General features: G+C 36.3%; 1 protein-coding gene and 1 pseudogene across 1 annotated transcript; one reads left to right on the forward strand and one right to left on the reverse strand.

Annotated features, from left to right (window-relative positions):
- The first annotated feature begins 24,330 nt into the window (after positions 1 to 24,330).
- LOC149145777 (serine/threonine-protein kinase SRK2A pseudogene) lies at positions 24,331 to 24,672 on the forward strand (annotated as a pseudogene).
- Positions 24,673 to 64,176: 39,504 nt separating this feature from the next.
- On the reverse strand, positions 64,177 to 64,959 carry LOC149145778 (uncharacterized). The gene has a single exon (XM_089452555.1). It carries the CDS (start codon positions 64,957 to 64,959, stop codon positions 64,177 to 64,179), a length of 783 nt encoding a protein of 260 aa, XP_089308681.1.
- Positions 64,960 to 72,089: the final 7,130 nt, after the last annotated feature.

Consider the following 72,089-nt stretch of genomic DNA (forward strand, 5'->3'; position numbering starts at 1 on the left):
CCCTACTAAGCTCCACAATGCTCAGTAGATCATCCTTTTACTGGTTTTCCTATGGTATATCCTCCATGCTAGCATCCCTTTTCTTCTCAGTGGGATTAGTCTTCGATTCCTGGTTTGCCCCGTTGTTTCCAACTTCTTCTTCTAATATCTTGAAACTATTGTGGCTCGGTTGCCCATCCTCATTGATTTTCTTCTAGTACCACTTTCTGTTGGCATTATGATACAAGTGTTGTCCTTGATGGAAACTCACTCAGAGGCAGGTACAAGTGATGGCAACTTAATCAGAGGACAGATCTTAGTATAGCAGGACAAGAAAGCGATATACGCAGGCTCAGTAAGGAAAACCAGCGTGTACACGCAGGTTGGCTTCAGTAAAAGCGCGTACATGTGGAAAACTTATCTTTGGTTCGTGGCGGTTAGTCCTTGGAAGTTGTGCCTATGGTTTTGGACCATCGTGTCTCGACGGACGTGATGATCCCTAGTTTTGAAGTTGATGGTATTGTGTTACTATGGTTTTGGACCGTGGTATTGTGAAGGGCGTAAGTTTATATAAGGAGAAGATCATTAGGCCAGACTAAGTAGTGTGTGTGTGTGATGAAGATCTGAGGAAGTGTGAGATCCAAATGCAGGTTATGGGTTGGTGATCTGAACCAAGGTTTCACTCATGTGGAGGATGATGAATGATGGAACGAGATCTGAAGGCTTGGAATGATTATCTTCCTATGGTATGACTATGGATAGACTAGATCTATTGACACATGTTTATTGTTATGATCTGGGTATGTTTTGATGTCTGATATAGCTGCGGAGTTATAAGTTAGAATTTGTAGATCTGTACGCGGGTTGGTTTTGGTAAAAGAGCGTATACACGCAAGTTGGGTTCATCGAAGTAGCGTATACAATGTGAAGTATGATATTTGAAGATGGAGTTGTATCTGGTTGTTGTTATGATGTTGTTGACAGGGTTTCAGTGATTCAGTATTGGGTGTTTCAGTGATTGATGATGCAGTTTGTACTACAATGGTGATTGTCTTATGGATCCAGTATGAAAATGTATGAAACGTGGTCCCGGGAAGATCGTAGGCCGGCACCTACGTACTGGTAAACATATCAGCCAGTACAAGAGCCAAGGGGTTGTAGCTCCCTTCCAGGAGCAGCTAGAAAACGAGTGAAGGTTGTAGCCTTCTGTAGGGTTGGCACCTACGTACTAGTAAATGGATCGGCTAGTACAAGAGCTATGAGGGTTGTAGCCCTCTGCAGGTTGTAGCCTGCGTGCTGGTAAAGGACTGCACCAGTACATTGTAAAAGAAGTTTCTTATTAAAGAAGAAAGATACGAATTGCAGCAGGTGGTTTTCACCCACATTGGGTTTCCACCTTATATCATGGTGTTCATGTGTGTGGCTTTTGTGTGATGATCTGTTCTGCTATACTACACCTGTTTACTGTTAATATGGTTAATAATGTTCTGATGCATTTACTGAAGATGAGCTAACTGAATCATAAGATTTCTGGATATACGCTAGTTGCTTTAGACACAGTAGCGTGTACACGCGGGTTCACTTAACTGAAGTAGCGTATATGTTTCTGAGTATGAAATTTGTAAAGGTTTTACTGATATGATAATACTGATTCACCCCGCCCCCCTCTCAGTATTATTTCCAACACTTTCCTCCTTTCCCTTTACCCCCAAACTTAGTGAAACCCTCGGGATCTTTGCCTACGGTGGTTTTCGTGTTGCTCTCTAGTTTGTTTGATGGGTAGTCTCTGTATAGGTGCCTGTGTTCATGGCACTTATGGCACATAAATAGGACATGTTCATAGTCCACTGCTTGCACCCATTCTTCATCATACAATTCTAAAATGATCTCGTCTAGAAGTGCCCTAGATAAGTCCATTTCCACACAAATCTAGGCGAAGGAAGTGTATTTACCTCTTAGATTCCCATCTGATATCTTTATAAAATGCCATAGCTTGTTGTCAATAGCCTTCAGAGACTCCGACAGCTAATAATCTAAAGGAAGGGAGTAAAGTCTTATCCATACCAATACTGAAGTGAACGTTTCTCATTCTGGGACCAAATTCATTACCCATGGTCTCATGTAAAGGCTTGTAGCAACATAAAAATAGGGTCCTCCCTCGAAGACTCTGTCTTTATACTCTAAGCTTGTGAACACCACCATAAAGAAGCCCTTAGACCCAAGGTGAAGATTTATTTCTCCCTTTGGTTTCTAGTGGTTCCTTCTCCATGCGTGCAAATCCTTCTCTGTTGGCCAAATACCCATAAATTTTCATATAACCGCCTGTTCCGCCATGTGATCTCTGTGCACCTGTAGTGCTGGGTCACTTAAAACGACCCAAGGAATAATGGTCGACTTGGGTTTACAGACCCATGTCGCACACATAGGTGCAGATTTCTGACTTCTACCCTTTTTTCTCTTCTCCCTGCTATCTTCCTCATGATTCTCTTCCTATTTGTGAGGTCTGATATTTCCTATGTTAATATCCTCACTTGTCACCTTCGTTGGTTTCTTGAAGCAATGCAGACTAGCTCCCTTGCTTCTGTTCATAGCTACTTGACTGTAGGATGGAGTAGAACTACCCCCTCCATGTCCCTCCATGGTTCCCAGTGGCCAAACCCTAACTAAAACCCTATTTTAGATTGCAGAGCCACCAAACTTCAAACCCCCCTCAAATTCATTGGAAATTTCACAATTGTAGCATTCAATATGGCTTAATGATTGAGAAGAATATTGCTATACTTGGAAGTTTTGCTATCAGAGCTTCCCTCATGGTCCATATGCCTTCTCTTGGAGACTTTGTGTATTCATGGGTTGTTTCTACCCAACACATTTTTCTTTCTTGCATGCCATATACAGTCTAGGGCTTTATGTCCAAAATTATTACAAGAAAAATAATAACCATGAACTTGGAATTCTTTCTGAGACACCATTAAGGAGAAATATTACTGTATCAGAAGCTACAAAGATAAATACATAAAGTGGACCATGCTATGACAGGGAAGGGACCAAGATGTGTTGGAGTTCAAAAATATTTTTCATACCCTTCGAACAAAGCTGCGTATCAAAGATTAGGAGAGACATGTGGTATTCAAGTACTGCGATTGTCTACACAACTATATTCAAGATGAGAAAGAGTTCCCAAACATCTCCTCACTTGGTTGTGCCTATCGATACACTGTCACGATCGAGGATAAATTTAAAGAGAAGAAGCCAGACTTTGGATCAATGAATCTGAAGCAAGAGAACGACACCCCCAAACTGCAGAATAAAGGACAAAGACAAGTCGGGGTGACCCAGGACAATCCGTTGAAGTTTCAAGAAAAGAACAACACCACGAAGACAAAGAAGGACACAGGGAAATGGTGTGAGTTCCATAAGATCCCCACTCACAACACAAGTGAGTGTCGAGCCAAGCAGTCACTAATGGCCGGGTTGAGGGCTTATGAATCAGATGCATATTCCGACTCTAGGTCATAAACCAACAAGGGGAATGAAAAAGGGAAGTAGATTATTGATCTAGAGCCTAGTGCCACCATTGTCACCACCAAGATCTAGAGGATCAAGCCTGAAGATCTAGAGGAGGGGTGTGGCTCTTGCACTTAGATATGTGGGTGAACGGTTCTATATTGTAGTTCATTATCAAATGTGAAATCCAAAATAACCTTATTTTAGACCGTGATGCAGTTGGCATAGAAACTACACCACACCTGCAAATATACACCATAGTGTGGCTTCACCAAGGGAAAGATCTCCACATCAACCAACTATTTCACTTCCCTACAACATCAAGCCCTTCACAGATGAGGTGATGTGTCATATTTCTCCTCTTCAATTTTGTGATGTATTATTAGGAAAACCATACTTGTGGAAGTGTCATGTTGTATATGAGTCTAGACCTCACGCCATCATTATTTATTTTCGAAATACGTTGTACAAGATACTAGAGGTAGCACCACCTACCACCATCTCTTTTAGCTCTGTGAAGAAATGCAGTAAGATCATTTCCAAAACTGAGAAATTTGTCTTCTTTATGATTCAACCTCAAGGAAAGAAGAATAATGTGGCCACATCCACAGACTCTAGATAGGCTCCTTCACATGGCAATAATAGATGGGCAAGGTCATGGAAGATTATAGGGACATCTTCACCTCACCCACAGGGGTACCGATACACTTTCTAGTCCAACACTCAATCAATCTGACCCTAAGTGCACCGCTACTCGATGGACTGATCTACCAACAATATGTTATGGAGAACGATGACATTAAGAGGCATATTCAGGAGATTTTTCATAAAGGGCATGTAAGGAAAAGTTCATCACCTTGTGGGATCCCAATCATGTTGGTGCATAAGAAAGATGACACTTGGAGACTCTGTATCGACTATCAGGTGCTGAATAGGACCATTTCCTGGAATAGGTATCTAATCCCATGAATTTATGACCTTCTAGGATAGCTTAAGGGGGAGAAATATTTAAGCTAGATTGACTTGAAGTATTGTTATCACCAGGTACCAATTGAACACTCCAATGTGTGGAAGGCTACCTTCAAATCCAAGGAGGGCCATTTCAAATGGTTGATGATACCTTTCAAGTTGATAAATTCCTCTGTAACCTTCATGTGGATGATGTATGACATCTTCTGGACCTTTCCCAACCTGTTCATGGTAGTGTATCTGGAAAAACTCTCGATCTTCACCCAGAGTTGGGAAGAGCACATACACCATATCTAACAATACCTCCAAACCCTATGACAACACAAATTGTGGGCCAATTTGGAGAAATGCACTTTTGGTATGACCCACACTCAATATCTGGGGTACATCATTAATGAGCCGGGTGTCCATGTGGACCCATCCAAGATACACGTTATTCGAGATTAGCTAGCCCTAACTACTCTAATAAAGCTTCACAACTTTTTGGGCCTTGCCAATTTATTTAGCACATTCATGTTGGGCTTCTCACATATCACTTGGCCTTTGAGTCAAGTCACTAAGGATAGAGTGAAAGAAAATTTATTTTGGTTTGAATCCCAAAAGAAGGCATTTGTCGAGTTGAAGCATTGCCTTCGCTCTACACCAGTGCTCAGAATACCATACCTATAACAACCATTTGAAACTGAGACAAACACCTCTGACTATGCTATTGGAGTAATTCTTATCGAGCAGGGGAATTGAGTGGCATATCACAGTGAGAAAGGCTCAGATATTGTTCGAAATTATTCCACTTATGAAAAGAGATGCATTCTATTGTGTAGGCCTACTGACAAGGGAAGAATTACATTCTAGGGAAGGAAACGGTCATCCACATAGACCTTTGACCCCTATAATTCATACAAACACAAGGGAAGGTTTAAAAAAAAACCCACAAAAAATGCTCCACATATCTATAAAAGTTCCATTTGAACATCAAGTACAAGAAGAGAAACACCAATAATGTTGTAGACTATCTCAATCGACCACTGTTTATGGCACTGACTATTGTGATCGGATCTTGTAGACACGAGACTTTGAGATGGCCACATTTTTACAAGAACAATTTAGAATTAAAAACACATACTAGATGCCAGTGGAAGGAAAGTAAGTTCCATATTTTCATGTCCAGGGTGCACTGTTATGCCACTTGGGACACCTTTGTGTTCATACAAGTGAGTGTGCCAAGATTATTTGGGAGGTGCACTATAATATGGTCATTGGATATTTTGGAGTAGATAAAACAATGGAAGTGCTAAAAAAATATTTTTATTCACTGAACCTTCAACAAGATTGATGGAAGTACATCAGATCCTGCACTGCTCGTACCATTCTGATAACAAAAATCAAGAAGAAAGGTCTATATACTCTTATGCCTACTCCTAGTCAGCCTTGGGAATCTATGTCCATGGACTACATGTCGTGCCTTACTTCTTCTAAGCATGGTAATGGTTGTGTGTTTGTGGTCATCGAAAAATTCTCTAGGATGGCAATTCTAGCAGCTTGCAAGACAGTATCACAACAAAATTGACAGCTAAGCTCTTCGTTGAATGAGTGTGGGTACATTTTGGTATTCCACAGCCCATTATCTCAAATTGGGACAAAAGGTTCCTAAGTACATGTTGGTTAAGCCTCTGGTCAATGTTGCATACCAAGCTCACTAAGTCCACAACCTTCCACCCCCAAACTAACAGGAAAATAGAGATCATCAGCAAGATGATGGTGAACATTTTTTTCATGTACAACTCCAAGGATCCATGCACATGGGATGAAATCCTCCCCTATGTCCTACCAAACTATAACATAACTCTTCATAGCTCAACGCATCATAGACCCTTTCAGTTGGGTTGGGTGTTGAGATTGCAACAAGATGATGGAGCTTAGTGAAAAGAGTCACCTTCACTAAGTGGGCCCTCAGGCAAATTATGGCACAAGTTCTATTTTTGGATCCCAGCAGGGATGATCACAGTAGGAGTGACCACAGCAGGGATGATCACAACAGGAGTGACCAAAGCAGGAGTGATCACAGTAGGAGTGACCACAGTAGGAGTGATCACGGTAGGAGTGATCAAAGTCTATTTTTAGACTGGCTATCCAAAATAGAAAACTCAAATATTATTGTCTCATAATAATATTTGGACTATAAACTTGATCTTATTCTCTTGGAGCACTTTAGTTTGAGCTACAGATGTGGCCCATGCAGCTGTCAGAAGGAAGTACGCTTTTCTTATGAGTCAGTTGAGTTGTTTCATGCATGACATCAATTAGAACTCAATCAGTTGAGTTTGGTGGAGTTCATTGTGGAGTTGATGGAGTTGTGTTCAGTTTGACTTAGTTAAACTAGTTGTAATTAGTCTAACTAAAAACAGACTAATGATGAGTTGTTAAACTAATTATTAACTCATAATGCAACTATAGTTAACTCAGTTGGATGTCACTGCATGTTCAGTTCAACAGGGACAGGTGTTAGAGAATCAAATTGCTATCAGTTGTGACTATAGTTGTGCATGAGGATTTGCACAATCAAGGGATTGAGTATGCCAATGAGTTTTCTCATGTATTTTCCCAGCATTATAGCCTCTTCTCACGTCTAACACAGTGTGAGTGATTATTTGGAGGTGAAATACAAGTTTGGTAAGCCATTCTCGTTCATTCTTGAGCAGGTATTGAGCAGTGGAGGCAGGCAAGCAATGGAATAGATTTGCAGGTCATATCTTAGCTGTATTGTGTGTAACAGGTGGAGCTAGTACTGGATTTCTTGTGATAAGCATTGTACTTTGTAATGTTACATGGTCTCAATCATTAATATACAGAGAGTTGGGGTTTTTAGTGAGATGCTTTCCCCGGGTTACATACTGTGTTAATGTGTGAATGCTCTTGATGTTTTATTTTTATTGATGCTGCTATATTGATGATCAACGTAGAGGAGCTTATGTATTGTGTATGTATTCTGCAATAGTACATGATCAAGATAATCTCTGTTGAATATGTGTTAAATTATTCAAAATTTCTACATTGGGATCTCAGCCACTATGTCACATTGATGTGGTCATACCATTTTCATCTACTCATTATAATATAATTCAGAGGCATGTATGCACATGCACCACATCTCTTCTCAAGTATAAGATACTATCGCCTAAGATAGTTTATTTCCATTTTATATGTAAGCATATTTGAGTTCTTTGGTATTAATGAAATGAAGTTTTGTTTCTATTGCATCTATGTGTTTATGTTTATATATGTATTTTGTTGTGTTACTACTATTAAGTAATTTAATTGTTAGTTAAACTACTTGCATTTAATTATCAAACCTAGGGTTCCATGAACTTGTGAAGCATACATCTAGTGTATGTACTAGGAAATTTACTTTCAGTGATTCTAATTGAAAAATGAAGTTGAAACATATTTATGAAAAGATCATGGAAAAGAAAATTGAACTATTGCAAATGGAAATTAAATCTAGATTAGATCTAATTAATCATATACTACACAAAACTAATAAGTGGTATCAAAGAAAACTATTAAGAATGAAAGAGCTTCAAAGTTTACTTTAACAATGGAAATCTCTTATTCTAGTGAACTTGAATGACAATTTTATTCTATGAAATTGAAAGATGAGACTACTCTATAAAATTGAAAAGAAACTAGAAGGAAACTTAATCCATTCAAACTTGAAAGGAATCTTATTTGTGAAATTGAATTTGATCTAAAGCTATCAAGCTTGGAAATTGAAAACTATTCTAAAGTATGAAAATTAATATAATTACTAGTGTGCATTTATTAATTCAAAACTGATCATATCAATTCAACATGGAAACTAAAGAGAAAACAAATCTGAAAAAAAAAACAATTCAATGAAAAAAAATGTGGTTTTCTTTATTTAATATTGAGCGCTCATTTTGTAACAAAAAAATAGTGATGAGTAAACTGTGATTGAAAGAGATAATGAGAGCATCAAAACATCTATTTATTTCATAATTTAAATAAAAATTAATGTATAATGAAAGTAATTAAATCAAAAGAAAAAATACAGTGTCTCACAAATCTACAGGGGGGCTCTTACTGAGTGTGAGGATGTAGGAATTTAATACCATTGGATTAAATCGTCAACACTTCAAGATTATGCCATTAAAAAAATTGTTTATGTTATTTGGAATAGAACTTTCCTCCAAGAATGATAACAACAATCTTAACTTTATACATTAGCTATCATTCGCTTCTAGCTGAAGAATTTTATAGTTTTTACATTACAACCTCATTGAGATCCTTATGGATAAGAATCAAAACTTAAAGGACACATCATTTCCACAAATCTACTGAGGTACAGTCCATTCCAATCTTTGTTTGCTTTACGGGGTGTTAATTGGCACATTAGTGCATTGTTTTCTCGTGAAATCTAGAAATTAGGGCTCCAAAGAACCTAAAAAATATCCCAAATAGTAAATAATTTGAGGAAAATTACTTTCGAAAACCTAATTGGGCTCGTTCTGAAAAAAATCCATGTTTTCATTTTTCAAAATTCATTTTCATTCTCTCATAAACACATTTAAAGTTGACTGGTCAAAACAGTTGCATTTTTCTTTTGATTTCTTGTTGGAGGTCCACATGTGCGAGCTGGGTGGAATTTGAACAATACAAATTGATATTGGAACCTTTAGAAACAATGTATATGTGTCAGAATTAATTATAGAGTGGTACTACTAGCTCAACCATGGAGATAGCTATGAAACTTGACTAAACTGTAGAAACTTCAACTTTTTAAATCATCATTAGTAAAACCAAACACAATCCTAATTAATTCATTAAAAGCAAAGAAAATGTATGAAAATTAACCATTTTGAGTGTTGGACATATTTATGAGGTGCTTAAAATATCTTGGGGAAAAAGGGGTAAGAAACAAATGAAAAAAATGGGATAAATGTTTACAAGGATAACTGTAAATTATGGTGAAATGATGACAAATGAGCGACCCAACATCTCCCCCATGCTAATATCTTTGCATGTCCTCATTCAAATGAAATAAAATAAAAAAACTTGATCAACATATTTTTTCCAGAATGTATCTTTGGGAATGACCTAGCTTACATTATTTCTTAACAAACTTGAATAGTTGTCTAGTTTTCTCTATCACTTAAATTTGTTGCGTATTCTACCACTGACCAAGGCATTGACTGAGCTATTAGAGTGACCAGAGTGCTTATTTGTTGCACTGAATGGTGGATACCATTTCTAAACCATTTTTGTAAATTCTCCATCTTCTAGTTTTGCTAGGCCACTACTCAAACTTCATCTACCCTTGATTTCACTTTAGAATTTGGAGGCTGCTAGAAAATGTCAAATTGTGCAACTTAACGCATTTTAAATTTTTCAATGAAGAAGCATACAAAAGCAATAAAATTAGGGACATCTAACTTAGAAGTCTTGTTCTTGTAACATTTTTTCTCATATAACACTTCTATGCACAAATGAAAATATTATTTATATAAATGGATGGATGGAGTGGCTTTATGAAGTCAAAAAAAGGATCAAAACCAAGTCAACAAGGTGAAAAAAACAAATGAATTCTTCACCCTTGTAGCCTGCTCATGATTTGAAAAATCAGATATTAGGAGATATAATATGTTTTAATGGGTTATGATAGATTCAAAAAGTCCATACAACATAAGTGAGATATATTTTAATGTCCATATATTCTATGTTTTGTAGTTTACTTCAAAGAAACAAATAAAATGTTACCATTTTTTCTTTTGACAAGCTATTTACAAAACTAGTGTTTGATGTAAGTTTCCATGATGTTCTTGAGCATCATGTTGCTGAAGATTTTTTTATACTTGATATATTATGTTGGACTTAATATTCAAATGTATAAATGTGTCTCTTGTCAGGAACCTCAAACCATTCCAATGCTTAATTCTCAATGGTAAATGCAATATGTAGTACAACTAAATTATAATACCCATGAAATGGTCCAGAAGCCCTCATTTGTAAATTAGAATATAGTTAATGAAGCACAGCATTAAACTACCCACTCAACTTCTAATTATGCCACACCTCCAGTATTCAAAGTAATAAACACTTGGTCCTCAAGAAATATTGCTTGAGTTCTTTCAATTGCTAGAAAGAGTATCTTGATGTGGGCATCTCTTCTAACTTTTGATGTGAAAACCTGCCTTAATGCCTCATGAGAAAAAAAATGGATTCACTTGAATAATTTCCAAGCCTCTTCCAGGCATCTTACAAAACCATAAGCATAGGTTGTATTATAGTTTCATATTCTTGATTCTACTAGCCTTATTGATTCCATAATCAACTTCTAGCGAGAAAAAACTACCAAGTTGCTTCTTGAAATTGTTTTCATTTCCCAACTTTTGAAATGATCTATGGCAGCCTTGTATGCTGATTTTATATTGTTGTCATAAATATTTCTTTTTGAACAGAGAAAAAATTAATCAAAATGAGTAAAAGTGAAAGGGATGGTTGATGGTATGGGTGGTCCGCAAAATGAAAGATATGGTGGTAACATGAAAGGATGTTATACTTACAGTGGTTGCTCTTCATATTTTTCTAAAAATTTAATAAATTAAAAAGTTTCATAAGTGATTTTACCTCAAGCTTACCTCTGGGAATTGGTGGATAAGAGAACATGATGTGAAGATGGATTTGATGTTTATTTGACTTAGGTACTCTATTGTAGTATGATGCGTTGACCATCACTTTGACCTTGTTCCACAAAATTCATACCCTTCTTGTAGAAGACTTGTTTTCCCAATTTATCTTAAATGATAAATTAAATTCTCCTTAAATTTTATGAGGTTTTTACCATTAAAATTATGCATCCTTCCTCAAAACAGCTCAACCGATGGGTGCACATATCTCAAGAAAAATGGGAAATGGTTGTAGATGATGGAAGTCAATTTCATGAAACATACACACTTGGATTTCTTGAAATTTTGTGTATTTATTTACCCTACCATGATGCATTTACCCTAAAATGTTTAGAACCAGCAGATGCATGGGTTGCAAGATATGGTCAAATCAATTTTTGGCTTGTTTCTCCCTTCACGCTACCCAATGTTGCAACAAAACCATATGTTGCAAACTCATTTTAAGGCCAAATTGAGTGCTTCAAAAGGGAAACAATGTATTTTTACCTTTTCTTTTACCATTGCATGCCTTCAGAATCCCATTTTGATTAGGAAAAGACATTGTTGTGAAAAAATACTAAATTATGTCTTGATGTGTGCACAATGATGAAAAATAAAAATATGCCTCGAAAATCCCACTAAAATGTCTTGGAAAATTGCTCTCTTTTTTAATTATGCCCACGTCTTAATCAATTTAACATACTCTGAGAAAACCCATTATCTCAATTTTTTTTATTTCTTCTCCAATCTTTTCAAATATTTGTGCCAAAACTAGCCTACAACAAGCTGCTACAACCAAAAAACAGGTTGCTACAACAATAGTTACAGAAATTGAAACGTTTTGTAGATGTTGCAAAAAATGTCATTTCTCATGGCTATTTCTATTATTCCTCTGAAATTTGTTTTCTCTAAGACTAAACCACTGATTTGGATTGTGTATTGCATGCTGAGGTAGAAATCATGAAACTTGATGCATGTTTAACTAAAATAGACCCAATTTTATTGATTTGCTTGAAAAGGAAATGAATGAAGAATTCTAGTAGTGATCCATCATGCTATTGTTGAATGTGAAAAATATGAACATGCTTCTACAAGAAACTAATAAAATATATTGCTACAAGTTATTGTTGATTCCATAAAACTATATAGTCTTCATCAAAACCACAATTCATGGTACAATTGTTACCATGTGAATCAATGTGTCGAAGTTGAGCATGGAAATGAATCATTGGATTACCAATCAATGATGAAAATCATTAACCAATTTGAGAAAACTCAGCGATAATGTAATGAGTGTAAAGGTACCTGAGTGCATCTTCACAGTGACGAATGAATGTGTTGAAGTTGAGTCACTTGCAAGAACTGACAATCAAGAGAAATTATTGTATTCCTATTGTTGCCAACAAGGAGGCTATCCATTGATGTATGCAAGTTCCAAGGCACTCCAAATAAACTATTATTTTGATCCCAGATAAGGTGTTGAGGTTGATGGGACAAGATCTATTGGAAGGTGGGCATTAAGGAATCCCACATCAACCAACTCGAGCATACAACTAAAATTGATTTCAAGAACCATAATAAAAGATTGAAACCATCATAAAATTGCATAACTTATTGTTAATGTTGCTCGCTAGTTTCCTATTTTTCAAGAAAAGCTCATGTCCAATTACGCCAACAAGTTTCTTTTCACAATAGGACACATTTTTCTCTTTACTTCTTTTATATTTTCTTTATATGTCCTGCTCTAATTGAAAAAGAAATCTCATTCAAGTATATTAATACTTCCAATGGAACCATGTGTGTAACAAAATGATAGATAAACTCGCATGCAAGTTTCAAAGATATTCTTTGATATGTACCAGTATATGAGAAAGAAGCTACCTTTATTGAGATGATGTTGAAAAATATTGAATAATTGAGCATTAGGATTTGATGTCTATTTTGAACCAAGATTCAATGTAACATTTTCTTTATTTGATTCATGTTATCATGCCATATAAGTATTCATAGATTTGATCCCCAATCATATAATCTGGTGATGGGAATGCAATAAAATTTTCAATCTAAGGTTCCAACAATTGCTCTTCTTCACTGGGCATCCATGATTCTTGGATCTTATTTTAATGTTCTTCTTCTGGTTGTTGTTATTCAATGACATATGGCTAATCATTTTGGAATACCTCAACCTTGTAAGTGGATTGAGGTATCTTTTTATTGGGGATTCAAAATGGTTATGGAGGTAATTAAGTGGGAACAGATCTTTCATGTGCTTGTGTGGATGGTAATGGGAAAGGTTGATTGAGGTCAACTGAGGTTGACGTTGATGTTATGGTGGAGGTGAATGGTATGGATAACATTGATATTGTTATTGAGGATAGTGAGGAAAACATTAACGATTTGGTGGATTTCCTCTATAAGGCCCTTGCCAACCTTATTGTCAAGATTGGTTTTGAGGTTAGGATTGAGATGACCAAGGTTTCCAAGGCAAGGGTGTTTGTCAATTTCTTTGAGATTTTTGTGCATAACCCTGAAATTGAGAATTAAGATCTTGCATCATACCAATTTGATGAGGTTTTCATGGTCTTCTAGGAGCTACATATCCAGATTGTTCCATTGTTTGATTTTCTCCCTAGTAAACAACCTTTATCCCTACTAATGATGGACAATCTTTAGTAGTATGTGATCCTGCACATATTTCACAAAATTTAATGCTCTCAAGTGGAAATTCTTGAAACAAATGTTTCTTTCTACATTTGGGGAAGAATACAAACGAAACAAAATTTCCAACCTTTTTCTTGTTTTGCATTCTTATCATATCAATTTGTTCATTTAAATTACCAAGAATGTCTAGAAAATTGCTAAGTTCAGATTGACTTATCAATCCTAATTCTGAATTACTTACTCTTGCCATATTTGGATCTCGAGGGGATCCTCCATACTTTCCTTTCCCTCTTGATATGTTCTTGCATAGTTCATAAATATATTGAAATGACAATTTATATACATCTCCTTTTCCAATCATCTTAAGAAAATCAATCCATTCATCCCTTATAGCATTTAGTAGGAGAGTTTTTAATGTGTCTATTCCTAGATTATGCAATTTAGATCTTTTGACATTATAAGTAAATCTCTCCACTAAATATTCTAGGCTTTCATCCTCTTTTTAGTTCATCTTAAGGACTTCAATAATCTTTATATTTACCCAAAAATACTCTTTTCATATCATCCCATGTCCTTATAGAATTTTCTCTTAAACTCATGAACCATCTAGGAGATCTATACATCAATGTTGTCGGAAACAAAATATATTTTTTAGTGTGTAATGAGTAGCCATAATATCTACAAAGTATTTCAAATTTGAAAAGAAAAGTTTCTGGGTCTTCTGATCTCATACCTTTGAGGTTAGGAAGTATAGATGGAGGGATGTTCTTCATATGAGTGTTGATATTAGTTTCTTGAATGGGAAATCCAAAAGGATCTTCCTCACTATCATCATCTCCATCCATTTCTTCAATCATTTTTTCTTTTCACCTCTTATTCTACCTACAAAAATATGAATTCATGATGTGGAAGATGATGTGGCTCTTACTGCACCACCTGATTTAGTGGGGGTGGTAAGTGATTAGGGTCTCTTTGATTTTTATTTATTTTTTAATGAATGTACCTTTAGGATGTACTAAAATGAAATTAATATTATGAAACTAAAAGAATGCAATTGGAAGCTAACACATATGTATACTTCCCTAGCAACGATGCCAAAATGTTGGGCAATTTAATTGTTAGTGAAGATACTTTCATTTAATTGTCCAACCCGAGGTTCCTTGAACTTGTGAAGTATACATGCAATGTATGTGCTAGGAAATTTACTTTCAATTATTCTAATTGCAAAATTAACGTGAACAATATCTATGAAAGGATCATGGAAAAGAAGATTGAACTATTGTAAATGGAAATTATATCTAGAATAGGTCTAATTAAGCATATACACATTCATTTCTCTACTAAAACCTAAGAAGTGGTTTCAAAGAAAATTATTATGAACAAAAGAACTTCAAATTCTATTCTAGCAATGGAAATATCTTATTCTAGTGAACTTGAGTGACAATTTTATTCTATGAAATTGAAACACAAGACTACTCTATAGAATTGAAAGGAAACTAGAAGGAAACTTAATCCATTAGAACTTGAAAAGAATCCTTATTGTGAAATTGAAACTAATATAAAGATAAAAATCTTGGAAATTGAAAACCATTCTAAAGTATGAAAAGTAATATAATTACTTGTGAGCATTTCTTAATTCAAATCTGATCATATCAATTCAACATGGAAATTGAAGCGAAAATAAATCTAAAAAAGCAAAATTCAAAATAGATGTTTTGTGTTTTTTTTATTTAATATTGAGCTCTCATTCTATAGAAAAAGCATATTGAAGAGTAAATTGTGCTTGAACAAGCCATGAGTGAATCACAACATCTATCTATTTTACAATCCAAATAAAAATGAATGCAGAATAAAAAAAATTAAATCAAAAGAACAAATACATTGTCTCACTGTTAGGTCCCTATACTACTAGTGTAACCCCTTATAGTTATTAGTGCGCCCCCTTATTATATTTTTGTGCCCATGTATTCCCCATATTGTTATTATTGTGCCCCATATAAGCCCGCTATTGTTATTATTGTGCCCTTACATTATTATTGTTATGTCGGCTCTGATTATATTAGGACCCCTTAGATTCCTATATATAGAAAGGAGATCTTGTCATTTGTATCATCAAAGAATTGTTAATTTTTGTAATGTAAAGGAGTTTTCTCCCTCGAAGAGATTGAATTATAAGGATTTTATATCTCTTTTCTATCCTTTTGTGAGATGGTTCCATAACATTTGGTATCAGAGCTTTGATTCTAGAGTTTTGCTACTCCAAATAGGCCATCGGGGAATTTTCGCTATGACTTCTTTTATGTGACGTTTCCGAAGCTAAAATAAATCCATTTGAGCTGAAATCACTCTAAACTTTGGTTCAAAATTTCAGAGCTTGTCTCACTACATTTTCAGAGATATGATCTGAGGAAGTTAGGGTTTTTTCAGACTCCTGAATTACATTCCAAAGAGGAGACTTGTGGAAAATCATGATAACTTTTGGTCTGAGCATCTGATTGAAATTTCGTAAGAAGTTTCATAAGTAGGATGGACTATAGTCTTTTGTATATCATTTTAAATTACTAAAGTCAAAACAGCGACACGTGGCACTTCATACAAGTTGTCTCTACTGAACTAATCTATAATCGGGTCATGGTGGGAGATTTGGCATAACTCTTCCTTAGAGAATCCAATCTAGATCAAACTTGCAGGGTTAGAAAGAGGACTCAAAGGGCTACTGCAGGAGACGATTTTAGATATTCTAGATCCACAGTTACAGAGATACAATAGATTAAATATCGAGGTCTTACCAAGTGAAAAAGAGGTGTGTAATTTTTTTAAAATTTTGCATAAGATTGGTTTGAAAAATTAGTTTGAAAAAATTCAAAGGGAATAGTGAAGAATTATTAGCATTGATTCATGCCCCAAAGAAGTAAAATGGGAACACCTAGTAAGCAACCTAAAATCTCTAGCATGACTCATAAAGAAGAGGAAGAAATGCAACATGGTATATCAAAATTACAAGACCATGTACAACAAATTTCACTCTCATAAAGGGTAACTGAAGCCAAGATGAATGGCATGGAAGCTAATATGAATGGCATGGACACTAAGATGAATGGCATGGATGCTAAGATGAATGGCATGGATGCAAATATGGAAGAATTGAAGATAAATTTGAATAAGTTGCTACAAGAAATGGTTACTAATTGTGAAAGGGTAGTACAAGAAACTCATGATGAGAACAAAAGAAGTGTTAATCACGATTTCATAGACTCTAATTTTTTATTGAAGACCCACCATGTTCCAAATTTTGATATGAGGAAGTTTGATGGCAAGGATCCTGGGACATGGATACTACTGAAGGAGCAATTTTTTAATCTCCATAAAGTGAAAAACACACAAAAGGTACGTATTCCAACTTTATATTCGGAATCAAATCAGCTTGTATGGTATTGATGGGTTTTCTCTTGTAAAAATATTGTCACTTGGGAATTTTTATGGAAGAAATGATATGACATTATGAGGATACAAAAAGAAACACCTTTTTTAGCCAATTGCTAAATCTCAAACAAAATGGTTTAATGATGGAGCACATCGAGGAATTCCAAAAATTGAACATAAGGGTAAAAGAGATTCTAGAGGAGCACAGGATTGATGTGTTTATAGGGACTTTAAAGGATAATATCCAACATGAGCTTCGCCTTTGGGAACTTGATTCATTGGAGAAGGCATTCAGGTTAGCAGGAAAAATGGAAAGAAAATTATGGCAACCAAGAAGCCTACCACTCACAACTATAAAGATGGAAGTGTTGTTGCCCCTAGCCTTCCACGGCCTACAAGGTTGACACCACAAATATTGGAAGAAAAAAGAGAAAAAGGGCTTTGTTATAGTTGTCATAGAAAATACACTGAAGGTCATAATTGTGCTGAGAAGAAATTATTCTACATAGATTGTGAAGAGGAGGAAGAAAAGGAACAAGAAATGTTAAAAGAAGAGGATATACTCCCGGAACAAATCCTAGATAAAGAAGAAATGAATCCAACCGTATCTTGTAATGCAATGGATGGAATTACCACTCCTCAAACTATCAATATAGAAGGACATATCAAGAAGAAAAAGGTAATAGTGTTGATTGATTTAGGAAGTACCCATAATTTTATTCATTGTAAGATAGCTAAGGAATTGAATTGCTTCCTATATCCAGCACCAGAGTGTCAAGTGATGGTTTCAAGTGGAGGAACCATAAATTGCTTTGGAAAGTTCCATAATATCAAGCTATCCAAGGGAGAATATGTATTGAATAGCCCAATGCTTTCCATTCCTATGGGTGGTGTTGATGTTGTACTAGGTGTCCAACGGCTACAATCCTTGGGTACAATGGCTTTTAATTTTCAAGAACATCTCATGAAATGTTCTTCGGAAGGAATGGAAATTGAATTAAGGGGTATCATAGGGAAACCAGGAAAGATAATCAACTCTAATTAACTGAAAAATCTTCTAAAGAAAAAAAACGAGGCATAATTGCACAATTATGTTTGCTAGAGGTTCCCACATCGAAAACATCTATTTCTCCAAATCTCCAAAAAGTCTTGGAAAATCATTCCAAGGTATTAGAGACTCCCAAAGGCCTCCCACCTATTTGTGATCATGATCATTCTATTCATTTGATTCCAAGAAGTGTTCCTCTAAACATCAGGCCTTACAGATATCCTTATGCCAAAAAGAGTGAAATCAAACGTATGGTTGCAGAAATGCTAAAGGCTGGTATAATTCAACCTAGTCAATGTTCTTTCTCTGCTCTAGTAGTATTGATGCAAAATAAGGATGCGTCATGGCGCATGTGTCTGGATTATAGAGAGATCAACAAATCACTATTAAAGATAAATTTCCCATTCCTCTCATTGATGAAGTATTGGATGAATTGCATGGACTAATTTACTTCACCAAGTTGGATCTTCATTCAAGACATCATCAAATAAGAATGAAGACTGAAGACATTCTAAAAACAAAATTATTGAAGAAAGATGCATTTTCATGGACTCTAGAAGCAACGAAGGCCTTTGAACATATTAAAGAGGTAATGTGCCAAGCACTAGTCTTAACTATGCCAGACTTCACAAATACCTTTATTGTGGAATATGATGCATCAGGAAAAGGAATTGGTGATGTTTTAACATAAGAAGAAAGACCCATTACTTTTGAAAGTCATCCAATCAAAGGAAAGTATTTACACAAATCTATTTATAATAAGGAAATGTTGGCAAGACTACATGCACTTAAGAAATGGTGACCTTACATAATGAGAAGATCCTAGTTCAGACAATATTTCCAGAACTTGACAAGGAAGGAAAATCACATCAGAACCTAGAGCAGTTGTAGAAAGAAGAACTAGACAACCACGAAACTCATCAATTTCAGAGTATCTCGTCAAGTGGAAGAACTTACCCGCTGAAGATTCCAAATGGGAGGACAAAATTTTTATACAGAAGCAACCATAACTACTCAAGCATTGAGGACAACACTTTTTGAAGGAGAGGGGCATGTTAGGTGCCTATACTACTAGTGTAACCCCTTATTGTTATTAGTGCATCCCCCTTTTTATATTGTTGTGCCCATGTAGTCCCCATATTGTTATTATTGTGCCCCATATAAGCCCACTATTGTTATTATTGTGCCCTTACGTTATTATTGTTATGTCGGCTCTAATTATATTAGGACCCCTTAGACTCCTATATATGGAAAGGAGGTATTTTCATTTTTATCATCAAAGAATTGTTCATTTGTGTAATGTAAAGGAGGTTTCCCCCTCGAAGATGTTGAATTCTAAGGCATTTATTGTTGGAAACCTAATCCTCTATGGGTTAGTGTGGAAACCGAATAGACTAAAGGACTCCAAGAGACCTGAGGATGTGGAACCCAACGGTCACACGACTGTACTATAAATCTATATCATTGTCAATAATAAATGTACTCTCATGTTTATCTATCTCATACTGTTTCTGCCATGTGTGTGTTCAACATGGTATCAGAGCGGGCAATTTCCTGCCCTGCTCATATTTGAGCCACAGGTTTTATGGCCTCTCTGTGCATGTCAGTTCTACCATCAGTTATGCATTTCATGAATGTTTTCTCAGCTAAATTCTAGCTATGATCTTTCCTTGGAAGAAAAAGAATAGCATGTGGCTATTCTATGCTAATCTAGTCTGAGCTGCCTTGAATAGTGTTGGTTTGTGCATTGCCTAGAGGTACAGAAGTGCGAGACATCCTCCATGTTGCGATAATGGCACGACTATGTGTGGTATGTCCAAATTGTTATGAATTGAGTTGGTTAGTGTTATTGGTGCTATTACATAGTATTATATTGAGCAACGTGGTATTACTGTGTTATTGGTGTTAAACTGATTTGTATTTCATTGACTAATATAATACATCAGATACACCTCTCTCTGTTGGTTGATCGCATACACTGCCTGCCATACAACCATACACTGTTGTAGTTTCGTTAATGCCCAACCTATACTTCCTCCTCCACATTTGTATATGATGATGCTGCCAATGTGGATGTTGGATATTGCTGCATAAATGTTGGAAACTACAGCATTGCTCCTCTCTTCTCTTCTACTCTGCTTCACATTGCTGCCACTGGTTGCAGCCCCTCCTCCATACATGCTTTCTCAAATTTGAAGACTACGAACTCTTCCATTAACCTTGTGCCATAGATTTGTTCTTATTATGATGCTCTTTGTTCAAAGTTGATGATTCGAGTCCTTGGCTCTGCTCAAACAGTTCTTGTGTCTCACCATACCACACTCCAAACACACTCGTATAATATCATTGCTTAGACTCCCAGTTTCCGTGGACCCTATTTGCGACTCCCATTCATAGCATAAAATCGTGCTCCCATTCCATAGTTAACAGCATGCCTCCAATTATATATCTTCACCCCTACATTGACTCCATATCACAAGTAATAACGCTTTGCGTTAACACCATACCATTGACACACTTGAGCCTTTAATACCACCACTCATACGATACAGCCCCATCCATAAATCCACTCTCGCCTGTCCAATGGTAATACAAGTCCACTATCAATGAAATTCATGTTGTATGAGATCTATTTTTCCCTATGGCTTAAGGGACATTCCCTGAGCTTTTCAGGTGCACCTACGACAACCTTAATGTAGACTTCCAATGCTCCCGCCATACTCACAACTCGTGTACTACCAATATTCCTCCACTAAAGCAAGAGCACGGATCTAACATATTTCTCGCCAAACAAATGGGTTACGAGACCGCAATTAAAGGCTCTATGATAGAAGGCTAGTGATTCAATAGAGTCACAACACAATTTTTTGTTACAAGGAGAAGCAAAGTGGAAGCTACAGCCAGAGACAAAGTGGGGTTCCTTTAGATTGTCCATTGGCACTCTGTCCACTGTACACTTCTGGTGTCTCAATGACTTCATGAATTTAGGCGCTTTTGCGAGTATCAATCCCTCGTCCTCTTGCTCGACTTCGGAAACAACGCTGAATTCAACGTTACAACACTACAATGGTGAATATTACAATGCTACAATAGAAAAAATGTTACAATTGAAATCAGCAATGTTGAAGATTACAATTCCATATCTTAGACCAGAAACGGCCCACAAGGAATTAGGAGGAGGAGAATGCTGGAAACCTTCACATTTTTCCTGTAGTGCAAGATATTTATGTAGGGGAAAGCCCCGCAGTCTTTTTCTAGCTCGAATGGGGGACGCAGGATTATAATTCTGCAGGAGCTGTGGCACTTTTCACCATTAATGTTGTTATTTCTACCACAAATGTAACTCACTGTAATTAAGATGCATGTTATTATTAAAATCCAACCTGAGATTTTGGATCTATTGATGCTTGGGCACCATCACAGTCAGTCTGCTTGAAGATTAGAAGGTTGAAGGGAATTAATCTCTACAATTGTTGAGAATGCTTGGTTAAAGGCTTTTGAGAGGGGATATGAATTACTTCATGGGGAGGAACATAATGCAGTCGGATTTCCTACACAAGGATATTTGTTGTATTTCTTTATTGTAATTTTTGCTCCATGCAAAAAAATTAAGTTATCAACTAAAGTAGTGAACCTCGCACTACTCGAGATATCTGAACTATTTCATGCATAGGACTGATGAAGGACATTCTCTTGGTGGCATCACTAAATGATTCAAGAAAAAATTATGCCTGCATTATATATTCAATGATGGTTTGATGCACAACTCATATTCTTCATTTTTGAAATCTTCAATAGTTGAGGTTTGTTTAGCCTTGCTATAGTCTCCACTAGGATTGTTGATCCTTTATTTCTTTGTTGAGAAAATGGCCAAACATGATCATTTGCTAGACTTATTAAGTAATATAATCCTGTCTATTGTTGGAAGCACAGTTAAGGTCAACAAAGATACTCTCAGAGATATCCAAATATGCCTACAAGATGCACATGAAAAGATTGGATTTTTGCAGCTAGAATCTCACTCCCAATGAGATGAATTAAAATAGAAGAGTTGTCATTTTGAACTGGTTTTTGCTCAGATAGGCTCCCCTCAGTGGCAACAATATGAAGTTCATTCTTATTTAATACCCAATAAAGTAGTAGCTGTACATGTAGATGCAGAAATTCAGTCTGCAATTCCCAAGTCGGTCATCAGACCTTGGGAAGAGCTTTTCCAAAACAAGCACAGAACTGGTCTTGGATATGACACGTATTGTCCTTTCATATTCTAGACTACTGCAAACCAATCCAATTTCAAAATGCTAGATTTCTTCAGGATGGTTCATTTTCACCTGCTGCTCATGACAGTTCACCTCCAGCTGTTCCAGATTCTACCCCCCTTCCACAGCAACAACAACATCAACAACAATAGTAACAACAATAGATTGTGAAATGCCAACACTGTGACTGAATTGGCCATCTGAAATATCACTATTTTGGTCTTCATCCATGTAAGGACTGTCATAAAACCAATCATTCTTCAAACAAATTCTTCAAAAACAAGCCTAATGCAAGAACAAATATCATCTTGGATGTATCTCTTCTTGGCAATGGGCATCAACAACCAAGAAGATATTTCAGTCACATGTCAGAACTTGTTTTAGAGTATTTAATAGTCTTGCAGTTGATTTTTCTCCATCATCTCACCTTGTATATGATAGAGGGGAAATGATGGTCATCTACAAGCTTCAAAGCCACATCAAGCGAGCCTGAGCCACAACCTGACATACCAAATTAAAAGTTGTAGCCAAAGACAAATATGCCCCTGAGCATGCCTTCAGTTTGTGACACCTTTTCAAAGAATTGGGGACACTTCCTCTACTAGAAGACTTCAACTTCTTACCATTTTTGGAAGAGTTCTAGGAATTGCATTAAGCATTCCAGAGTTGATGGTAATCCTTAAACCATCACAGGTTGAGACCTCCCTTTTCAAGTTGATATTCTCCCTTTTACGTAGGGTGAGACCTCCCTTTCATGGTTGAACGTTTCCCTCTTCAAAACATCATGAGCACTTCCTCTAGCAGAAGACCTGAGCTTCATGCCAGACTTGGAATAGTTCTAGTAATTGCACTAAGAATTCTTGTGTTGGTGGTCATCCTTAAACCACCACCCTTTATACCAACATTTCAGAGAGCACATTCAACCTAGTGCTACCATGCATTTTTTCACATTTTGTATTATAGCTCTCTTCTTGGACTCATACATAACCCTTCGGATTAAGGAGGGAAGTGTTGGACACCTAATCCTCTATGTTAGGTAAACTTGACTCAGGACAGAGTAAAAGTTGACCAGGTTAAATAGTGATGGTTTTGGGGCACATGGTATTGTGCACCCATAATATTCTTCCCGTGGTATTATATGTAATGGAGCTTATAAAAGGCTGGAGGGACTTCAATGTAATGCAAGACCTGGAGGTGAGCGGTGAAGGCTCACTTGGTCAGATTGGCCAGGGTTTTGGACAATGCTAATGAGATCTTATTAGCTTGGGTTTTTCCCCAGATTTGGGGTTTTCCCAGGTAAACATTTTTGTTTATGTGTTTATGGTTGTTGCTGGTTATTTTTATATTTATTCCTCTCAGTAATTATTTATGTTATGCAGTAAATTTCTTAACAACTAGTACCAGAGCTAGATATTGTCTTCAAAGGGATTCTTTGATGCTAGGAGTTTATATGGCTTGATGAGATCAATGCAAGTTTTTACAGATCTGGGTACCTCTAGAAAATAATGTTACAAGATTTGTGTATGAAGCCGCCATTGATGGTCGAGATCGATAAAAATCTTGCAAAGAACATTGTGAAAAGATTTTGAATGTCAGCTAGAGGAGGAGGGAGAATACGGCTGGACTACTTTAAGGTGAAGGCGAGCAGAGGCTGTGGCAAAGACACGATTGGTTGGGGTTTCTTGGTTTAAAGGAGGGCAAATCTGAGAGACGAGCGAGTGGATTTTATTGTTATTTCTGCTGCTGCTGTAGATCATGGGATCGAATTCGAGGAGAGGGAAGGCATTAGATTTGATTAGAAATGGATCGCTTCGAGGTAGTGAAAGACATCAACTCTGGCAATTTTGGCGTAGCCAAGCTAATGCAGAACAAGAAAACAAAGGAGCTTATCACTATGAAAATATGCCATTGTGATATTAAGCTAGAAAATACATTATTGGATGGCAGCCCTGTGCCTCGGATCAAGATTTGTAACTTCGAATACTCGAAATCTTATGTGGTTCATTCTTGGCCCAAATTGACCATCGGAACCCCTGCTTACATCGCTCCTGAGGTTTTGTCCAGGAAAGAGTATGACGGCAAGCTTGCAAATATCTGGTCTTGCAGAGTTACTCTGTACGTGATGTTAATTGGAGCTTCATGAGGTGGTGGATCTCTTAAAAACTTGATATGTATACTGCTCTTGGTGTCAAAATCCCCTAGGGATGCTTGTTGGTCAGTCTGTTGTGGACAACAAAGACTCTATTGGCTTGTGCAGTGTTAGGAGTTGTCAGGGTCCCCTTCTTTTCTTGCGTGGCATATGAGTTCGTCAAGCTCTTCGTTGGTGCAGGTGCGTCCTAGGTACAGGACCTATTACAGAAGGCGAAGGCCGAGGCACCTTGCATTGTCTTCATCGATGAAAATGAATAGTAGAGAGGCGAATTCATATACCTTCAACCTGTGCAACAAGGGTGTGCATATTGAGACTGATATGTCATTTGTGGTCAATGCGTTGTTGTTTTTACGATGAAATGTAGTGGGACTGCAAGATGCCAAGGAATTTTGACATAGACAGACAACTTACCACAGACATTTTTGTAGCCTGGGGTTGGATCCTTCAGTAGCAATAGAGAGAGCTCGGAGCAGATCTGTGTCTGGACAAGGTCGTAAGTGAGAAAGGTCAAGTGGCGTGGAAGAGAATGTTGATGCTAGGGATATAGATCAACCAAACATGAAGCATCGCATGTTATCATGCTCCAGATCTAGATCAAGGCCTCCTGGTAAAGTCACCCCAGGCAAGGGTTTCAAGGACTCATCTAAGAAATTAAAGGCAGTTAAACTTGGCAAGAAGGCAGCAAAGAAACAAAACAAGGATGCTTGCAACTGAGAGAGGATGGGTTAGAAGAGCAACAATGAAACAAAAAAAAAAATAATGAAGTCAAAATTATTGCATGTAAATGGGCATACTACTGTAAGATATGGTAAGGCAAGTGTACCCCTCAGTGATCACTGATAAAATCTGGGTTAGACCTAGGTGATAGGGGGATGTTAGGTTAACAATACCTCACATAAAAACTCTGAGGGGGGTAAGAGCTAAAGTGAGTGGGATTGTCTCACTTAGCAGGTTTGGCTGGAGTTAGTTAAGGAACCCCAAGTCAAGTTTAAGGGGGGAATTGTTAGGTAAACTTGACTCAGGATAGAGTCAAAGTTGACCAGGTTAAATAGTGATAGTTTTGGGGCACATGGTATTGTGCACCCATAGTATTCTGCCGATGCTATTATATGTAATGGAGCTTATAAAAGGCTACAAGGACTTCATTGTAATGCAAGACCTGGAGGTGAGTAGTGAAGGCTCACTTGGTCGGATTGCCCAGGGTTTTGGCCAATGCTAATGAGATCTTATTAGGTTGAGTTTTTCCCAGATAAACATATGTGTTTATGTGTTTATGGTTGTTGTTGGTTATTTTTATATTTATTCCTCTCAGTAATTATTTATGTTATGCAGTAAATTTCTTAACACTCTATGGGTTAGTGTGGAAGCCGAATAGACTAAAGGAGTCCAAGAGACCTTCGGATATGGAACCCAACAGTCACACAAATGTACTATAAATGTATATCATTGTCAATAATAAACGTACTCTCATGTTTATCTTTCTCATGTTGTTTCTGCCATGTGTTTGTTCAACAGGTTTCATAACACTCACAACTTTGCAGGGGGGCCTGTTGTTGTGTGTGAGGAAGTAAGAATTTTATACCACTGGATTAAATCATCAACACTTGAAAATAATGCCATGAAACTAAGTGTTTGTGTTATTAGAAACAAAACTTTCCTCCAAGAATGGTAACATCAATCTGAAGTTAATACATTGACTATCATTTTCTTATGTTGAAGTGTTTTATAGTTTTTACATTACAACTACATTGAGATCCTTATGGATAAGAATCAGAAGTAAAATAACACCCAATTTCCATGAACTTACTGAAGCACAGTCCATTCCAGCCACTATTTTTCTTGAATTGGCATTAACTGACACATTGGTGCATTGTTTGCTCACGCAATCTAGAAAATAGGGCCCCAAAGAATCAAGAAAATTTCCCAAACTGTAACGAATTGGAGGAAGTTTCTTCTACGGTTCCTAATTGGCTCATGTTGAAAAAAACACATGTTTTCCTCTTTTAAAATTCATTTTCATTCCCTCAAAAAACACATTTGAAGTTGACTAGTCAAAATTGTTGTGTTTTTCCTTTAATTTCTTGTTAGAGGTTCACATGTTCGAGCTAGGTAGAATTTGACCAATAAAAATCCATATTGGAACCTTTAGAAATAATGTATATGTACCTTATTTACTTATATAGTGGTGCTACTACCTCAATCATGGAGATAGCTACGAAAAATTGGTTGAACTTCAAAAACTTGAATTGACCAAATGATCATTAGTAAAACCAAACATAATCCTAATTAATTCATTAAAAGCAAAGAAAATGTATGAAAATTAACCACTTTGAGTGTTGGAAATATTTATGAGGTGTTCACGAGATCTTGTGGAAAATGGGGTAAGCAACAGATGAAAAAATGCACAATTGCTTAAAAGGATGACTATAAATAATGGTGAAATGATGACAAATCAGCGACCCAACACCTACATAAGTCTAGATGATAGCTGAGCCACCACAAAGATATACATTCCCTTGTGTGTTTCTATATCTTTCACAGGTCTGAGGAGTATCCCTTCTTCATTACTATCATGGGTACCCTTATTTTCTCCTATGGACGAGCATGCATGGGATCTCCCTCCTTCCTCTGAGGTATCCTCATTTTCTATTGGTACTAAGGTAGGTATATCTTCATTATTACTACTAGATGCATGGTTATCTCTATCCTCAAGTGATTCACATGAACATTTCGATAATTATTGACCTGTTTCTTTACATTTATTATAAAGAAATAACATACCTCCTAAGCAACATAGCCTCTCATATGATTCTTCATCATTCTCTCAAGAGTGATGAGTAGTAGTTTGTGCATTAAAAGGATGGTTCAACCTTCTGTGCATCTTTCCTTTGATATGCCTTCTTCTTCTTCTTCCTTTTCTTATTCTCATAATCAAAAACCTTCAAAGAATCAATTTCACTACTTGGGAAACAACATTCGTCAACCTCCTTTGTTGTATCATAGTCGTCTCCTCCATATAGACATTGCAGTTTATCCAACATTTCTTTTGTTGACTCATAATGCCTCACTTTATCAACACCTATCTTTGATAACCCTTTCATGATAATATACTTGGCTTATATTTGAACTCATTCCACTCTCCATATTCCATAGACAACCAAATATCTTCATTGATTACAATCTAGTAGGCTTCCATTCTAATCCTCCAGATCTCGTATTTTGATCCATTAAAAAGACGAACTCCCTCTAGTGCTAGCGAAACTTGATTATCCATTGTTTCCTTTTGATATACCTTCAAGTAGTTAAGTTCTTACTGAAGGAACTTGGATCTCACACCAATTGTTGGAAACCATGTTAATACTTGGGAGAGGAGGGGGTGAATCGGTATTAGGACTAATTTAAAATTTTGTGTCAAATTATATTTCACATTCAGTCTTGGCATCCATACATATAATCATCAATAATGTATCATGTGGCAACAATATAGAATCAACACATAAGCACATACACCAAGAAACATACACATGAACACCAAGTTTTAATGTGGATACCCTTCCAGGAGAAAAGCCACCAAAGCTTGTTTATTATTATGATATATAAATAGCACCTACTCTATTACATCAAATTTTGTTTCTGAACCAACACTCATAGGAAGCACCAACTTCCTTAGATTTTTTGCTAGCACCCACTAGCTGGAAACACCCACTTTCTGCTTTAAAAGACACCTAATGAGCTTACCATAAGCACCAATTTGATGGATATGTTGCAAGCACCAACTTGTAGCTCCTCCAATTTTTGCAAGAACCAACTTGCAAGAGGCACCAACCCCCAAGACTTACTCAAATATCCAGTAAGAGGAAGCTTCAACTCCTTAGTTTTTAGGCTCCAACCCACTCTCAATAAGGAATAATTTTCTCTATATATGGAAGCCACTCTGCCCAATTTCAGCTTTGAGTTCATCAACTTGGCCCACTTAACTAGTAGTTACTCTGCCTACTGATATACTTTGTTTTCGTTTGCAACCCTTACATTTTTCATCCAACGCAACACTCTATTTTCTTCTAACTCTCCAGTAGCACACATTCTCACATCTCTCTTCTCTTAGCAACATACAACTCTTTGTGCTCAGCCTTCCTCTTCTGCACAGGCACTCATGACCTATTCTCAGCAGTGCACAATGATTGACTTCTCCACTTGGGTCACTCACCTATGGACAATTTAATCTTTGAAACATGAACTCTAATTTCAAAACAAGAAATTTAGCGAAATAACCCAAAAAACATGAAAAAACAACTCAAAAATGAAATGTGTTTATGTTGGAATACCGTTTTTCCATTCTGGGATACAATTTCAACATGTTTTAAAAATGGCAGTGAAAACCAATTATTTTGGTGAAAAAACACCTTGAAAACGAAAAGTGTTGATGGTGAACTAATGTCTTTTTTTTCATGATAAATTTAAAACATTTTAAAATAATGAGGTAAAATATTTTATCATGACTCCAATAAACTTTAAAATTTCAAAGGAAAAATGAAAATAAAAGTTTACAAATAAAAAAAAAAAGTAAAACAATGAAAGAAAGACAAAAAAACAGAAAACAAAAGTTTAAATAAATAATAAAAAATAAATAAAAATATATATTAGAACAGAGAACATAAATTAAAAATATCACAAAAAAACTCAAATATATGAAAATATATAAAAAGACCAAAAATAAAATATGAAACATAAAATTACAAAAATAAAATAAAATTAACCTATAAAAGATTAAAACTAAAAAATAACAAATTAAAAAATAAAAATAAAAATGTAAAGAAATAAAAAATATACAAAATTAAAAGAAAAAGTTCATTAAGGAAAAAAAGTATTGAAAGAAACTATATATATATATATATCATTCCAACCCTAATCCTCTTTGGTTAGACAAAAACCTTCCTCTGGCTAGCCAATACAAAAGGAGCTCTGAAGACGTCGGGGAAAATTTGTTTGGGTCAGAGGTAGTCAAGATATTTTTACTTCTAAGTTCAAAGAAAAAATGTGGTGTGAGAAAGATTTAACAGCTAAAATAAAATTATGATGTTATATGGAGGTCATCAACCCCACCTTAGAAGATCAAAAGTGTCCCTCTGTTTTAACTAGCTCAAAGAAGAGAATTAATATAGCCAAGATTAGAACGAACTCCCATGTTCTCCATAGTGAAATGGGTCGTTGGGAAGTTCCTAAAACAACATGGATGGAAAGGTTATGCCATCTCTATGAGAATACGAACATCGAGGATGAAAATCAGTTCCTCTTAGAGTGCCCCGCATACAACCACATTAGATCTCAGTTTCAAAATATTTGTTGCAATACTAACCTTCCTAGCATTTTACGTTCTCAAAATTATAGTGAGCTTGGTGTTATCACTCAGGTTGTCCCTTAGGTCCTTAAGGGATACGGCCGAGGTAACCACAAACCAATCTTTGGACTGCAGGTGCTAGCCCACCAGCAGTCATAGAGGGCTCTCTCTTTAGGATTTAGCTTTGTTGATGATGATTTTAGGCTAGTTATTGGGTACAAGGGGTTTTGTTTTAGTTTTGGTGGGATGGATGATGCTTTCAAGTAGAGAGGCAGAGATAGCATGAAATTTTTAGAACCATTGGGCGTGGAGTCAAGGAGTAGGACTGCTGGTGCGTTCTCTTGGTCACAAGAGGGAATATGGAGAAAGCTAGCTGCACATGAAACAATTTTTCAAGCTAAAGGATGGAGTGAAGGCCAGGAATGAGAGGTAGTTAAGAATCTCTCGTTCAGCTTAGCAGAGGGAAGGTGAATGAGCTCTATCTAGGAGCAGAAAAGAATCCCTAGATAACTGTCAAACATGAGTGAATTAGGGGAAATATGAGCCACAGGGAATTCATATTCATTTCTAATTCAGATGAAAACATATAGAAACAACAGAAATTGAGCATAGAGGGCAATTAAACCAATTCTAAACTATTCATTCTTTTTGCTATTTTGGATGGTACATCAATGGAAAACAAAGGTAAGAAACACTTATTGATTCATGTTGCAGCACAAGAATTCCACATTCAATTCTTCAAAACATTCATACATAGCACACGGTCATTCCTCCAAGCTTTTCAGCACTCTTTGATTAAGTAAAACATCACGTATACAGAGCGAGTCTCTCTTGGAGCTATACAACCAACCAACCCTTTTTACAGTGAATTAGGGTGGTTTTTATAAGTAAAATATCTATAAAGATAAGATCTCAGACAGATCTGATGTAATAAGTGTCTTTAACCTAATACATATTTGAAATAAATGCAGGAAAATATCCTCGAGCTACGCTGGGACAGCAGTACCAAAAGGAGTTTAATGTGTTGTCTTTATGGCTCTGTGCTGATCACTTAGCCATAACTGTGCTTTGGGTTTTAATCAATGCTCTTGAGTGGTTCTGAGGAGCATTAACTGTGATGGGAGAGCCTTGATTGGCCTTTACTGCTTTCTTTGACTTTGTTGGAGGTCATTCAATGTCCACCTGCATCGGGAATAAAGGTTTTCATTTAAAACATTCGACTGATACTCTTTGCCGCTTGCTTGATAGGCTTTGGTACTGAATGTAAGCCTTTCTCACTTCTGATACTCTTTGAACCGTTGCATCGACCTTTCATGGCCACTGTTCAGCCCTCTGTTTGCTTTTAAAACTGTGTTTGCCCCTTTCTGAATTCTGCGCGAAGAAATTCATGTCATTCTGTGCCTTCTGGGCCTGCTGAAGCCGAGTTACGAAAGGGATTTCCCTTTTGGCCTATTTCTTGTAGCCTAGGCGGTAATCGCGCATGAAAAAACTGCCTCAGATTTTGATTCCAGGCTTCCTAGGCTGCGATTTGCGCCTTTCACACTTTTTGACGGCGACGTTAGCATGACGTCAGTGGTGGGTCCCAGTACGGCTGTGACGTGGTAGGGTGACGTCAGCAGTACGGCGGGTGACGTGGCAGTATGGTGGAGGAGGTGACATGGCAGTGATACGGCAAGGACACAGCGGCAGGAGGCCGACGCAGCATGGTGACATCGCATGATGTCGCACTGACGCAGGAGGGGGGAAGGCGGTATCCAGTTTCGAGCACACCGCTTTTGTGCACAGGTGGTTTTGGAGGCGGGGGCTCCGCCACAGCCGAGAGGGTGACGCGTGGCAGGAGTACGACGGGAAAACTGCCCATCTCCCGGGCGTTAACCCTCGGCACATCGGCGTAAAAAAAGGCCCGCCCACTGTAGATCTTGGGCGCGCCAGATCTGACGGTCGGCGGCACAAGTAAGGTGGCAGATGGTTAGGGATGGGGCCCGCGCATATTTAATTATGTGTTTTTATATGGCGCGGGGGGGTTTTAAACATTAGAAATGTGGGTTTTGGGTTATTTGCAAGCGGGGGAAAAATATTTATATGTGTGACCTTAGGATAAGGGCGGGGAATGGGTATTGTAGGGTTGGGACTTAGGGGGAAATGGTTGTTAGGGTGACCAGGTGTCAGACTAACTCCTGGGTAGGACACGGAAGGCTAATGCTAAGCCCCAAATGGACTTAACATTTCCCAAACTGATATAATAGGGCTACAGTGCCTGGGGATGGGAATATGTACATAGGGGAGTTTTTTAACATAGTTTTAGTAGGGGAAGGGGAGATAGATAGGGAGCTACATAGTAAAATTAGTAGTTAATATGACAAGTGATCAGAAAGCGCTAAGTATGTGAATCTTAGGCTAATAGGGGGGAAAATGATTCATAGAGGAAGTATGAACATGCCTTGAGCAAAGCAGATCTTTACCAAGGCAAATGATATGGAAAATGATGAAACTAAGGGGCATCAAGCAGATCTTGACCCTTTCAGGGAAGTTAGTGAGTGATTTGGGAAATGAGAAGAAGGGGGAGTTAGACATGCCTCACTTGAGCTCCTCCGAATGGAAAACTGCATCATAACTGTAATCTGTGAAGGTATAACACCTGAAAACATGAAATGGACTACAGAGCATGATTCTGCAACCACAAAACTACCTACCCGGCCTACTTACGTAGCATTTTTTCTTCTTTTTGCATAGGTGCACTTGGACTTGCAGACCCAGATTATCCTTTTTTTCTTTTTGTTGTTCCTCTATCTAAGTCTACACTTATTTATTCCAAGGGCCAAAATTAAGCAGTTGGGCTCCTTTGTTTCTCTACCTATCTATAAATCTACCAAGATTGAACTGTTTGGTCAGATAATGACTCTCTATATTCTAAAACAAGAAATTGAAACCTAGGGAAACCAAGATTAGGCTGTTTGGACTTCGCTTAACAAAAACTTCTTCAAAAATGGATAACTCATCAAAATTGGGATATAGTAGTGGCATTTAGAATGGCACACTTTCATGGCCTCTTCTTTGGCCTCTTCTTTGGCCTCTTCTTTGGAAATATGGAGCATTGCAGAATGCAAAGTATGACATATTTGGCATGTAAAAATGTCAATCATGAAATATGAACACCTGTCGCAACAGGAGGCTAACAGTGGCTCCACTTGGGGATGGCTTCTCCTTGTGAAAAGCCAAGAATAGCAGGTCAGAATGCCTTGATCTTCTATTGTTGTTGTGGATTGAAGAATTTCCTTGTGCTGGCTGCAAAAAATGTGAAACTCTGAAATAGGAGCAGCCATCTCCTTCATTAAAATATTGTGAAACACATAGCACTACATGCTTTCTTCTGCGTGCTTGCTATTATATACCATATTGCTTGAACATTTCCTTTGAAATAGAACCAAACCTGGATCCAAACTGATGTACTTCCCTTAGCTTCTAGTCTAGAAACAGTTGCCGATGTGAAACTAAACAATGCTCCTCTTTTATTGATACTTTTTGATTGGATACTGCAAACTGCAACTAGTTTTCTTTTACCATGAATTGCTGTGATATGATAGCACTACTCCTGCTGTTGTGCTGAGACTAATGCAGAGATGGAGCCTTAAGAATGGAATACTTGCACTGGCTGTGTCTTAGCAAACTTTGCTGCTGCTCCTCTAACACTCAGACTACTAAAAAAAAAAACAAAGTGCTCATATATACAAATATTAATGTACAAAGAGATATGTACAGAGCTGCATTGTACCCCTTAATACAGATCATGGTAATTTTTTAGCATTTGACCGTTAACAGGGCCTTCTTCAACAGTGCTGCCCTCTGCAAACTTGAGGAAATATGTGTTATTTCCCTGAACAATAGAAATAACAAATGGCCCTTTCCATAAAAAATCAAATTTTGCATGTTTGCCCTTGTCTTCTCTTCGTGGGTCCCACCTTAGAACTTTGTCGCCAATGTAGAAATCCTCAGTATTAGCTCTTTTATCAAACATCTTTTTGAGTTTCTCTTGCAACATTTGAGCTCTCTTATAAACTTGCTCTCTAGTTTGCTGAAGATGAATGGTCTGATTGATTCTTCTTTGAATATCATTTGGTTCTGCTTGGATCTCTTGCAACATTTTAATGATATGAGTGCCCAAGGAGGATGGAAACGTGGCCTCCATTCCATACACCAGATCATAAGGGCTCATCCCAATGGATTTCTTTGTTGAAAGTATGTCTGCCCATAGGGCATTTGTGAGCTTTTTATGCTAGTTCTTCTTGTTTTCTTCTAAGACCTTCTTGATAATATTAATCGGGCTCTTGTTAGATGACTCGGCCAAGCCATTACCTTGGGGGTAATAGGTTGTGGAGTGGCCCAAGGTAATGTGAAATTTATGGCAAAAACTGATCATCTTTTTGGATTTGAAAGCAGCGGCGTTGTCAGTGATGATCTTCTCAGGGCAACCAAATCTAGAAAGGATATTGCACTCAAGGAATTGGATAATTGTGGAGTCATTGGCCTGTCTGCATGGGATGGCTTCAATCCATTTAGTGAAATAGTCGGTGGCCGTTGGAATCCACTTGTGCTAGCCTGAGGAAGAGGGGTGGATCTCTCCAATGAAATCAAGGCCCCATTGTTGAAAAGGTTTCTCTGTTGAGATGGGCTTAAGGGGTAAGGGTAACAGCTTTCTTTTGCCCTCAAAGATTTGGCATTTATGGCATGAGATAGAAAACTTCTTTATATCTGCAAATAGAGAGGGCCAATAGAAACCAGCCCTTAAAATTTTATTAGCAGTGGACTTCCAATATAGATTTCCTCCACAGTCCCCTGCATGGAATTCTTTCATGACATTGTTAGTTTCATTCATGGTTAAACAATTAAGAAATATACCTTCATGATTTTTCCAAAATAAAGCACCATCTATGACACAAAAATTTGAAGCCTTCATTTTTAAAAATCTTTTCTTGGTTCTAGACAATCCTGGGGGAGCAAACAGGTTTAACAATACAAAGCATATATCAGCATACCAGGGGGATTGCAAAAAGGTTTCACTGATCTGTGGAGTTGCCAGCTCTTGTTCATTGTCCAGTTGGTTGATGTCTAAGGCTTGAAAGTTTGTTTTGGACATCAGTTTGGGTAAACCTTGTCCCTTTATGAGCTTGGTTGGTTTAATTTCTATGTCATACTCAACGATGTTAGCAATCCATTTGCCTCTTTTTCCATCTAGCCCCTCTTGGGTTAATATATCTTTTACAACAGCATTTCTGACATAGGCAATCACATGTGAATACAAAATGTAAATTCGGAAATCTTTGATTTCTTTAACAAGGGCATATGCCTGCTTCTCCATGATTTGGTATTTCAAAGGTGCATCTCTTAAGGCTCGGCTGAAAAATGCAATTGGCTTTTCAACTCCCTGATCATCCTAGTGCAAAAGGACAACAGCTATGGTGTGCTCAGATGCAAATGAAAATATGATGAAATCGTTGTCAAATTGCAGACTGGTGAGGAAAGGGGCTTGGGTTAAGCCATTTTTGATACTCTCAAAGGCTTGCTTGGTCTCAAGAGACCATTTCACCTTAGCATCCTTTTTTAACATGTTGCTTAACAGTCTTATTAGCTCGGCTAGGTTTGGAATAAATCTTCTTAAGAAGTTGATTTTTCCAAGGAATGCTTGCAATTCTTTTATGCTTCTTGGATATGGGATTTGGAGGACGGCTTGGATCCTTTCTAGATCTATTCTAATACCGTCTTTTGAGATGATATGGCCAAGGAGTTTGCCTTCTTCAAGGCCAAAGAGGGATTTCTTGGGGTTCAAGGAAATGCCATATTTCCTACATGTCATGAATATTTGCCTCAAGTGTTTTATGTGCTCTTGATCGGATTTGGAGAAAGGGGTTAAGTCATCAAGGTAGACAACTAGGAAATCATGTATTTCCTTAGAAAATGCAATATCCATTGCCCTTTGAAAGGTAGCACCAGCGTTTTTAAGTCTGAAAGGCATCTTCACATACTTAAATGTTCCCCACGGTGTGGTAAAGACTGTCTTGTCTTGGTCATCCGAGTGAACCAGTATTTGATTAAAACCTGAAAAGCCATCTAGCGAAGAGATTCTGGATGACCCCACTACTCTTTGTAGGATGTGGTCCATTTTTGGCAAGGGGTAGTGGTCTTTTAGGGAGACTTGGTTTAAATTTCTTAGGTCTATACATAGCCTAATCTCACCTGTCTTTTTTCTTGTGGGAAGAAGATTGGATACCCATTTAGAGAATCTGATGGGTGCTATGATACCTACTTCAAACATCCTTTTCACTTCCTTTTCAATTAAGGGAAGGATTAGGGGATTGATTCTTCTAAGTTTCTATTTGAAGGGCTTTTGGTTTGGTTTTAAGGGAATGGTGTGTTGGATCACTGAGGTGTCATAGGACTTCAAGTCCTCATAACTCCAAGCAAATACATCTTGGAATTCTTTGAACAAATCAATATATTTGGGTTTTTGATCGGGTGGTAAAGTTTGAGATACTTTGATCATTTTGGGCTTGTCAGCTGTCCCAATGTTTTGTTCTTCTATAGCAGTGTTTAGGGGCTGTATTTTTGGATTTTTGGGAACATCATTTGCATCAAACATATCTTCTAATGGAGTGAGGCCTGCAGGGAGAAAGTTATCTTTTAGATCAACGATCTTAGCCTCTGTTTCTGCTATATCCTCCAAATGCATATGTTTTAGCTCTTCTATGTTTGCATTGTTAAAAATAGTTGGTTTTAGGATTTGCTTGGTTGTTACAGCGGTTACAGCCTGCTTATTTTCATTTGTTTGCTATTGTTCATCTGTCATAGCATCCATGTCAATGTTAATATTTGTAAACTCATCCTCGAGAGTGAGGAAGTTGTTAATCTGGGCATCACTTTCAAAAACTTTCCAATATTTAACATTATTTGGGATAGCAGGCCTATGTTTTATCTCAGTAGTAAAATGGTGATTTGGCTCAAAGGGAAGCTTGCATGTACTAGCAAAAGTGGCTAGGTTGTGTGCATGAATGTTATGATCTCTTGAAATCTTGGCAAGCTTGGATTCAGTGAATGCATTGAGTACATTAGTAGCAACAGTCCTATAAGCCCTCATTCTATTGTCATTGGTGACAAAGTTGCCTTTCATTTGTTGTATGATTAAATCAGAGTCACCTAGAATAGACACTTTTGAAGCTCCTAGAGCTTTGAGCAGTTTAAGGCCTAAAAGGAGAGCCTCATACTCTGCCATGTTATTGGTGCATTTGAAATTTAGTTTGTAGGCATGACCTTCTGCATGATTGTTATGTGTATTGTGAATCCAAACACCTGCCCCTACTCCTAACTCGTTAACAGAGCCATCAAACTCTAAGTACTATGTGATTTCTTGCTTGTGGTTAGTATCAAGAGTTTCAGTCACTTTAGGATTGGGCAGATTTGAAATTTTTGTTTGGGGAGGTTTTTCTTGTATGCTGGTTGCCTTGACTATTTTGACAGTTTCATCATTATGGGCAACCAATTCTTCATCGGTGTGTTTGTTCAGTTCTAAAGCCAAGGGCTTGTTATTAGTGAGGGTATTTGTTTCATCATTAAATAGAATAAAAGAATCCATATCATAATGGATTGAGTGTATAGGAAAATTTTGGGGCTTATCCTCACTAGTTACCACATACTTCATTAGTGTTTCTCTATATAGCCTCTTTGGTTGCCCAAAGACAGATATAGTGGCATAAGAGAGGTCTAATTGAAGGGATCCTTGGAGTTTTTCTCCCCAAGATCTTGATAATAGCATGACATACTTTGGTGGAATGTCAGCAACCACTACATCCATGAGGATAGTCTTGTTGGGATATTGGACTAAGGAGACACACGAGTCTTTGATGAGGCCTAAACACTTGACTTGACTTAAGTCAAAGGAGAATATATATTTGTAGGGTCTTGTGACATCAAGGTTGAGTTTCTCCATTACATCTTTGGGAATAAGGTTGTGTGAGGCACCTGAGTCAAACATAGCATTGTGCAAGACTTTGTCATGTATGTGTAAACTGACATAAAAAGGTAGAACATATCCATAAGTCGATTTTCCATTAACTTCAGGACCGAACAACAATTCAGGCTGATCATCAAGAACATTGACATCATCCTTAACCTCTGGCATTTGAAGTGATCTTTGAATTTGTTGCCTATACACTTCATGTTTAGCAAGTTTAGATAAGGGGATGGAAATCTTGAGTTTACCTATTTCTGCCTCTAATTCAAACGATTTTTCAAATTGGGTTTTAGTATTTTGGGAGGCAGGCTTCCCTTTTTCTATTGGAGTATCAGCAGTTTGGTCTTTTTTGTCAGCGTTAAAGGAAGTAATTGCTTGCGGTTTTTCAGTTTTAGGAGGGCTTTTTGGAACGTTGTTCAAATTCTCTTTGGAGGAAGAAGGTGGCAGGGGCTAATCATTAGAAGATTGCATTTCTGTTATGTCCTCTATGGTGACATCCTTTGGATTAAGGACTGTTTTACCAGCAGTTTACATGAAGGCAACCTTTTCTTTAATCTTCTTTGGCTGCTTGGTCTCATTTGCCTTAACCTTTTCAGGAACATTTATGGTTCTTGTCCTCAACTTATATTGTTTGTGGACCTCATACACAGCAGTATCATAGCCTTGTTTAAAATCAAAAGATTCACCAAACTTAGTCTGGAATTGACTAAGGTCATGTTCATCTTGGTCCTGTTGAGTTAGGAAAATTTGTTGCTCAACCTTCAAATCCACCAAGTTCATGTGAGTATCTTCCGTCTGTTCACTAGATGTAGATGCTTCAGCATAATTTTCGTGAAAAGGAGGCCTTACATCATGGTCTGGGCTAGACCTACCAGCATTTGTATTCTGAGTTTTCTGGAAATTTGGGTTCCTTATGGTATTGGGTTGTTGTCCTTCCCATGATGACTTCCTCTCAACACTCTCTACTCTGTCTCCAAGCCTATGCATGCTAGTGATAATAGCATCTAGCTTTTGGTCTAAGGCTGAGGGTTCCTCTTTAAAGGTGGTTCTTCTCTCAGTTCTAGCTTTGTTTCTTTTGGCAATTAGATTTGCCTCTACGCTAACAACAACATTTTGCATGTCTATAAGGGTTTGGAGGGCTCTTTCCCTTAACTGATAGGCCATGTCAGTGTCAAAACCATCAGGGAATTTATACAAAGCAAGATCAGGTGGAGGTCTTAAGTTCTGTGGTATTGCATTATAAATATTATTAAATCTTGCACAATAGTCGAAGACAGATTCTTGAGGGCCTCTTTTGATGGTGTCATATTCAGATAATATGTGCAAGGGGTCTTTCTTTTTCTCCCATCCGCTGATAAATGACTGGTATAAGGCTTCTGGGTCTGCTATGGAATTGGTTGTGAGTTCTCTAAACCAAGTTCTAACATCACCTATCAAACTTTGGACAAAAATCTTCATTCTGACTCTATCGTCATCTATCTCGTAGTTCTCAAAATAGTCTTGCATCTTCTTTGTATGTTGAAGGGATGTGCAAGAGCCAGTTCCATCAAAGTATGTGATTTTAGTTTGATAATCCTGACGCATAGCCCTTGGATTAGCAAGTAACTATAGGGGTGCATATCTATTAGCCATGTTTATGGGGATAAGTGGAACAATAGGAACAACTGGAACAACTGTAACAATAGCGGTCAGGGGAGTATGTGTAGTAAATGGAGGTGTGGAAGGAGTGCTTTGAGAGGTGGATGATGAACAAGGGGATGTGGGGGTTGAACAAAATAAAACCTTGACAGGGGTTGGAACACAGCTTGGCTGAACTGTTTCAGGGCTAAAGTCAACAAAATCTTCTCTTTGCTCTAGCTTCCTGAGGTTCCTTGGGATAAAATTGGGATTTTCAAGAATAGCTGGGGGGTTTGGGTCTGGATTTGACCTTGTATATCGTGAATTCCTTTAGGGAGCCAGATTTTGAACTTGTTTTGGTGTTTTCTGTGAACGCTTTTTTAGAATTAGCAAGGAACTGATCAAATTTTGGAATAGCTATCTATAACTTAAAACTAGAACGAAGTTTGACTGAAGTAGCATTTGCTTACTCATGTAAATGCAAAGTAAGCACAATTTCAAAGGCTTCCTGGCTGACATTCAGGTTTCATCTGTAGTTTTAAGGAATATGTAGCAATTGGAAAATTGATTGTTTTTCCCCAGTGGAGCTTTCCAACTTGATTTGTGAGATTTAACCAAGGATTTCCCCAGTGGAGTCACCATTATGTTATCACTCAGGTTGTCCCTTAGCTCCTTGAGGGATACGGCCGAGGTAACCACAAACCAATCTTTGGACTGCAGGTGCTAGCCCACCAGCAGTCAGAGAGGGCTCTCTCTTTAGGATTTAGCTTTGTTGATGATGATTTTAGGCTAGTTATTGGGTACAAGGGGTTTTGTTTTAGTTTTGGTGGGATGGATGATGCTTTCAAGTAAAGAGGCAGAGATAGCATGAAAGTTTTAGAACCATTGGGCGTGGAGTCAAGGAGTAGGACTGCTGGTGCGTTTTCTTGGTCACAAGAGGGAATATGGAGCAAGCTAGCTGCACATGAAACAATTTTTCAAGCTAAAGGATGGAGTGAAGGCTAGGAATGAGAGGCAGTTAAGAATCTCTCGTTCAACTTAGCAGAGGGAAGGTGAATGAGCTCTATCTAGGAGCAGTAAAGAATCCCTAGATAACTGTCAAACATGAGCGAATTAGGGGAAATATGAGCCACAGGGAATTCATATTCATTTCTAATTCAAATGAAAACATATAGAAACATCAGAAATTGAGCATAGAGGGCAATTAAACCAATTCTAAACTATTCATTCTTTCTGCTATTTTGGATGGTACATCAATGGAAAACAAAGGTAAGAAACACTTATTGAGTCATGTTGCAGCACAAGAATTCCACATTCAATTCTTCAAAAAATTCATACACAGCACACGGTCATTCCTCCAAGCTTTTCAACAGTCTTTGATTAAGTAAAACATCAGGTATATAGAGCGAGTCTCTCTTGGAGCTATACAACCAACCAACCCTTTTTACAGTGAATTAGGGTGGTTTTTATAAGTAAAATATCTATAAAGATCAGATCTCAGATAGATCTGATGTAATAAGTGTCTTTAACATAATACATGTCTGAAATAAATGTGAGAAAATATCCTCGAGCTGCACTGGGACAACTGTATCAAAAGGAGTTCAATATGTTGTCTTTATGGCTCTGTGCTGATCACTTAGCCATAACTATGCTCTGGGTTTTGATCCATGCTCTTGAGTGGTTCTGAGGAGCATTAACTGTGATGGGAGAGCCTTGATTGGCCTTTACTGCATTCTTTGACTTTGTTGGAGGTCATTCAATGTCCACCTGCATCGGGAAAAAATGTTTTCATTTAAAACATTCGACTGATACTCTTTGCCGCTTCCTTAATAGGCTTTGGTACTGAATGTGCGCCTTTCTCACTTCTGATACTCTTTGAACCATTGCATCGACCTTTCATGGCCACTGTTCGGCCCTCTGTTTGCTTTTAAAACTGTTTTTGCCACTTTCTGAATGCGGCACGAAGAAATTCATGTCATTCTGTGCCTTTCGGGCCTGCTGAAGCCGAGTTACGAAAGGGATTTCCATTTTGGCCTATTTCCCGTAGCCATGCGCGATTAGTGCTAGGCGCTAATTGCGCATGAAAAACTGCCTAAGATTTTGATTACGGGCTTCCTAGGCTACGATTTGCGTCTTTCGCGCTTTGTTACGGTGACGTCAGCATGACATCAGCGGTGGGTCCCAGTACGACGGTGACGTGGCAGGGTGATGTCAGTAGTACAGCGGATGACATGGCAGTACGGTGGAGGAGGTGGCATGGCAGTGATACGACAAGGACACAGTGGCAGGAGGCCGACGCAGCATGGTGACGTCAGCATGATGTGGCGCTGACGCAGGAGGGGGGAAGGCGGTATCCGGTTTCGGGCGCACCGCTTTTGTGCGCAGGTGGTTTTGGAGGAGGGGGCTCCGCCACAACCGAGAGGGTGACGCGTGGCGGGAGTACGACGGGAAAACCGCCCATCTCCCGAGCGTTAACCCTCGGCACATCGGCATACAAAAATGCCTGCCCACCATAGATCTTGGGCGCGCCAGATTTGACGGTCAGTGGCATGAGTAAGGCCACGGATAGTTAGGGATGGGGCCCGCGCATATTTAATTATGTGTTTTTTATATGGCGCAGGGGGGTTTTAAACATTAGAAATGTGGGTTTTGGGTTATTTGCAAGCGGGGGAAAAATATTTATATGTGTGACCTTACGATAAGGGCGGGGAATGGGTATTGTAGGGTTGGGACTTAGGGGGAAATGGTTGTTAGGGTGACCAGGTGTCAGACTAACTCCTGGGTAGGACACGGAAGGCTAATGCTAAGCCCCAAATGGACTTAACATTTCCCAAACTGATATAATAGGGATACAGTGCCTGGGGATGGGAATATGTACATAGGGGAGTTTTTTAACATAGTTTTAGTAGGGGAAGGGGAGATAGATAGGGAGCTACATAGTCAAATTAGTAGTTAATATGACAAGTGATAAAAAAGTGCTAAGTATGTGAATCTTAGGCTAATAGGGGGGGAAATGATTCATAGAGGAAGTATGAACATGCCTTGAGCAAAGCAGATCTTTACCAAGGCAAATGATATGGAAAATGGTGAAACTAAGGGGCATCAAGCAAATATTGACCATTTCAGGGAAGTTAGTGAGTGATTTGGGAAATGAGAAGAAGGGGGAGTTAGACATGCCTCACTTGAGCTCCTCCGAATGGAAAACTGCATCATAACTGTAATCTGTGAAGGTATAACACCTGAAAACATGAAATGGATTACAGAGCATGATTCTGCAACCACAAAACTACCTACCCAACCTACTTACCTAGCATTTTTTCTTCTTTTTGCATAGGTGCACTTGGACTTGCAGACCGAGATTATCCTTTTTTTCTTTTTGTTGTTCCTCTATCTATGTCTACACTTATTTCTTCCAAGGGCCCAGATTAAGCAGTTGGGCTCCTTTGTTTCTCTACCTATCTATAAATCTGCCAAGATTGAACTGTTTGGTCAGATAATGACTCTCTATATTCTAAAACAAGAAATTGAAACCTAGGGAAACCAAGATTAGGCTGTTTGGACTTCCCTTAACAGAAACTTCTTCAAAAATGGATAACTCATCAGAATTGGGATACAGTAGTGGCATTTAGACTGACACACTTTCATGGCCTCTTCTTTGGAAATATGGAGCATTGCAGCATGCAAAGTATGACATATTTGGCATGTAAAAATGTCAATCATGAAAGATGACCACCTGTTGCAACAGGAGGCTAACACTTGGGAGGCTTCTCTCCAAGCTTTTTGAACATAGGAATAAATCTGAAATCAAACTAAATAATTCATTTCTTTAGGTCTGTTAGACCAAAGTTTGGTCTTAACCATCATGATCATGATCATCATCAAAATATTGTATTGAACAATTTAAAAACAAAAAACTAAAAATTATAAAACATTCCATAGAAGTAAATAATACAATTAAAAAAACAGATTTAAAAAAATAATCTGAAAGACATGCTTACCACATGATGGATCACAAAGCCTAAGATCTAACAAAAACAAAATCATTAAAATAAAAAATTTAAAAAAATTCAAAAAAAGAGAACAGAATAAAATTTTTCAAAATAACAAAAAACTAAAAAAAAGATATTTAAAAAAAAATAAAATTTTAAGATATAAAAAAAATTAAAATAACAAACAAAAAATATTTAAAAAATAAAAAAATAAACATAAAACAAGTTAAATTTATAAAAAAAATAATAATAAAAAATTAAAAATTTATTAGATAAAATTAAAAATTTATTAGATAAAATTAAAAAATATACGTAAAATTAAACATTTAAAAAATAAATCTCACCCGCTCCCGCCGATGGCCCAATGGACCTAGGTTGTGATGACCAATTCTCGAAATCATCCTGCACCCCCCATGGCCCATTGGGCATAGGGGGTGAGGATCGATTCCCGAAATCGGCCCTCACACCCTGGGTCGGCTATGCTACGTGGGCGGGGAGTGGAGGGAGTTGTGGGCTGTAGAAGTGGGGGCTGGAGGGGCCTGCATGTTACCCCCTCCACCTCACACCCTCACGGTCTAGCCAACCTAAGGGATGGGGTGGTGGAAAAGGTTAAGTGCAACCCCCTCCATCCCCCACCCCCTGGGCTAGTTGGGCCTTGGGGGTGGGACTGGAGGAGGCGGGAGTTAAATTCTTTCTTTTTAATTTATATTTTTTAAATGTTTAATTTTTTATTTATTTATTTTTAATATTTTCTCATGTATTTTTTTAATCTATATTATATTTGAATGTTTTATTTTCCACTTTTTAATGTTTTTATTTTTTTTTATTTTTTTTATTTTCTAATTTAAATTACCGTTTTTTGTTAACATTTGTTTTTTGGTCTATTTTTATAATTTTTTTGGGGTAAATTATGTTTTTATTATATTTTTTGTATTCTTATTTTTTAAATACTTTTTGTTTTTTAAATATATTTATTTAAATTTTTGTCATTTATAAATTAATTTTGTTTCTTTTCTACATTTCTATGTTTTTTTTTCCTTTATTTATTTATTATTTCTTTTTGCCATATTTTTTAAATTTTGTTATGTTTTAATGTATATTTTTATTTACTTATTATTATTATTATTATTATTATTATTATTATTATTATTATTATATATTTTCTTTTATTAGTTCTTTTTTTCTCAAATTTTTTTTGTTTTTTATTTTTTTGTCTAGGAGTTAGACAACTTGAAAAATGTTTAGATGATCAACATTTTGAAAGAAATTGTGGATACACATGGCATAAGAAAATTTAAAGTCTCAAAAATAAGCCTTACAAAAATGTTGATTCTTTCAAAATATACATGAAAATTACCAAAATTTTAAAACAATTATCTATACTTAATACATTAGACAATTTAAAGTGTCAAAAATAAGCCCTCTAAAAGAAGGGTTTGATTTCTCATCAGCACCTTTCAATATCATCATGAAAATCATTAACATTTAAAAAAAATGTTCATACTTGATACAGAAGAAAATTTAAAGTGTTAAAAATATGCTAAAAAAAAGGTCAATTCTGAATCAACACTTTTCAAAACCGGTTGATTTTTTTGGTACCTCAAAGAAACGAGATATCAACACAGTTCTCATTTGAAAGTTTACATTGTTTATGTTTCATTCCCCCCCTTGGCTGAAATGGAAATACTAAGTTTTGTTCCTCTATTGTGCAATGGTCGATGTTATCTATGTTGTCATCCACATTTCCCAAGAATGTACTTCAGCATGGCTTCAAATACTACCTAAGACATGATTTACTATTCAAACACATAACTGAACCATGGCTTGTTGTCTTGTTGTATCATCTTGTTACTCAGCCATTGCATCTTCATTAACTTGCAAAATGGGCACACAATGTTCTTCCATGTCGACAATCAATTATTATTCCATTTGTGTACATCAGTGAAGCCCTCGATGCTAATGTTACATCAAATTACTTGGCCAATGTAGCAGCATTAATCACAAGGTGGTCACTTTATTGTCTCCCATACTGAGAATTAATACTCAACCAAACTGCATGCCACAACGAGAAAGTCTATTCTGCTTATCAATTCATTGCAATGCTCAACCTATACATGAGGCATGACTCATTTGATCTTTGGTTAATTCTTTTGCTGCCAAAAATATTTTTAATTTAATTCTCCATGGCATGCATGAAAGATCAAGGATGGTTAATCTTGGTTCAAGACAACCTCCATTAATTTTCTCCTGCACATCGTGGTCCTTCAATGTCTTGAACCATCGATCTTTGATAATTTCCATTTCCATTGACCTCATTATTTCAACCTAGGCACTCATACCATCCACGCAAAATAGTTGCTGACCCATACATATTTTGAATGAATGTTAACCATAAACGTGGCACAATGCTACATATGGCAAATCTGCCAAACACGGAGGGAGCCTGCTAGATAGCTTCCAACCTATTCAATGCATGTAACATGATTCTCTAAGCCATTAGCCTCTAGCATATTCCTCATCATGTCTTTTTATTTTTATATGGCATGAAGGCCCTTCGTCATCCAACACATGAAAAAAAAGACCATCGGTCAGACTACCATTGGGACATAAATGATAACCTTTGTTTTATTTTATTGACATGGAAAATCAACTAGGGGTTGTTACAAGGAGTTTGGTGGTTTTTCTCTCGGAAGGGTTTCCACCAAATATCTATTGTCCTCACTTGTTTGATGATGTTTTGATTTCCTATCTCATGGTTTACTTGTGGATATGTCATTCATAATTCATATTATCTTAAAATTCACATGTTATCAATTGTTGTATTGTGTTGATAATCGTTGTGTGATTACTTAATCAAAAGAAAAGGTAATGCATTGATAAAGATGATCCATATTGCATAATAATAATTAACCCCCTTTTTATTATTTTGAATCTCTAAAAAATGGGTATTAGAGAGGATTCCTTCGAGTGCAATTTGAATGAAAGAAAGGCATATCTGGTAAAAAGAAAATATGGATCATCAAATTTTTCCTCTAGTTAGTGCTGCAAGCTACCAAGTGTGGAGATAGAAAGTGAAATCCAAGTTGTTAGCCTATAGATTTGATGTTTTCAAGCTATTATGTGAATATTATGGTAAATGTCGCCCTTCAAATCAAGTGTAGTAGTACAGTTCTCAAGTGAAATGTGTGATGTTAAACAATCTTCACAATGCAAATATTGAGAAGGTAATGGATCTTAAATATGTGAAAGATATATGGGATATATTGTAGATCTTGCATGAAGTATACATCGACATCAATGATAGAGAGAATAAAAACAAAAAAAAAAATAGTAGAAGAAAGGATCTCAGAAGAAAGTCTCTCATCCTAATGAGATCCATCCTACTAGTGTTGAAATAACTAATCATCAAGAGGAAAAATTCAAAAATTGCAACATGGGAGAACCAAATGTGATGTAACAAACTAGATTTGAAAGTAAAGATGATTGTGGAATTTGTCCTAGTTATATATTAAATGGTTCAAATATTAGTCATGTAGAGTTGAATAGCCAAATTGATTATGGACGTGACAAAATATTGGTCATTGAAGTTGAACCAAATTCAACCATGGCTGTAACAGATAAACTAACTATTCAAATATAATGGCTAACAATTGTGAATAAATAGAAGGAAAACAAAAATAAAAAGTAGAAGAATGGATCTCATAGGAAAGTCTCTCATCCAAATGAGATCCATCCTACTATTGTTGAAATGAACTGATCATGAAGAGGAAAAACTAGAAAATTGCAACATGGGAGAATCAAGAGGACAAATTTGGAAATTTCAACATGGGAGAACCAAAGGTGATGTATCAAAGCATATTTTAAGGTAAATATGATTGTGGGATTTGTCTTGACTATATATTAAATGGTTAAAATATTAGTCATGTAGAGTTTAATAGCCAAGACAATTATGGACGCAACAAAATTGGTCCTTGAAGTTGAACTAGATTCAACCATGGTTGTAATAGATAAACTAACTATTGGAATAGAAAGGCTAAAAATTGTGAATAGAGTTTGAGAAACAATATTCAAATTCTTTTATGTTAAGGATACTGAGCTAAAAGAAGAACTCATCACCTTGAGGATTCAATTTGAACAAGCAATAAGTATTGATGATGTGATAAGAAACCAACTAAAAGAAATCAAGTGATGATGTGAAAAACTAGAGGCTGAAATTCTATGAATGAGGAAGGAGATTAAAGAGAAAAGACAATTAGCTAAAGTTGGATAAGAGAATTAAGCTCTTGAATGATATGCTTATCAATGCAATATCTTTGTTGAAAACTTTTGGTCCTATCCTTCATAAGGGAGAATATTACCCATAGGAACATGCAAAAAATAATGCAATACCTAAGAAGCTTGAACCAAATACTGGCAACAATATGAGAAAAAAGGGAGGAAGGAAGCAAAAACACCAATAATCTTGGAATGTACCATTATTTTCCATAACTTTGGACATGTTGTAGCCAACCATAGAGGTAGAATGTCAATATCTAACCAAAAAAATATGAAACTATTTGGGCACCAAAAGAGCTAATTGACCTTTAGGTATACTAGCTCATTTTATGGTTATTGTTATTCCTATAACATTTTTGGCCACAAGTAAATTGATCATAGATATCATGCATGGAGTATAAGCATGATCAATGCAAGAAGAGCTCTAGTGTGAGAAACATATGATATCATCCTATTTCCATATATCTTCATCATGTGGCATGCTATTTTTGTGAAAATCTTGGTCACATGGCTAGAGAATATATGTTGTCTAGCTTCACAAGGAAAATATAGAAAATAGAACAACTTATCCATAGTAGGACTAGTAGAAAACTAGATGAGAATGAACATACCAGAAAGAATCCTACCGAAGTGTGGAATAAGAAGGAGGATCAACAAGTGAAGCATGGTATTTCTCTATGTATTATTGAACAAGATGATAAGTGGTACATAGATAAAAAAATGTTACTATGATATATCACAAGATAAGAGTAGATTCATCTTCCTAAAAAAATATATTATGACCATGTTATTCTTGGAGATAACAATCTAGCTAAAGTATTTTCCAAAGGTAAGGTCATACTTGATGATAAGAAGATAAATGAAACTCATGAGCTACTAGTTTAATATATGAAGCATAATATCTTAAGCATGAATTTGATTGTAGATGCGGGGAAGGAAATCACATTCAGGTCCAAAGGATGCATCATCAGAAAAGAAGGATCAAAGAGAGTGATTGGAATAATTAGGACCCTTGATAATGGGTAAGTGTTGAAGGGATGAGCATACAAAAGTAAGATATTGAAAAAGATATCTTTCTCTTCATATTTTGTTTAAGAGAAGTTAGTCCCACTCCAGTCTATTACTCTCATATTCATTCACATGAAGACTACATAAGAGTAATGCGAGGCCTGCATGGTCTCAAGAGGAGAATACGGGAGTGTTATGGATATCATGAGGATGAAGCACAATAGTACAAGAATGATGTGACTGGGAGCATAAAATAAATATCAGGTCTATAAGATTATCCAAAAGCTTGGAAGATGCATGATCTAGGGGGGAGTTTTACATGGAACTATGGTATCGAGGGTTGTATTTAATTTTCATCTTTCATTTAATTCATGATTGTAACATCTGTGTGTGTGCGTGTGTCTATGTATATGTTGTAGTCATGAGTGTGAAGCACTTGATTCATCCATGTATGTTCATTCTTATCATTTAGAAATTTGATTGAGTAGCCCTCATTTTAGGCATGCATAGTCAGAAGTCCTATGTTTCATGCATATACACTCATTTGATGTAAAAAAATTTGGTGATGTAACCATGTATTATCCTTATTAAGCCTTTAACTTTGATAATTATCAATTGGTCTTGCTATGATGTGAAGCCCTCACAATAGAAATATACTATTGCATGTTGCTAGGATGGATGGGCTACAAGAAGGAAACATAGAACAACAAAAAATTCATTGAACCAATAGCCTTGGAAAGTTGATTCTAGGCCTAACACATGTTCAAGTGGAGCATGTTTAGAAAGATAAATATCATTACTGTTCTTGTTTTCATTAATTCCATGTTTCTTACAGGAGCCACAAGTATGAGAAACCAAGGTTTCTTTTCTTTATAATGTCGAGTTTTCAAGTGTGTTGTAGTTGGTCATATCTCTCAATTATTTAATTAGAATTTAATTGGTATCAACATTGTGTTCTAAGGGAAAGTGAAATCAATTTTGGCCATCCTTTTCCATTGATGTTAAAGGAGATGAATGAACCAACTAGAAAATGGAGAATGAAAGCCAATGAAGAAGATTAATCAGTGATGTGGCTATCATATTTCCATCAATACTAAATGGATATGTTGTTGGTAGCATGGTGTTGGCACTGATGTCAAAAGTGAGTTAGTTATGTTAAGAGAATTGTTTGTCAGCAAGTGGGAGTGATTGCATGATTCTATGATGATTTGTATGAGGTATTGATTGTGTTGTAGAGGTTCTTGGCATGATGGTTGTAGTTGGCTTGAAGAAACGTTGCAAATATTGGTGGGGAAAATTGATTTTTCGGAAATTTAGCTATTGGATGTAGTTTAAATATTGAAAATTAATGTTTGAAGATTTGGTATCCCAAATTTCAAGTTGGAGAACAATGTCTACAACCCAGATTCACTATGCTTAAACAAATTTTGTTTCTTGTATCATGGAAAGTAAAATCCATGAGATTTCTAATGATTTTTTCCATGGTTTTAATTGTGATGGAGTCATTCACTTTGGTCCACACAATGAATGTAATGAACACATTTTTGATATGATCATAGTTGATTATTTTATTGAATCTCGAAAAGTATAATGGAGTGAATTCGATACAATATTGATCATGGTTGTTGATAATTGCCTTGCAGTGTTTTGGTCCTTACAGAATTGATTTGGTCACAATTAATCAATTTGATCTGGTTTGAGGAAGTGTAATGAAAAGTATTTTCTAGTTCATCGACATACAAATTTATCTCTTCTTTAGCGAATTATTGGTGTGTGTATTTTCATTCAATAAAAATCGATGAGTGATGGTGCATTGTACAGCTTGTGCAATTTGGTGAAAAATACTATGATACCTAAGTGTTGATGCAGAGACCCTTTTTTCACCTATCAAACTTACTTATGGGTTTTAATGTTGTGTGAATGAGAGGTGATCATATACATCTAGGGCTACATTGGTCGATTGATTGTGCGTTGTTTTCATCATGATATAAAAGGTTGCCTACATATGGAATAATGAGGTGAAATCAGAGAACAAGTGCATAAGGTAGATTTAGAAGATATGTTGTGTGATCTAGTTGTATATTTATGGTTGAGAAATCTAAGATAATGTGTTACCCTATATATCAATGGCAAAAAAGTTTGATAATGCATCGAACAATTGTCTTTTTTTATAATAGAGTACTGGTGCAACTACTCACGAAAGAGTGAAATTGTTGTATGAACAATAGTTAGAGTTCCTTGAGTTTATTTGTATTGTTGACATTACTATTTTTGAAATATTTGATGACCTGGTAGCCATATTAGACTACTACTACAACATTATTGTAGTTTTTGGTCTATAATCTTGATCCATGCCACTATAGGAACAAGCATGTTGATTTCTATGCTGCTAGTTTTACCTGAGAATGAGAGGTATGTTTTTGTTGTTAGTGTACATTTTTTCAAGGTTTGTGTTGCAGCTAAATATATCTAATATCCTAGTAGTGTTAGATTATATACTATTTCCATATAATGTTATGAACCTTGTACAATTGCAGAAATATCTTCTATGGATGTGTGAGGGTCTTTGTCAATTATGTCTAATGATTCTAGGTGGATCGTATATGTGGCTACTAGTATTGTACTACTGAGGTTATGATAGTATTGCCTAAGATAAGTTGTTAGTGCTAGAGTTCCATTATTTGATTCATGATGTTACTAGATCATGTGAGTATATGGTAGAGATTTTTCAAAACATTTGAGCGTGTTGCATTGTTAGGGTCTTTTGTATCAATACTTTTTATGTTGATAAATATTAGTGTTCATGCCCAAGCTAGTATGATGGAATTGGTATGTTCTTAGGGTTTCAACCATGAGAATTTTATATGTTATTTCTACATTGGATTGAGAGAGTATTGTGTTGTATGTTCTTTCCTTGGTTTGACAAAGACATCTATTTATGAAAAGAGAGTGTTGGTTTTGTGTGTAACGATTGTATGCTTACTGATGTCATGTATATAATCATGATGATAAGTAAGAATTGTTGATGTTTTTTTAGGGTTTGATAATGAATATGCATCTTTGAGAAGATATAAGAGTTTGTTGTATTATTGAGAGATATTTTGTTTTTTTTTCACATTTTTTTTTTTATCTTGATGTTCTTGATATTGAGAAAATTTAGATCTACTATGAAAATATATGAAACGAGGTCCATGGAGAAAGAAATCTTGCGTCCTTCAGGGCAAGTGGTGGGTTTCTAATTAGTCAGTGTTGAATTCCTTCATGTGGCGGTATGGGAAACTATTTTAGGGTTGGATCATCTATCAAACTTATGTTTGTGAATACTTGCACAAGTGGTTGATTTCATCAAGTAGTGGCATAGATCAAGAGGGTTCTTGCATATATTGCAAGTTAGATCTTGCATACTAGTGGTTGCCAAAAAATGATGTAAAAAGAATTAATATAAACAAGAAGAAGACAATAGTTCATTGGTTTTCCTCCCGTATTGGTTTCCACATAATATCTGGCATCCTCATGTGTTTGATGACATTTTATTTTCTACTCACATGGTTTAATTTTTAATCTTTTATTTGATGCCCATATGTTCATACATTGCATATGTTATTTGTTGTTTTATTATGTTGGGAATCATCATATGATCATATAATTGGAAGAAAAGGTCCATAATACCCAATACAAATCACCCGCCCTCCTCCTAGTATTTTTAATCTCTCAACATCTACGCCTTATCCCACCAACCCTCTCTCTATTTCTCTCTTTATATCCCTTGGCCCATCTATCCCTCCCTCCTGCTCACTAAACCCCCAAACCCATCTCAAGAATTTATCCAACTCATTCTTCCCCTCTCTGATATCTCTCTTTGGCATTTTATTTATTTCTTTCTTTATCTCCCTTGTCCCCTGAAACGCTTCCTCTCTCGTCATCAAAACCCATGCTAAAATCACGTCAACAATTTCTGTGTCAAAGTCACTAGTTGCAGAAATCTGTACATATTCCTAGCACTATAGCTTTAGTATAGGAAGACACATCTAAATAGAAAATGTGCATGTTAATAACATGCACATGATTTGTTGAATTTTAATTTCTCTCCACAAATCCTATGTACAATGTAACTTGGTTTCTTTGGATATATGTTCAGGATCGTGAACGTAATGGTTTGGACTGCAAATACATGAAAATATCATTTTTTTATAAAACACATACATATCTCTATCCTTGACATCATTTGTCTACAAGCTATTAAAATACATTTTCCACGAAACTACATACACATATGGATTTGATTATGTATATTTTAGTAGTTAATTTAAAAAAATTAATAGCTTTTACTTAGTTTAATATGTTTTTCTCATTACATGTATCAAAATATTGAAATACATCCCTTGTCTATTTCTGATTTAACATTTTAGGGCCTTATCCATTTGGAAAAAAATTATGGCACATTAGGGGACATTAATGCCTACAATTTGAAAAAAATGGGGATTAATGTTCGATAAAGGTAGGATCCTTTTAGGTTTCACTAATGGAAGCCCTTGCAATTTCAAGGATATGACAACTTTCATAATTTAGGATTATATATATATATATATATATATATATATATGTATATGTATATGTATATGTATATGTATATGTATATGTATATGTATATGTATATGTATATGTATATGTATATGTATATGTATATGTATATGTATATATATATATGTATATATGTATATGTATATATGTATATGTATATATGTATATGTATATATGTATATGTATATGTATATGTATATGTATATATGTATATATATATATATATATATATATATATATAGTTGTCCGAAAGAGAAACTATTCTATACAAATCCACAAGTTTTTGAAGCAAGATTCAAGACTAACATAAACATATGCATTATATGTTGCATGAAAAATAGCATAGTAATGGTTTTTTGTTTGTTTTCTAGGTAATGTGAATCTTTAGCTGACTAACACACTTAAACATTGGCTTGAGTAACCATGACCCAATGGCATATAAGAAATCAAAATCACTGAGGGACCAGACAAGCCTAGGCCATAGTAGCCCTTAGGAGGACTAGATTTTTTCCCACAAAGTTTTGAATTGATGACCTTTACACCTTGGAGTGCCTTAACAAACCATCGTGTCATTATATACTCTATGCCCCGTGGTAAAAATAACATAATAATGTTAGGAAAAATAAAAAATAACATAGTTAGAGACAATTTCTATAAATAATAATAATACATTCATGAATATAGCTCATTTTCCTACATTTTATATTTTCATGACATCTACAAATTCATTGTGCTTATTTCTCTAGGTTTGCATTGTCATTAACACAACATGAGAGGTCATCATCAACTTGCACCTACCCTAGGTGAAAGCACCACCACCATTAGTAATGTAGAAAAATTTAGAAGAATATCAAGAGCTAGATCCTAAGCTCCATAAGTGAGCTTAAGATCCATACTTATTATGTTTAGAAGGAGACCTAGATGTGTCTTGCAAACACCTTGAAACTTGTTAATGTAGAAAATGAGGATTTAATGGGAGGGATGTGTTAATGTTTTTGGTATCAACCTGCATGCACAAATTGCATGTGTGAAGAAAAAATTAAAGGAATCAATTCATATTTAAATACAAAAATATGGTTTCTCTATTTATGGAGTGTGTTGGGACACTCCTTTTTAATACTCGATTATCACTCAGATTTATTGATTATCATGTTGCACCTTGGGAATTTCATCTATGAGAGTGGCATTAGATTTACCTTCAATATTTTGACCCATCTAAAGTCAATTGGTCTACTAATGTATTGGTTACTTAACCATGTGATGCTTTATCTATGTTATCTAGCACTTAGTTTTATTATTGATTTAGTTTACATCTAAATCTTATTGACTATTAGAGATAAAAATAGTATGAGATAATTAATGATATCAATCACATATACATATAAACCATGCACATTATGATTTCCCGTTAAAAATCACAATTATAGTAAAACTAGCTAACAATATATTTATTATTATCTTATGGTTTAAAAAAGTCATGCCTTGACTTAAAAGTAGCTAAATTAGTCATCCTAATAGCCCAACCAAATAAGCCCTCTAATCAAATCAAATCCCGTAACCTTTTAAAAGCTTTTGCCACATATAATCCATAGAATCTAATACCACTAACTTGATACGAAATCACAACTTCTTGTTTTTAACTAAATCAAATTTACTCCTACATAACAGGCTTACATGTATATTCGTGTTATATAAATATATTTATGATAAAGATGAAAAAAATGTAAAAGCTAAATATGTTTAGTAGATATATATATGCTTAATATAGAATCTTTTATAAATATATATATGCTTAATATAAAATCTTTTAGTCACGTGATTTTTATTTAAATATTGTTAGTTACACTCACATCTAAATTAATCACATTATAATAAGTGAAAAATAATTTTAAAAATTTAGTAAACCTAAACAAGCTTATTATAAACTAGGTGAAGAGCCCATTTTGATGATTGGTCTTTAAGCTTGGTCACTAAACCTTGACTTCTGGGTAGTGAGGTAGGAAGTTGAATTCTGTGAATAAAATGGTTCAAAATTAAAGGTGTAAGGATTGTTATAGGTTTAGATATTAGTTTTAAAATTAAAATTTCAAAATTGGACATTTCTTAAAAATAATATCTAAATGGCTGATTTGGTTTGTTGGATTTCAACTTTTTAAGCCATCGCCAAATTGAAGGTGGTGCTTTTTTCGTATTTTTGTAAACAAATATGTAGGTAGTGATCCATCATGAAGTTGAAGGTCGCCTTCTTTTCGTACAGTGCCTGCCAAAATATACACAAACACATTAGCCGATGCACGCATGACTTAGTGCACGAAGTCAACAATTCAATAATTAAATAAAGCCATCACATTAGCCCATGAATACATGACGTAGTGAATGACCTCAACAATTCAATAATTAAATAAAGTCATCATCAAGTTTAACAATGTATTTTTTTCCCTGAGTTGTATTGATTTTTTTGGAAAGTTTTTGAGTGTATTTTTTTTATTTAATTTTTATAAAATTTTCGAGAAATTTATGGAAATTACAAGATTGATGAGTAATCTCTGCACAATAGAAATGCCCTAAGGGTTTTTCAAGTTGTTGAATTCATATATACAATAAAAAATTAGCTTAAATAACACAAATCAATATTTCACCCCAAAATTTTCCACTGATTTCAACACCAAAAATTATAAAAAATTGAAACAAAAATAATTTATTTTTTTCTTTCTTAAATACATAATTACCAAAAATACACCAAAAACTATAAAAATCAGAATAAAAAAAACTTATTTTTTTCTTTCTTAAATACATAATTACTAAAAATAAATATATATTTTACATTTTATCTCTTCAATTTCTCCCTTTTTCTTGGTTTTCAAATTTTTCAACTCTAGGTTAGATATACGTAATACATTTGATTTTGAACGTTCTCGAAATATATACAAATTTTACAATTCGGCTTTTCAACCTTCAATGTATTTTTCTTTAAAAACCCTGAAATCGATGTTACATAAACATATACAAAATAAAGAAACAAGTCCGGAAAAGAATAGCAATTTGCTGCTTCTAATAACAATTTTATCACAAATATAAAGTTCTTAAATATCACACACCTTCTTATATCAATACAGTATTCAATCTTTAATGAATTTTGCTATTATTTCAAGAGAATGCATTTATTCACAAATTTTAACCATCCTCGTATATTAATATATAGAGTCGAACTATTTAATATTTATATTCAATATCAATGTAAGTGTGCTAAAGGGAAAGTAGTTTTAGGCCTAAACATTTTATAGTTGATCATTGCATAGCTTTAAAGCATATTATCGAAGTTTGGGAAAAAAATGAAGTCGTCTTTTGTTTCTGTGTTGATTTCAGAAAAGTGTTTGACACGGTGATAAGCTTTGGCACATGGAGAACTTGGGGTTCCTAAAAATTTGAGAGCAGTTGTGTATAAGATATATGAAGAGGTGAAAGTGAAAATTCAAACTTTAGTAAACATTTCTGAAAGTTTTTACCATTTTTGGTTTATATATCAACAACTTTGAGGAGTGGGGGGTGATGGTATCTATTTGGGCAAGTTTGTTATAAGGCTTCTTTTGTATGGAGATGAACTTATTCTAATTGCTAAATCGACTCTTGTTTTGCAAGAACACTTACTATCCTTGAGCATTTTTGTAGAAGTGTAGAGATGCAAGTCAATATCACTAAAACAAAAGTACTCATTTTCTCTATAAAAAAAGCATAACCAACATAAGCTCTACATTGAAGGCAACATTCTGGAAGAAGTTGGTGATTACAAATACCTCGGAATTAACTTCAACAAAAATCGAAGCTCGGATGGTTGTAGAAAGAAAAGAACTTTGGGGGGTCGGAAAACATTTTATTCTTTTCAAAATAGGTGTAGAGAGGCAAGAAAATCACTCAAATTCTTTTTTGGCTTCTAGTGATTCCGGTGATTCTTTATGGTTGTTAACTATGAGCCACCAATACACCCGACATGCAGTGGAGAGAGAATGAAAAAATTCAGAAGTGTCAAACAAATTCAAGATTAGAAGTGTAGTTCCTTATACTATTTTGTTATGCTCCTATTGAAGCAATTGCTATGGTGCTATTCATAAGGTATTTAAAAACAATTAGGCAAATGGAAGAGAGTACATGGCCTAAGGATGTCTTTAATGACAGATTGTGCAAAAAGTCATAAGGTATTTAAAAACAATTAGGCAAATGGAAGAGAGTACATGGCCTAAGGATGTCTTTAATAACAGATTGTGCAAAAAAAAAAGAAAAAATTGATGTAGCAAAATAACAAATGGTCTAGTAAATGGGGTATTTACTTGAACAAGTACCCGTAAACAAGAAAGGGATAAAATTTTTTGTTATGGATAAGTTCTACAATCGTACCTAGGATAAGGAGCTAGGAAGAAAGAAAAAATATTATATTGAAGTGTTTAATCTCACTCATAGTCATCAACCAAAAGTAGGCATGGAGCCCAATATATCTTGGAGAGCCAAACTTCTTATTGCTAAGTAAGGACTAATTCTCATAAACTGTGTTGTGAAATAAGGCACTGGAAAAAGACATATTTTATTCTTACGGAAAGTGGAAACAAAAAACATTTCATTTTATAATGTGAGGCCTTCAAAGACAACACAGAAAGTTTTGCAATATGTTGACAGCTAGATCTGGGGATAATCTATTTAGCCATGAGTTTTTTGAGAAGTTGGGAGCATTTATTGTGAAACTTCACAAAAAGAGGGTCGAATGCATCAAGCAAATGAAGAAGCAATCTATCCCATAGGCTATCTTTAGCCTAGTGGACTTTAAAATAATTTCTTTCTTCTTTCTTTCACCTTTTTCATTTGGTAAATCCATTTTAGTTAAAGCTTCCCAATTTGTGAGGATGTGTGATCTCAAACAAATTCATAAAAGTAATAAATTAGAAAGAAAGTTTTGGTTTTATTATAAATAATCTTTTTGAAATAAAATATTATTTGATATTTATTATTGAATATTATTTTATATAATAATGTTGTTAGTTTCTTTTGTTTATTATGTACAGTAAATAAGTTTACTATAAACTAATTTAACTCTTTTTTTCCTATCCTTTGGTACCCATTTATTTACCTTTTCTTAATAGTTATGTTTCTGTTCACCTCTCTCTATTTCCCCTTTCCTTGTCCCTTCCTTCTTTTCCCTTCTTTAGCTCCCTCACTCATCCCTCCCAACCTTTTTAGCTTTTCCCTTTTTCATTAATTTCTCTTTAAGGTTTCTTTAATATCATATATTCAATTATTCATAAAACACTACAATATCAATACATATTTCATATATATATATATATATATATATATATATATATAGATATATATTATTCATTTACTACAATATCTAGCTAATATTTATAATTTGTCTCATTATTTGATTATTTTATTATTCAATTTTATGGTGAAGGCCAAGCCAGACACGAAATTGGTGTATGGGACCCCATGTTTGTGGGACAAGGGACCCACCTTCGCAGAGAGATTTGACTACTAAGTCTAAGAAGGCATACATACTCTATCCCCTCTAGATTTGAACCCATGATCTCTTAAGCAGAAACACATACTCTTAATCATTAGTCCCACTCAAACTATATATAAATATTAAATGTCATCAAATACAAATTTAATATATATTTTATTATCAATTATTATAACTCATTTTTTTTAACTTATATTAATGCTTAAGTCTACATATTTACAATTTTTTTTTTTTTGTAAGCTACGGTGTTGCTCTTTTTTTCTATTACTTCAAATCAAAATAAGCATAAAAAGTAAGGTTGCCTTCAACTCGCCCTCTTGGGGAAACCGAGTATTTAAGCCACCTAATGTTCTTAATAGCCAACCAAAAATAAAAGATCGATAGTCTGATTATCTAGGCTAAATACACTAAACAGTCTTTCAGGTTTCTAATCCTACTTGCATGCATATAACGATTTTCTACTTCTAATATTTGAAACAAACTGAAATTATCTATGCTATGCAGTTTCATCAAAATTAATACATATCTATAATTAATCAGCTTCTGCCTCTGGTCGCTGGGTAGTCTCCTTGTTTGCATTTTGATTTCCTTCCCTTATCATTTGCTGAATCTCCTCAAGCTTCTTTTCCTACATCTCCAATGTAATCTGAATAATTCTTAGCTCCCTCCTCAGGTTGGGGACTCCTTGCGCCAGTTCAACCATCTCTGTTGCAGCTTGCTCCAGAGCTTTAGCCAACAATCTTTTCATCACCCAGTATATATGTAAGGACTATTTAAATAAAGACATTTTACCCCTAGTGTTACCAGGGTCATGGAGTAGGAACTCCCAATCCTCCATCTCGGAGTTGGACTGATCTTGTAGGGCATCTTCCTCCATATTCTGGATAATTCTTCTAATTCTTGGGTTCGTGTTCTGGTTATATGCCTTCTTTGCTTGCTGAATTTTCTTATCCAACGACCGGCTTGTCTTTTTTCCTGGTCTCCGTCTCTGCCCTTGTCGTCCTCCCCTTTCTCCTCGGTATCTGCTCATTCCTCTACCTCTCTTGCTGCTCGGTTCCATCCCGCTTCCCGCACCTCTTCTTCCCTTCTGTCTGCCGCTCTGCCTTACCTTTCCTCCCCGCTGTCCTAGCTGCTCGTCACTGGTTTGTTGGGTCTCCCAGCCTTCTACATTTCTACTTCGCTCCTTACCCCGCCTGCACTAATCTTGCCGGTCCTCTTCCTCCTCAGAATCATCGTAAATTTCATATATCTCCTCAACTGTCTCTTCCTTCGCTACCGCCTTGCCTTTTCTGTCCCTGTCTCTGCATTCCTCGACTTCCAGTTCTTCTACTGCCCTTGCTCTCTTCCTGGTTTCCATGGCGACCTCAGTGAGTTTTCGGCGCAACTTCACTCTGTAACAGTTCTCCACCACCTTTCCTCTCCTCACTCTCTGAGTTCCTAAGCAATTTTCTCGTTGTCGAATCCTTTGTTGCCGCCCATTTATAATCTTCCTTACTCTAATCCGCTTACCTGTCAACTTGGCCTTCCGCTGCCACCTGTTACTTTTCCCTCTGCCTTTCCTATCAATTATCTGTCTTCCCTCATTTCCATTTATGGATTCTGACATACCTCTTTTTCCTCCTCTCCGATCACTTGCGTTTATTATCTTGTTGTATGGTGGTTTCTTCATTCCTGTCATCGCACACTTCTGCTGTACTGCAGCATGCCTGTCCATTATATCATTTCCCCGCCTTGTCTGACATTCATTAAATTTCTGGGCTTGCTGATCCATCTCACCTGCCCGTCGCACAAATGCTATGATTCTCGTTTGTTGCTTGCTCATTATTTTCATTCGTTGCTTGTTCATGGTCATAATTAGTAATACTGGCCAATTCCTCCCATTCTCTGTTGGGCCGCAACGTTCTCCACTGATTGTTGATCTTTCCGTTTCGACCCTTGCAACCCCAATTCGCAAGGAAATCTGCCGCTCGGTTTCCATTCCTTTTCACATGATTAAAGATTTTATAGTCAATTCTTTTTAGAAGATCCGCTATTTCTTGAACGATCCCTGCCGTTCGCCAGCTATTGGTGACCTGCTCCCAGTTCTTCCCGTTATTCAATTTCTTTAGGATTTCAATTGCTATCTGAGAATCTCCTTCTATTTCCAGGTTTCTATAGCTGTTTCGAATCGCAATTCTCAAACCTTGGTGAATCACCCATAATTCGGCCTCATTATTTGTCATCTCGTCGCCCCACTCTGCATAGATCCATCTGGTGTTTCCCTGACTATCTCGGAAGATTCCTCCAAATCTGGCATTACCTGGGTTCCCCTTCGATGCCCCGTCAAAGTTTAACTTCGTAAAGTTGTCTTTGGGGTATGCAAACTTTTCATAGCTTTGAGGTCTCGTACTAAGTCTATCAATTTTTTTGTTATGCACCATTTCATATTTCAAATTTAGGTTCTTTAGAATTTGCTCCTCTCCCTGATCTGCTTTCCAGTCATCTGCATCCCACTTCTCTACCAGAATTGATTCTCTAGTTAAGTTCACTACTCTGTTCCATATTGTTACCGTGTTTTTAGATTTGTCTTGGAATACTCTGCGGTTCCTTTCTTTCCATACCATCCAAATCACAAAACCGGCAATGAGATCCCAGGCCTTTCGGACTACTTTACATTGAAATTTTTCTTTCTGCCAGTGGAAAATCACTTCATTTGTTTCTCTCAGAGACCTCTCAGGTTTCTGGAATAGTTTCCCGGTTTCCATCCATAGGTTCCTGGCATATACACACTTGATTAACAGATGATCTTGAGTTTTCGCTTCCTTATTACACAAATAACATTTTGAAAGCCCACTGAAACCTTTCTTTTGAATTTTATCCCACGTCAGGATCTTGTCCTTAGCTACTAGCCATGCGAATAAGGTAATTTTTGGCCACCAGTTTTTACCCCAGATGACCTTCCAGTCTTGGTTTTCTTCAGTGGTTCCCTGTTGGTCTGCCAGATAGTATGCCTCATTGACCGTAAAGGATCCTTTCATTGACTTCCCCCATCTGAGGATATCCCTACTTGTTCGCGCTTTTACTTTCCTGGACTCTACCTCTTCCATGAACGCTTCCTGTTGCTCTTGATCTATCTCAATGCCCCATTCCTCTGGTGTTGTCCATTTCCGCCATATTCCATCCAATTCATCTTCTTTCCAATAATCTTTGACGTATATATGGTTGTCTCCTATTTTTTCCTGTATGTTCTGGATTTTTTATATTCTCCTCATTTTCCCCCATTGTTGCCATTTGTCGTCCCAGAATTTGGCCTCCCCTCCTCCTCTAACTTCCCAGAAAACGTTCTTTTCTACTATATCTCGATTTTGACGGGCTAGATCCCAGATTGCCGAGCCCTTCGGGGTTTCCTGCATTCGGTAAATATCCCCCGTAGTATCTGGCATATTATACTTGTGCCTCCATAGTTGCTTCCATAGGTCATTGCCCCCTCTCAGCCATAGCCACCAAAGTTTTGCACCGAGCACCTTGTTGAGTTTATCCGGATCGCGGAGACCCAAGCCTCCCTCCTCCTTTTGTTTCGTCAGATGTTTCCATGATACTAAGGCCCACTTCTTCTGTTGGGACGAACCTCCCCAAATGAACTTCCTCAGGATTTCTCTGATCTTGGTGCAAACCCCTTGAGGCACTGCCATAATCGATAGCGGATATATGGGGATTGCCTGCAACACTGATTTCACTAAAACAATCCTTCCAGCAATGTTTAAGGTTCTGAAGGTTCAGTTAGCCACTCTGTTTTTTAATTTCTCTAGGACTCCTTTCCAGTTTTTTTGTCTTTTAGAGTTGAAATCCAAAACGTTTCCCAAGTATTTCGTTGGGAGTTCCCCTTGCTTAAAACCTAGCATCCTGGTCAAGTGGCTTTTAATTGACTTTATGGTATTGAATATAAAGGTGCAAGATTTTTCCTTATTGATTTCCATCCTAGATGCTTCCGCAAATAAGTCCAAAACCTTCTTCAGATTTCTCACTTCTTTTACGGTTGGCTCCCCAAATAACATGATATCATCAACGAATTGCTGATGGGTTATTGGCAATTCATTACCCCATAGTCTTAGCCCTTTGATTTTATTTGCTGCTCTTTCTTTTTTAAGATACCTGCCCAGACCTTCTGCTGCTAGAATAAATAGGAAAGGAGATAGGGGATCGCCTTGTCTTATTCCTCTAGATGCCTTAAAGATTTTCGAGGGAGTTCCATTAACTAATATTGAAAAGTTTGGAGTTGATATAAGACTGTGAACCCAGTTTATCCACCTATTACCAAAACCGAAACTTCCCAAAATTTCTTCCAAGTATTTCCAGTTGATTCTATCATAAGCTTTCGACAAGTCTAATTTAATCATCATTCATTTTTGCTTCTTTGCCTTCAGAGAATGAATTACTTCTTGAGTAACCACTAGACCATCTAGAATTTGTCTACCTTCTACGAAACCGGTTTGTTCAGGGGATATCAAACTGTCTAACAGGGGTTTCAGTCTTTTGGCCATCAGAGATGCAATTATTTTGTAGATAACATTACATAGGGCAATGGGTCTAAATCCCTTAGCATCCTCTGAATTATCGTTTTTAGGAATCAAAGTGAAAAAAGTGGCGTTAAGTGTTGGCCATACCTTTTGGTTTATACAAGATTCTTCTATCAATTCCAGAATCTCCCTTCCCATAAAGTGCCAGCCCGCTTGATAGAAATCGACCGTAAAGCCGTCCGGTCCTGGCGCTGTACCCTTCTTCATGCTCATCACCACTTCCTCCACCTCTTCCAAACTAGTTGCTCTCATTAGGGCTCTATTCTGGTCTTCAGTTACAACCCTGGGAATGGCCGTGCAAACTTCCTTTATAGCTTCAGACCTATCCAGGTGAGGTTCAGTCAATATTCCTTTGTGATACTCCATCAACACTTTTTCAATCCCTTCCCGATCAACAATCCTCTCTCCACTCTCGTTTTTGATAGAAAATATTCTGTTCCTTTGCCTGTGTTGTATCATTGCTTGATGAAAAAATCTAGTGTTCCTTTCCCCCTCCCTGAGCCATTTTATTCTAGATTTCTGTCTCCATAAGACTTCTTCCTGCTTTCTCCTCTCCTCCAGTTTTCCTAGAATTATCCCTTCTTTTCTACTACTTTCCTCTATTCTCCCTTCATTTATTATCCTTTGTTGCAAAGCTTCCATTTCTTCTTCTGTTTTTCCTCCATGATATTTCCAAATTCTTCCTTGTTCCATTTCTTTATCCTTTCTTTTAGCTCCTTAAGTTTAAGTTGGAAGGTATGCATTTTTCCTTTTCCCTGTACTATGCTTTGCGTCCACCATTCTTCCATTTTTTTGATGAATTCCGGGTCTCTAAGCCAAAAGGCTTCAAATCTAAAGGGCTTCTTGCCAATATTATTCTTAATATCCACTTCCAGTCTAATCGACCAGTGATCAGAGCCAAGAGATGGCATGATCTTTGCTTCTATGAATACATCTCTGTTCATAATTGTTTCTGATACTAAGAACCGATCTAATCTGGATGTTATCTGATTCTTTCCCCCTCTCCTATTGTTCCATGTGTAGACTCCGTTGATAGTTGGTAAATCAACCAGCCTCAGACCATCTATCATATCATTGAACATTTCCATATATTGGTCTGTTTTCCTTATACCTCCCTTTTTCTCTTTTAGGGGCTGGATTAAATTGAAATCTCCTCCTACAACCCATGTTGTCTCCGGATGTAGTCTTCGAGTTGCTTGCAAATTTTTAATGAAATTTTCTCTGTCCCTCGGAGTATGAGGACCATACACCCCTGAGATGATGACCCTTTCCTTCGTCCCCACTATTCTTCCTGTGCCTGTAAGGATTCTGGTCATGCTGGTCCAACTCTCAAAAATTATCTCGTTTGGGTTCCACAATATTGCAATGCCTCCCATTGAACCGATTGCATCCTGTCCCATGACTTTGTATTGGAGTTTACTATTTTTTATTATTCCTTCCATCTGCTGCATGGTGATCTTTGTCTCTTGTAGGATCATGATACGTGGCTTGTCTTTTTTTAGTTTCTCTTTCATATATCTCTGCTTACCCTTACTATTCAGACCCCTAATATTCCAGCTGATAATAATCATTTTAAACTCTTGGAGGAGTGGAAAAATACCTCTGACAGAGGTATCACTTTACCTGAATTTATCAATATTTCGCCAACTGTTTGGATCGTTTCATTCATAGTTTTCCTCCCTCTTTTCCTGCTTCTTTTGCCAGCCCCGCCTATTCCAATCTGACCTTTTTCATGTTCTCCTGATGTGGTATCCTGTTTATCCATATTCTCCCCATTCCTTTCTTTATATTTTTGAAAAGCCTCCTTATATAATTGTTTTTGGCTGTCTGGTATGAATCTTTCGTCCAAGTTTTTCCATTCCTGAATTAATTGTCTCATAATTCTTTCTTCCTCTGCCTCGTTTTCCTTCTGACTTTCCGTCTCCATTTGGGTTTGGTTAGTTAGTATTTCTATCTTTTCAGCTGTTTCCCCTTCATTCATTTCTCTTGGTCCTGTGTCTTTTTCTCTGGTTTCCTTGATTATTTCCATGGGTTCATTTTCTGGATCTTCTTCCTCTACCACTTTGTCCTCACCCTCTTCACTGTTTTCCTGGAGGATTTTGAACTTGTTCTGACTTTCAATGCTCAGTGATTTCGTTTGTGTCTGCGCTCTTAGTCCTTCTTTACCTGCTTTTTTCTTTCTGGTAACCTGTTGGAAACCCTTGTCTGTCTCCTTGGTTCTCTCTGCTTCCCTTTGCTGTTCTTCTTTTTTCCTTGTGTTTTCTTCCTCCTTGTTTAAAGGGAATTATCTATACAGGTGACCATACTCATGACATCTTCTACATCTGAAGGGGATATGCTCATAATCTAATGGCTGTTGCCAAACTTCATCGTGGTATTCCAGTTCTATGTATTCTGGCAGAGGTTCAGCTATATTCATGTATACACACAATCTTGCGTAAGATGTATACTTGCCTTTTTTCGTTGCTTCCGCTACCTTGACAAAGGCACCGATCGTGTTACCTATCCCCTCCATAATCTCAGGATCCCAAAATTCCACTGGTAATCCAAACAATCTGACCCAGATTGGGGCTTTCAGCATCTTTTCATTGTGAGGGTTATATCTTTCTTCCCAGTACTTCATGAACAGTCCTGCGTTGTTCATGAAATATGGCCCTTCCTCAAAAACCCTTTCTTTATCCCCCAGATTCGCAAATATGGCTGTAAAAAACCCTTTTGCTCCCAATTTCAACTCTATGTGCCCTTTTGGCCTCCACTTTTGGTAAATCCACCTGTATAGTTCTTTTTCAGTAGGTCAATACCCTACGAACTTGCAGATCAGTGCATGATCTTTCATATCACTGTTATACTCCTCCAGCTTGTTTTTGGGTATTACGTATCTGGGTTTTTTCTGTGCCCTAGGTAAGCACCTTCCTAACGAGGGTGAATGAAAATCTTAAACATAATGTAGGAATCTTTTTATTTTTATAATTATTATTTAGAAATTGGTAAAATAATAATAATAATAAATTTAAATTTAAAAAAATAAAAATTAATAAATATACATTAACAGGAGAATAAATTATATTTTTATCAATAGATTATTTATATAATTAATTTTATTTTTAAATATAGAATAACTAATGATCTATTTTTTTTGTTAGATTAATTTTTGCATTTTTAAAAATATTTGTGTATGGATTTTAAATATAAATAATTAATTTAAATTTGTTTTAGTAGACTTAAAATTAACATAAATTTAAATTGATTTAATTATTTTTTTTTTCCGAAGAAAAAAGCGAACTTTTTATTAAGAAAAATAAAAAGTTACATTGCATATGCTGTAAGCATTTCTGATATTGTTGATATTTGGTATCAGCTTTCAGCCTTTTTGACTACAAACATAAAAGAAAAAAGCTTCCCAGATATTCGGAAAGCAAAAAGAAAAAAAACCAGCTAACCTAAGTCTTTCGACCCTTCTTTTTCTCCACTTTTCGCCAACCCTCTGTGTTGTGCATGGAGTCAATAATAGTAAGCTGGTTTTCCTCTGGATTCATTTGTTGTTCCTTGTCTGAATCTGATCCTTCAGGACTGTGACTTCGTTTGTTCCCACTTATTTCCTGCTGAAGATCTTCTTCCTTTTCTTCAATATTCTCTTTTTCCTTTTTGTCCTGGTCTTCCTTCTGTGTTGTATTGGGTTCTTTCTTTTCAGTATCTCTCTTCTTTACAAGATCATCTACATTCTGCCAGCCTTTGGGCTTCCTTTGTTGCATCTTGCTTTTGTCGAAACTTTGACATGCATTGAACAGATGGCCTGTTTGTTGACATCCCCTGCATCTAAAAGCTGTATTCTCATAATCCAAAGATTGTTTCCACTGTGAGTTATTGAAGTTTAGAATTATGCTTTCAGGTAGACCTTGGCTGAAATCTACCTCGACACATATTCTGGCAAAGGTAAAAATTCCTTTTATATGTCTCTCTGCATCAATCTTTAACATTTTCCCGAGGGTGTTTCCAATAGCTCTTAAGGCCTTGGAATGCCAGAAATGTAATGGGAGATTATGCAACCTAACCCATACTGGCATCCTTGATACCACCATGGTGTTGGCATCAAAATCCTGAAACCATGGAGTAACAAAAAGTCCAGCACTACCCCAAAACCATGGTCCTTGGTTGAGAATTTTTTCCTTTTCTTCTTCTGAGTGGAAAAGAACTATGAAAAATCCCTTTGGGCATAGGTAGATTTGCCAAATTTTTTTCCAAACCATGTGAATCCATTGGTATAATGCATCAGTTCTAGGCCAGAACCCGTTGAATCTGCAAATAACTGCATTTTTTTGTAGATCTAAGAATATGAAGTTTACCTCTGGTATGTCCAAGGAGATAGAGGGGCTCTCCGGCATTTGATCTACAATATACTGCCCTGGGGGTTCCTTAGCAACTGTAGGTTCTTTCCCCTTTTGGGGTTCTTTCCCTTTGGCTGCATCGCGGAAGGTACCTGTTGATTTTGAGCAAGCTCCCTTGGATCCACCTCGCAATCTCATATTGAGAATGATGGTTGAGTCCTTAGCAACCCTGTAGTGTTGTAGTGTGTGTTGATCCTGTAAATAGAGTCCTGAAAATAGTAAATTTTGTAATGCAACTCTGGTTCCCAGTTTGACCTGAATCTCTTTTTTTAGTTCCAATACACTCATCCATTCCCAGATCTGCACACAGACATGTCTGCCTTCTGTCGATCTGATGAAAATTTGCTTTAAATCCGCTGAGTCTACCTTATCCTGGTCCAGGTTTACTGATTTGAATACTGGACCTGGCGGATTTTGACCGCTCTGCTGCCTGGAAATGGATAGATCTGATAGATCCATCCTGGATCTGCAGGATCTGACCCGGTCTGTTGTGAAAGGGGGCAGATCTGCTACATGCATGACCCCTTATTTGATTCAGTTACCAGATCTGTGTGAGAAACTTCAGATCTCTTCTCGACGCTTACCTGGAGGAGCCTCCTTCCTCTCAAGTCGCAGCAAGCCTTAGCATTGCTAATCTTCTTCTGGCCAGCCTTAGTGGTTTCGTCCCTCAGGGTAGGGCCGAAACCCCCTTTGCCCCCTCTCAAACGAAAAACAGGATGGGCCTGTGGATAACAGTCGTCGCGACCCCTCTGAAGCTGCGAGGTGGCTTTAATCCAATCTAAAAGCCTGTCCTTTGGATCGAACATCGCAAGGTGAGATGCAGAAGCCGACAAGCTTTTCGTTCTGCCGTCCAAACCTTTGACAAAAATTTGATGCATGACAATGCAGGGTTTCAAGATCGAAACCTGGGAGATCTGGGCTAAAGCCGCTCTTCCCTCATGCGGAACTGGAAGTAGAAACTGTGTCTTACCGACAGGCTTGGCATCGACATCTGCCGTAGCCTCTCCCCCATCGGTACTTTTCTGAGATGTGGCGGGTAACAAGTTACCGCCTTGGTTTTCCTCTTCCGTTTGTTTAAGCTTGGTCAAAACTCGGTCACCCAGGGGCTTCAATGTAGAAAACCTAAAGGCCACGGAAGATGCAGCCCGGACAGAATGCATGTTGCAGGAAAAGCGTCTAAGAGATACTGAGGATAACGCCATAGACGGCTTAGTGGGAAAAGCCGGTCTCAGACCCTCTTGGGGCTTCAGGGTAAGGCCCCTGCCCATCTGAGAGATCGCCATTTCGAAACCCAGGAAAGCTTCTTCAAATCGCTGGGAGCTCGGGGTCGAATCCTCACCCTACAAGTCAATCATAAGACCAACTTTAAACCCCAAATTGATTTAATTATTAATTATAATTACAATTTATTTCTATATAATTTTAATTTAAAAAAATATCAAATATTTATGAACCATTTAATTTATATAACTACTTTAATATATCTATATTGTAAATAACCAAAACTTTTCTAAATACCTCAAATTTATTTTGATATATTAGAAAAATGGAGTAAAAACACAATAGCCGGACTGGCTCTGCGAGACTGAATTTTTCTGCGACTGACCCGAGTGCGTCACCACCTGTGACATTGATGGTGGGTATAGCGGCCCCACCGTCAATGGGAAATGGTTTTCTTTGTATATTCAGGACACCGAGAATCTAGTACGGCCATGCTGATTGATATCCCTTGGTTGAAAATAATTATAACATTGTTTATAAAGGGAGATTTTAATTTTAATTTTATCTATAAGTTTAGTTTTTGTAATTAATAATGTGAAATAAAATATTTAAAAAAATGAAAATGGTATCCATTATTAATGAAATTTTTATATTTAATAAGGTATTTCTATTTAAATACAAAATATCATCCATACAATAAGACATATGTCTTTATCTTTGTTTTCAATAAATTGTCTTTACTATCTTTTACTTAATAAGGCATCCCTTTTTTCGGAACCCTGTTCATATGAAAAAAGAATATGTAAAAATAATATGTTTAAATACTTTGCATAGGACTAACTCCTTCCCCATCCATAAAAAAAATAGGTAAACAATCACCAAATATCTAAATGTTTGTTATTCAATATTTCTACTTCAAGTACAATATTTTCTTTTAAAATAAGAAATTTACCAATTAACAAGTAACAAGAACGATCATAAGATCTAATGTTGGGATAAAAACACAACAATATTTGAGGTAGTTTTAATGATAACTCTCGTTACTAGCTTTCTCTTACAAACACACTACCCGATGCACACATGACTTATTCAACAATTCAATAATTAAATAATGCCATCACATTAGTGAGTGCATACATGAGGTAGTGCACCACGTAAAAAAATTCAATAATTAAATAAAGCTATTTTCAAGTTCAAGTATTTTATAGTAAGTTGTTTTTTCTAAATTTTCATAAGTTTTTTTTTTTTCTAATTTTTATAGAATTTTGGAGGAATTCATTGAAACTATAAGATTGATGAGTAATCTATGTACAATAAAATGAATCTAAAAAATTAGTTTAAATAACAGAAATCAAGATTTCACTTCAAAATTTTCCAACAAATTCCAACACTAAAAACATTAAAAAATCACACTAAAAATAATTCCATTTTTTCTCTATTAAATACATACATATTAAATACATAAATAAATATATATTTTCCAATTCACCTCTTTAATCTCTCTCCTGTTTTTCTTTTCCCAAAATTTTTAACTCAATTTCAAATGTACATAATACATTTGATTTTTAAACTTCCTGAAATATATAAAAATTTTACAATTCCTCTTTTCAACCATCAATGTATTTTTCTTAAAAAATTGGAGTCCATGTTACATAAACATATACAAAATAAAGAAACACGTCCGCAAAAGAATGACAATTTGTGCTTCGAAATTAATGTATTTTTCTTAAAAAAATTGGAGTCCATGTTACATAAACATATACAAAATAAAGAAACACGTCCGCAAAAGAATAACAATTTGTGCTTCGAATAATAATTTTTTTACAAATATAAAGTTCTTAAATATCATACACATCTTTATATCAAGACAATATTCGTTTTTTGATCAATTTTACTCTTATTTTAACACAAGGCATTCGTTCACAAATTTTAATCACCTTCTTATATCAATGTACATAGTTGAACTCTTTAATATTTATATTCATTATCAGTGTAAGCGTGCTCAAGGGCAAGTCTGTTTTAGATTTAAACATTTCATGATTGATCATTATATAACTTTAAGGTAGATCATTGAAAACATTTGGAGAAAAATAAAGAAGTTTTTTGTTCTTAGGGATAAGTTTTGACATAAAATGGAGGAACTTGGGGTTTCTAAACATTTCAGAGTAGCTGTGCATAAGATGTATGAAGAGGTGAAAGCAAAAATTAGCATTTCTCAAAGTTTTAGAAGCGATATCAGGGTCAAGCAAGGTTTCCCATTGTCTCCTAGCCTTTTTGGTTTATATATCTACAAGCTTGAAGAGAGGGGGGTGACGGTATCTATTTGGGAAAGTTTGCTATATGGCCTCTTTTCTATGGAGATGACCTTATTCTGATTGCTAAATAGACTCTTGGTTTGCAAGAACACTTACTATCCCTTGAGCATTTTTATAGAAATGTGGAGGTGCAACTCAATATCAGCAAAATGAAAGTAGTGGTCTTCTCTAAAAAAGACATAACTAGCATAAGTTCTACATTGAAGGCAATATTTTGGATGAAGTTGCGGATTACAAATACCTCAGAATTGACTTCAACAAAAATCTAAGCTGGGATGGTTGTAGAAAGAAAAGAACTTTGGGGGTTGGAAAACATTTTATGCTTTTCAAAATAGGCATAGAGAGGCAGAGTTATGTGACTGGAAAATCACTCAAACTCTTTTTGGGCTTCTAGTGATTCCACTGATTCTCTATGGTTGTGAACGATGGTCCACTAGTACATCCAACACGTAGTGGAGACAAATTGAGAAAATTCAGAAGCCTTTGATTACAAACAAATTCAAGATTAAAAGTGCAGTTCCTTATACTATTTTGTTAAGTGAAATAGTGGATGCAACTAAATAACAAATGGTTTAGTAAACGGGGTATTTGCTTGAACACGTATCCCAT

Source organism: Pinus tabuliformis, chromosome X (assembly GCF_031772625.1).
Source record: "Pinus tabuliformis cultivar Carrire ecotype Pingquan chromosome X, CPIR1, whole genome shotgun sequence".
Classification (NCBI taxonomy): domain Eukaryota; kingdom Viridiplantae; phylum Streptophyta; class Pinopsida; order Pinales; family Pinaceae; genus Pinus; species Pinus tabuliformis.

Coding starts and splice junctions, on each gene's coding strand:
- LOC149145778 (XM_089452555.1), bottom strand. CDS start 64,959: ATGGGACAGGATGCAATCGGTTCAATGGGAGGCATTGCAATATTGTGG.